Genomic DNA, 58,598 nt, shown 5'->3' with positions numbered 1-58,598 from the left:
AGGTTGCTTCTGTGAATATCAAAATCTTTAGTCTTTTTTTTTCATGTTATTAATTAACATAATAACACGCATTTAAAACAAAGACGAGTTTCGAACTTATTTTCTATTGTTACAATTTTTTAAATGTTCTGTGCAAAACTTAGAAAGTAAGTAAAAAATTATATTGTGAATTTCTAGATAGTCAAAACTTAATTGAGGTCCAATCAATGTTCAAGAGATAAAAACTTGAAACTATTTGGCCTTTTGATGCAATTTTGACAATACTACTAAACAAATGAGGAAAGCTTAATAAGGAAGGAAATGAAAAAAAAGAAGGAAATTTAGTCATATTTTAATATAGCTATCAAATACAATGTAGACAATTAATAAAATAATATTTTTTAAAAAATCAGTGTTTAAATGTAGAAATTTCAACTCATGCTGGAAATGCATTTTAGTTTTGAAAAGCAATTTAGAATTAATTATCACTTTTTTACTTTTTAAATCATATCCAAATACATAATAACATAAAATATTTAAACAAACACAACTCAATTTTATATCAAATAAAAAAAAAATTAAATTCAATGGCCAAACATGAAACACATACTCGCAAATCAAATGTACATTATAAGATTATGTTAAACCAATTTACCAAAAAAATAAAGTCAAAGATGTCATTTCATTTCAATAAAAACCATGGTCAAACGAAATAGTCAACGAGTGTCAAGTTTTTTTCTATCCCATTTCCCCCTCGAAGTCTTTGCACCTTTCATTTTGATCCAAACAGTTATGACTTCGTCAAAAAAAAGCCCTCATATTTTCCCTCCGTTTCAATTTCAGTCTCCTCTCCCAACTTGTCTCTTCTCTGTCTCCCTTTCTATCTCTCTACATATAAATAAATCATGAATTGTCAGATCTCTTTCTCCTCATTTCCATTTTCTGCACTGAATCGCAGCTTAAAAACCCCTTTTCTCGCGGTTAACACTTTCCGGTTTGGGTAGTTCAGACTTGACTGCTTTGAATTCGGGAGGCAATGGAAGGTGGAGAAGAGATTGAGATTGCGGAGGAAAATGAGTTCCCTTCAGTTATTGGACGAAAATACAGTCCAGTGGTGGCGCATGACAATGATAGTGCAGTTATTGAGATGTCTTCTGTTCGTCCCGGATCTTCCTCTTCTCTCCCCAACCACGATCTCAAGTATTTTCTCTTTCTCTATGTTTTCTCGTTTTGACTAGTATTGACTAGTAGTGTACTAATAGCTCTGGGATTTGATGGCACTGAATTATGAAATTTTTTACTTTGTTTTTTTTAAGCATTTAAGAATTTGAGAACAATTAATAGAGACCGTAAGTATTGATGTTAAATTTATGTCTGAGCTTACTTCTAAGTGTGGATTTGGGTCAACATTTCTTCCATTTATCATGTCTATTGTTTTCCACTTTGGTTGTTAGTTAGGTATGAAAGAAATTGTTTTTCATGAAAATATTTTCTAAGAAAATGAGTTTTTTTTTTTGGTATTATATACAGCAAAAAGTATTATCTTGAAAGTGTTTTAATCTAGACAAATACTATATGGAGTTGGGGGTGGAGAGTGATGGATGGGGATGGGAGCTATGGGGAAGGGGTGAAGATGAGGTGAGTTGGAAGCTGAGAAGGAAACAATCTTGTGAAACTTGTTTTTCCTACTTTTATTGGGGAAGTCATTTTCCTTCTTTGTTTTTTCTTTTATAAAGAAAATGTTTTCAAAAATACTAACGAACCAAACATAGGAAAATTGGAAAATATTTTCGTCTGTACCGAGCACATCCTCAATGTACATAGTTTGTCTTTGCCATGGTTTGGACATTGTTTTGTAGGTAAATGGGTCAGTGGAAATACTACTGAAATCTATGGTTAGGCTTTCATATTAGTATAATTACTTGAATGTTGTGGAACTATTTTCTCATCCATCCTCTCACTTATGTTTTGAAACTTCAAGGGCATAAAAGATTAACAATTTGACTCAAAGTCAATTCTCCTAATAAACTTTGATGAATTTGAAATATTAAGTATCTCTATTTAAATGTTGAGTATGTTAAATATTTCATTAGTATTACTTATAAAAAAGTTGCATTAATATGTACAAAGATTTTTTTTATTTTGAAATTGGCAACATGTTATATTCATCAACACCCCAAAAGGCCTGGTATATCATATCTACAAATACAGGCCTGGACAAAAACAAATATTTCATTAGTATTACTTATAAAAAAGTTGCATTAATATGTACAAAATATTCATCAACATCCCAAAAGGCCTGGTATATCATATCTACAAATACAGGCCTGGACAAAAACATACAAAGAGGCCAAGAAGTCTAGTAATGATTCTGCATCATCTACTAGCTGTTCTTAACACCAAAAATAAAAAAGAGAAATGCAGGAACTCCTGGTCTTCTGTATTGAACTGCTCTTGCTCTCGAAACATTTTGCATTCCTTTATTTCCAAATTGTACACCATATGCAAAGAGTATTGGCTCAATTGGAAATAGTGACATTCATCTATCAGTTATTTATCAACTAAATATACTAGTTCGGATTTGCTTCATTTGTGCGTTGTGAAGTAGATGCTGGTTCTCTCTGGGAATGCGAAACAAAAAAGCTTCATGATAAACTAGACCCAGTAGCTTCCATTTGATAACTCACATTTTAACTCTTTGATACTCTCTTAATGGAAGTGCTTACTTTCTTCGATCGCTCGAACATTATCACTTAGGGTTAAGAATATCTCAAAGCTTGCCTATGGATATACTTTTGGATGTTTGATAGCTTTCTCTACAAGTTTACAAGTTAATGTTTTAGATATTCTCTGCTCCTTGACCCCCCCCGACTATGTTTAAAAATTTAATATTTGTACACATTTAGTGAATTCTTTATTCATGCATGGTTTGAGCCAATACTACTGGTTCGGCTGTACCACTAGCTATTACTATAGATCCGTCCATGGTGCTCAACTGCTTACTCACATGCTCCAATACATTGGCTACATCCGCATGCCCACCATATTTTTTAATATTAAAGGGTTTGCAGATATCTAGACAAGAATTTTGTTTTGTCCCTTTCTTTTCTCTGGGAAATCATTTCAACCTTTATTCTGATTACACCATTTTTCAGGAACGTCAAAGTAGGTGTCCATCCAAATATGGCATCTGAAGAAAGAGACGAGTCATTATCCAATCATAGTAGCAATGGTCCTCAAAGAGAATCCAAACTGGAATTATTTGGCTTTGATTCTCTAGTAAATATTCTAGGTCTCAAGAGGTAAGAGGTACAAATTCTATGTCTCTTTTGTTTTATTTTCCACAAACTTCTATTCGCTGGTATGATATATTTCAGGAAACTCGTTTTTGCTCTCGTCATTTTTTACTTAATAACTTTCTTGAGATAGTTGCATTTTGACATCATTGGAGTAAATTTTAAGTTTTCTGGTGGGCAATGCAAATCAAAGTCAAGACACCAAAGCTCTTCCGTCTATCTAGAACGTACTTATAGTGCTTCCGGCTACCATCTCTGTTAGTCCAGCATGCTTTCCTCTCAGCAACGTTTCCTCCAAATTTCGTATATCTTTTACTTTCTTAGTCATATTGGGCTCTCAAAACTTTATCTGCGGATTTTCTTTAAGTGATTATTTGAGTTTCCTCATTTGAAGGTTAAATTTTTGATATACAAAGTATTCTTTCTAGCTAGAAAGCAACTAAAAATGTACATCAATAGTTTTTGATCACATTCTTGTACATATTTTGGTAGGGTAAATTTTTGTGTTTTTACTCATATTTCCTGTTATTCATTTTTATTGTCAAGACTCAAAATGGAGAGGAGAATGTTCTTTTCCTAGTTGAAATCGTGCGAGATTTTAGAAGGCAATGCATGTAGATTCAATTGGTCTGAAAGAAGAATAAATTTTGTTAATAAAATAAATTTAGGATGCAGAAATTTGTTGGGTTTCTGAACGCACTGAGATCAGTCAACATCTAATTCCATTCAAAAAATAAATGGAAATGCATTGTATCTCTATTTTTTTTGGTGCAAAGAGCAGTGTATAGAGGACATAGACCAACTTGTTGATTTGTTAGGAACTTTGTTACTTTTTTTAGTACCCTTAATGCTAGGGATACAATTTACCAGTTTCACAAAACAAAACAAAATATGAATACAACAATTTATCAAAGCATATGCAGTGTATAACTAACTCGGAGCTCAACAGGTTTTAAACTGTACTTGCGAATGAGGTTTATGCTCAACAAGTGTCAAAACTCAGCCAATGCATGCTAATCTATTCAAATAATAGTTCATGGTGTCAAATACACCCAAACAACTTACTACTGAACTTGGCTGGTTTGCTTTATGTGGCTGGTTACAAACAGTTCATGCGTCACTCAACACAACTTTTCGGAAAGAGGGTTATTTATATGCAGTAGGTGTTTCTCTACCTTCACAAGGTAGGGAAAAGGCTGCGTACACATGACCATCCTCAGAGCCCACTTGTGGGATTACACTAGGTATTATGTTGTTGTTATAGTAGGTATCTCCCGTGCAGCAGTGAGGAAGCAAACTGTGACCCCCCTCTTCTTCAATGCCTAGTGGCAGATGAAATACCATCACTATATCGTAATATATTCAGGATACCTTTTGTTATGGCATGCACAGTAAGGGAGCTATTTACCAGCTGGGTTTTGGGGGAATTAGAATATCATCTAGGAAGGTTTGGAACACAGTGCATGCTTGTGTTTGTTGGGTATTGTGGAAGGGAATGAATACCAGATGTTTCAAAGGGAAACGAGGGTGGTTTCAAGACCTAGCAGGCTCTTATTTCTGTTGATTAAGATGATGAGATCAAATATAATAGATAGTTATCCTGGCCAAGAATGTGTCTGATCGCACCCTAGTTAAGAAAAAGCCATGGAGTCTACTGTAAGGAAAATGAACTAAAAAGAAAGTAGATTATGGTTTACTATCCAAGCTTGCTTGCTTTAGGTAATTTGGACAGACAGGAGTCAATCCTAATGGAAAAGCAGAGTCATCTGGTAGATTTTGATACAAATGTTCTTTTTATGGTCGTTTTGGTTTAACATTCTGGATGTATATGGTTTAGAGTTTTATTTTGGTTGCAAAGCTCCGCTTTTGTTTTGTGGGAGACTGGATTTTGTACTGCAGTGTTCTTCCACCTCTTGTTTGCTTTTTGTATAAAATAAATTGTTTACTTGTCCAAAAAAATGTCCTTAACAACTACTTTCTAACTTCAGTTTTCTCTCAATTTTGTGGTTTTATAATGTTCTTATCAATCTTGTTGTTCCAGTATGACAGGGGATCAAATTCCCGCACCGTCTAGTCCAAGAGATGGTGAGGATATAACTCTCACGCTTGAGCAACCTAAGGTACTTGAACTAATTTGTTGAGCATCGTTTTATTTCCCTGAAGCTTTCCGTGCCATGCACAATTAAGACTGTATCATGTTCATAGAAGTCCTGAAGTAGAATTCACTTTCTTGATTCCCGTGGATTCATTTTCATCTCCTATGCCTATACCTAGTGGGAAAAATTGGGGACTTCCCTTTTCTGAATAAATAGTAAAGGACAGTAGGCTATATAGGGCTGTAAAATGGAGGTTATAAGAAGACAACAGTATGTAATACTTAAGGTTTTCGACTTAGAGTGTCACTATATAATTGTCAACTTTTAATCACACCATTCCAAATTCATTCTTTTATAAAAGTGTTAACATGCAATTACTCCCATTTTCTTGTGAGAGAATTTCCTTCTTATTGATTTATGAACATATTCGAGGTGATTTAAACTTCCTTTTCAAAAAAAAGGAAGAAAACGTTGGAGGTAATTTAGATGTCCTTATATAAGAAAAAAACATATTGGAGGTAATTTAAACTTTAAAAGCTGGTTCTTTTGATCCCTGATATAATACAAAGTTACCATTTTTTTTTAAAGAAGAAGCTGTTTCGTTATGATAGCTAGGATCTTTTCCAGTAATGTGGGAAACAAGTGGAGAAAAGAAACAGGATATCTTTAGTTTAGCTGTTCCTAGGTTTAGATTAATGTTTAAGTTGTTTAGCTGAGCAGTAGTTTGCTAGTTTTTTCATTTTTTCTACAATTCTGTGGAGAATTTATCTTAGGTTTAGATTAATGTTTAAGTTGTTTAGGAGCAGTAGTTTGCTAGTTTTTTCATTTTTTCTACAATTCTGTGGAGAATTTATCTTAGGTAAGTTATCTTTTGTTTCCCTGGATATCTGTAATCCTATTTGTCTTAGGAGTTCAGTTATAATTCAAACAATTAGTTTTATCCTTATTAGAAAAGGATTTTAGTCAGCTCATGAAAAAATATTCATATGGTGTTTAATTCTGTATGGGGAATTTTATTTTGATCTCCCAATGGTTTTCGCAGAACCTTTTATTGCTTATTTGGTGCTTTATGCAACCTTAACTGAGGAGGTTATTCCTAGGTAATTCTAGCTTCTTTGGTTTACTGCTTTATTTCATAGGTGCTTGAATGCTAATGGTTGGTGAATCCCCTCTATCCTCCACCAGCTATTGTTGGCTCACACTGAACTTCCTTAAAACCATTCTAGATTTAAATACATAGCTACTGCTTAGTTCTTTTTTGTCATCCCTCTATCAATCAGCCATTTGTCTCACACTGACTTCCTAAAGATTATTCCAGCTTTAGATATGTTGATAACTATGTTGTTGCATTATTCTTTATCTTGTAAAGAAGAAAGTGTGACTCACATGTTTGTTTCCAATAAGAGAGGATAGATGTGGAACTTGTTGATGAGCTTTAGATATGCAGCTAATTGCTTAGTTGCACTGTTCATTCTCTTGCAAAGAAAATGAGAGTGACTGTCAGATGTTTGTTTCCACAGAGAAAACATAGCTGTGAATTTTGTTGATGTATTCATGGTTTCATTGATGCTTGATCATTGTGGTTGGCATGCTTCCTCTGCGGACACCATTTTTCCTAAATAAACAAGCTGAGCTTTTAGATTTTATTGCAAAGAGGAAGATGTTGTAATCAAAAGAGAATAATAGAACACGCATAAATGAGTAACGATATGAGTGTTATCATACATCACTTTAATGACAACAAGGCCCCTAAAGGCATCTTTGATTTAGCTAACCATCTCTTATCATCACTCAGATTTGTTTCTAAAAGTAATTTTAATATTGTTTCTAAAATTCTAAGTGATCGAAACATCATAGGTTTCTTGTCCTAAAAAATAAAAAAACTGATTGGGGAGGGTCGCAAGCCTCTTAATCACACTATCAAGAAATAGAAAAAATAGCTTGAACTAAGAAACTCACGGGAAGAGGTATTTACTGATTGGATGACGAGATTCTTCTTATGTTGTGCTCAAACGAGGATTTTTGGCCTTGTGGTATTGGTATATAAACCCTTGCAGAATTCAAGAAAGACTCGAACAGATGTAACGGTCACAACAGGTCCCAATGCTTCTTTCCCCGGACGTTGTTGGTGAATGCACAAGGAGTAGTTTCTTAGAAAGACTTTGATATCATGTGAGGAAGAAGTTCTTTTGCTGCTTTTACTAGCTTGCTTTGATATCAGATGATTTTTTTTTTGTTTCAGAAATGGAAATCTCTGCATCCTACTATAGTGAAACACAAAATTTTGAACATTGTTATAACTTATAGGTTATCTACCCTCTCTCTTGCGTGTTTCCCTCCGATTCTAGCTTCTTTTGCTGATGTTTATTTATGGAGTTACTTTTTCCTGCTAAATACTGAACACAATGCAATATAGAGTTGTATATATCTGCAGTTTCTAGTTCAATCTTCACTTAATTTCAACTTGTTATCTCCTATGCTGTCAATTTGTCTTATAACCTTCACATGTTCTTTTATCTTGTGTGTCAACATTTGAAAATAAGACTTTGACAATGCTTGGACGTACCTGGATAGTTAATTTTTGTATTGATGGGTTGCTTAAAGAAGCTCTTGAGTGCATTTTAATCATCTCTATATGTGAATTTTTTGAAGCCAACTGCTGATAAATCTGGCACGCTGATGGGAGTGTTTATGCCATGCTTGCAAAATATTTTGGGGATCATCTACTACATTAGATTTTCGTGGTAAGTTTGCTTACTATCTAATGTATCATGTGATTTATATCAAACTCTTTTTTGGTTAAAGTTTCATGTCTTAATAAAAGTGGACTGGTTCTGTATTCCTAAACGGGCACCTCAAGGACTATGGTGAACCTGCTTTTCAGTTTCAATACTACACATTTTGCATGTTATACTTGCATCTTGCTGGTTTCTCTTACTATATGGAAGTTTGGTGGGTGATGTTCAAGCAATTTAGTCTACATTACTATAGTACCAATCAGCTCTTCTCGTTACTCCAGAAAGGCGTGGTTATACTGGTATCATGAAATACTCAAACTGATCTGCTCCTGCCCCCACCTTTGACATTTTCTAATATAGAAATTAATTACTGTGAGTAGAGATAGAAGGGGAGAAAAGTTATCTTCAGGTAAGATAAGGAAGTGAAAAGGAACAGGAGAAGGGAACAATGAACAAATGCACCCACTACCTATGATCTACTACTGTTAGTTTGATGATATCCTTTTTCGCTCCAACTCAAATAACCACTCTATTTGTGTTGGTTTGTTTTTGTGTATACTGCAGGATTGTTGGTATGGCAGGCATTGGCGAGTCATTGTTGCTGGTTGTGTTCTGTGGATCATGTACATTCCTGACCACGATATCATTAAGTGCTATTGCAAGCAATGGTGCCATGAAGGTGGGAAAAAAATCATCAGATACAACTTCTGTGCAGATTAAAAGGATAGATTTTTAATTTCGTTTCCAGTATAACAAGCTTGCTTTGATATGTGTATCTCTGTTGCCCAGCATTGGCTAGACAATAATATGGATGAATTCTGTGTCTGTCATTCCACCTTATGTAAAAGCTCAACCCGTTAGAGAGAGCATACTTTTAATTACTTAACTATGTGTTTCAACGATCTCCTTGTAGCTTATTTGTTAAGTGATATCCTAGATTTGTTTTCTCTAATCTAGGGTGGTGGCCCTTACTATCTCATTGGTCGTGCATTGGGTCCAGAAGTTGGTGTCAGCATTGGGCTCTGTTTTTTCCTTGGGAATGCAATTGCTGGTGCAATGTGAGTATACATCTGATGTTATATTTTTGTGTGAAGGAACTACTTACTTAGCTGGGGTGTGGGGGTGTGGGTGGGGGTGGGTGGGTGGGTGTGTATGCCAATGTAGGTTAAGTTGCTTCATTATTTCAAACTATCTACAAAAAGATTTTGTGTTGATGCCTGCTCTTATATGTTCCTGCCGGTTAGGTATGTACTGGGAGCCGTAGAGACTTTTCTAAATGCTGTACCAAGTGCGGGCATCTTTAGAGGTATTCCTTAAATGAGATTGAACTTTTATGATTTAGAAAATGGCTTGGTGTTGTCTGTACTTCTACGGTAAAACCATCTGATATCCTTCTGGCTTTATCATAACATTGATACAAGTAACTTATTGTTGATTTTTGATGGATAGTACTGTATTATTTTCAAATTCATTTGTATATCTGAACTTCATTTGTCATCAATGCAGAAACTATCACACGAGTTAATGGCACAGATATTGCAGAGCCCATTACAAGTCCAAGTTTGCATGACCTGCAAATTTATGGGATTGTTGTATCTATTCTTCTCTGCTTTGTCGTGTTTGGTGGAGTAAAAATGATCAATCGCGTTGCACCTGCATTTCTTGTCCCTGTTTTGTTCTCATTGCTTTGCATATTTGTCGGCATCTTTTCTGCGAGGCATGATCATCCAGCAGGTTTATGTTGTCTATGCCTTATTCTTATTCTTTCCTGTCTTACTTGAGAGTTTTTTTTAAAACTGTGTGTTATTCTTATGTGCTATACACTTCCCTTGCATACTCCCTCTGTTTCATTTTAGGTGACTTACATTTTTTAATTTGTTTCGGAAAGAATAACTACTTTCTTGGTTTGGAAATTCTGTAACTTTAAACTTCCTATTTTACTATTAATTACATTCTCTTATTGTTGAAAATTGTCCTAACATGTTCAAGACCACGAATTCTCAAGTACTTTTGGTATGTGACAAAAGTTTTACTTTCTTTCTTAAATTTCTTGCCTAGTCAAACACTACATTCATCAGCTTTCGCTCTGTTAGTGGAGTCTATAGTGTACTGGTATTATTGAAATGGTTTTTAGTTCTTGATCTTAATTTGGTATCTCAACCTCGTTTATTTTCACTATTTTATGTTGCTTTAGTGATGAGCCTTCAGTAGTTCATACACCAATCTAGTTAATTTTATTAGCTTGAGGTCATCATGGAGTATAGTAAAGTCAAACATTGTTGTTTCTTTCCTTTGAACAAATTGCATCTTTGAAGCCATATATGGAAGTCAAGGGCTACATATTATTGATGATAAGCTGTAGAATACCAATTAATTACTGGTTTTGCTAATAAGAATAATGATTCTGAAGAACTATGAATCCAGGCAAAATATAGCTAACTTGGAAAGGCAATCAAGTAACATCAAAATCGTAAAACCACTACAAAAGAACTAGAGAAAGTTACCCAAAAGTAGTATAAAGTAAAGTAAAGATGGGTTCCTGTGTCATGATATCTCGAGGACTGGTGTAAAGTAAAGATGATTTAATTTTTGTGAATTATCTCTTTATTGATGGATATAGAAGATTCATATGGTCAATCCCAGAGGTATTTGCAAAAGTGTTACGTATGTCTGTTCTCCCTGAAGTTTTAATACTCATGGTTGTCATTTCTCATGTGACACCACCTTTTTACTCTGTTGCTATGCATGGTACAGTGGGGATCACAGGGTTGAGTTTGGAATCTTTCAAAAACAACTGGGGGTCTGCTTATCAGATGACTAATAATGCTGGAATTCCAGATCCCAATGGCGACATATACTGGAATTTTAAGTAAGTCATACAATTATTTTTGTTGGTTCCTTTATTTTGCACCATCTTTTTGCTAGGATTAGTTATTTGTTCTTCTTTCTGCCGTTTACTTCAATGTGCATACTGAAAGCATTTAGAACCAAGTCTTAACATTTATTTCCTTCTCCATGTTAGTGCATTGGTAGGTCTCTTCTTCCCTGCTGTAACTGGGATCATGGCAGGTTCGAACCGTTCGGCATCTCTAAAGGACACTCAACGTGCAATTCCTGTTGGGACCTTAGCTGCAACTTTGACTACCACCAGTTTATATCTGGTTTCTGTGCTACTATTCGGAGCTGTTGCAACTAGAGATAAGCTTTTGACTGATAGGTAATATGAACTTATGAAGTACTTTATGATACATTATCATACTTCTGGTACTGTCCTTGTTCCTATCTACACATTGCAGTTTTGAGTGATGAGGTTATTTAAATTGAGTGTTGGGTATAATTGGTCGAGAAAGATATAGTAACAACAACTCTAAGTCAACTCCAAGCAAGTTGAGATCTCCATATGGATCCTGGGCCCTCTTTAGCCATGTCACTCCATGTAGTGCAATTTTCTAACTTTATTTTAAATTAAGTTGGGCTGGCTGGGTGGGGAGTGGGTTAAAAGTCTTAAGATACCTCTTCTTCTATAGTGGAATCATCAAAATACTAAGATACTTTATTTCTTTTAGAAGTTCTAAAACTCGGTTTAGCGCTTGATGTGAGATACTTTTAAGAGGAACACCTCTCTATAGTCTCTCCATTTTTGGGAAAGGAAAAAGAGGAAGGTATGAGGTGAGGAAGTTAAAAAAAAAAGGAAAGGTAAAGGTTATTTCCCTTTACGCAGCAGTTGCAAATGATGACATTCTACCTGAAACTGCATCTAACTGATTATTTGAGGATGCTTAATGGTATTTAGTTCACTATCAATAAAATTTAAATTGGTATTCACTGCATTACTAAAACTATTTGTGCAGGTTATTATCTGCTACAGTTGCCTGGCCATTTCCGGCTATTGTTTATGTTGGTATAATCCTCTCAACCTTGGGGGCAGCCCTTCAAAGCCTTACTGGTGCTCCACGTCTCCTTGCAGCGATTGCAAATGATGAAATTCTACCTGTTCTTAACTATTTTAAAGTGGCAGATGGACATGAGCCTCATGTGGCTACTCTCTTCACTGCCATCATCTGCATTGGTTGTGTTGTAATCGGGAATCTAGATCTTGTCTCACCTACTACAACAATGTTTTACCTCGTATGCTATGCTGGCGTGAACTTATCCTGCTTCCTTCTGGATCTGTTAGATGCTCCCAGCTGGCGACCTCGGTGGAAATTTCACCACTGGAGCCTCTCTCTTGTTGGAGCATTACTTTGTATAGGTATCTTCTTAGCTGCAGCTGTTGTACAATAGTTATATTTTCTTAATTATGGATAATATAGATGGAAACAACTAAATCATTAATCCTAATGGGGATTTCATTGACTGTGTTAAGGGCCTCCAAAGGATTTCTATAAGAGTTTTGGTTTGCTTTGACCCCTTTGACTTAAATATTATGAAGAAAGTTCAATTCTAAGCTATTTACTGGTCGAAGATTATGGATTATCTCAATTTATAAGTTTCAAACAACTTTATTCTTTCGACCACGGACCACCTAAAAAGTTTCTCTTTGAATTTTTTTTCCCGTCTTAGCATTTCATGATCATCTGAAATGTTCATGTTTTTTTCAAACCCCCCCTTCTTTTTTCTGGATACATATGCTAATCAAATGTCCCTATGGTCATTGTCACTTCCATACTTTTTTTAACTACAAGTAGGTCATTTTGATGATCCAAATAAATTAGACAGGGATCTTATTTATATCCTCATAGCTCTTCCTTCCTTTACTACTTTTATTTTGTGGTGTTTATTCTATCCTTTTCTCTTCTATTTGTCATGTGTGATACTGCCGGAGTCCTGCTCATCCTTTTTATTTGAGAACCTTGTGAAATGACCTTGTTGCTCTCCCTTTCTGCCTCATATACTGTAGCATTTGGGCTGGCTTCAACAGATTTTATTATGTATTAAAACATTTAAATGTCATTCTTGCTTGGGTAAATCCTTGCCAGGAGAAGATAATTCATTCTGTTGAGTGGCACTTCCCAGATTATCAAATCTTCATCATGTTGTGGCCTTCATTTGCTAAACTTGACTTTGCACCCCTGCTACCCTATCCTAAAATTGATTTAATAGTGAAGACACTCTAGTTTGCTTTCCTATGATTTATCCTATATTTGCACTTTTTATTGTGAAGTTGGCTAGAGTAGGCGCTATAGACAAGCTACAGAGGTAGTCACCATACCTTGAAATCAATGTTTTCACTCATCTGATTTGTTTTCTTTTCTACTGTTCATTTACAGTGACCATGTTTTTGATTTCCTGGGCATTCACCATTGTATCACTTGCCCTAGCAAGCCTCATATATTATTACGTTAGTATAAAGGGGAAAGCAGGAGACTGGGGTGACGGTTTTAAGAGTGCGTATTTTCAGCTTGCTCTTCGCAGTTTGCGATCTTTGGGAGGTATGTATGAGTATCTTTTTATAGTTTACACAGCTCACATTCTTTTGTACTGCTCTTTTCTTGTTTTCTCAGAACTCCCTGTTTCCTCCCATGTGTCATCTATATTTGGGCAAGATTGAGTGAGGGAAATACAAAAGCTAAGATTTTCACTGAAGGGGCCATAATGTACTCATTGTGATAGTTTTTTTTCCTATTAGTTTATGAGAAATTTTGTTACGTGTCCAGATCGTTATGTTGCATTTTTGTTCCATTTGATATAAAAATTCAAAATTTTACGAGAGAAATATGAAAGGACATCATTATCAAAATAAGAAATATGAAAGGACATGTGAAACTCTCACCACCTCTCATTTAATTGTTGATAGAGTTAGGGCAATTGTGGTAATTTGCAGTTTTCATATACTCCCTTTGTCCAACAGAAGTTATCCACTATACTATTTTAGGATGTCCAACAATACTTGCCCACTTTATGAAATCAATGGATAATTTTTCACTTACTTCCTGCTTTACCCTTATCACTAATTATAGTCATTTCCCTATTAGATTTTTCAAGACACTGTTTTTATTATATTCAAAGGGTATTATAGTAAAATTACTCTTCTATTAATAGTTTCTTAAGAAGTGTGCAAAGTCAATAGTAAACAAGTATTGTTGGACAGAGGGAGTACGTTGCTTATGAGTTAAAAATCTGAAACTGTGTGACCTTGGGTCACTTACTTTGTAGTGGTTATTCCTCTCTAACAAAAATTCAATTACAGTAAAATCCCATTGCCCTGGTTCATATTATAATTAACTTGTATTACCTACTATATGGAGGTACATATAAGCTTAAAAAAAGAAACAAAAATAAAATATCCCTTTTGTCACCACCGCTAAACCAAAAGAATAGAATTTATTTTGTGGAAATTATATTTTTCAATTAAGTGGAGTCTCCATTTAACATCTCTTTATGTGGTTAATCTTTCACCCAAAAAACATTCTAGGAAAACTGTACTTTCTGATCGAAGAACTTTGAGAGGTTTCAGAAATAATATAGCTCGTAATTTTAACAAGAAAACGAGCAATGCCACAATAACAGGAAAAAAGAAATATTAGTGATTAAACAGGAGCATAGATGTCTTTTTTATGGGTATAGTTTGTGCTGTAAAGTAAGGAAAGGAGCCTTATGTGCGCATATTAGAGCAAGAAGGGGTATTATTGTATGTAATGTTGCTAAAGTAAATAATTAGTACCTGTAGTTTAGCCAACATTATATCCCTCTTTAGCTGAGGTACAAAAGAGTTGGAGGCCTAAATTTGTGAAAAAAATTCTGGCTATGGTGGGACCACTTATACTATAATATACCAATGATATATCTATTTTGGAGATGGTGATCATTTTGTTACTTATCTGTTTGTGCTCTAAAATTCTTGTTCGTTGTGCGATTGTATGAAGTCTAGTTAGCTAATTAGCAGCGTGAAGATTAGATGACTTTTATGTTATATGTACAGGCATGGCTTATTTATTGGTTACTCCCTGTAGAATTCTGAATCATGGATTTTGGCATCATACAATTTCTGTCTATGAAATTAATGAATTAGCACCTTTTAAAAAGATTTAAGTGTCTGTTTGAGTTATTCTTGAGCCATTTCTGTTCTTCACGTAGACACTGCTTGGTCGGTCCTACTGCTATGTAGTGTGCAAATGAACTTCTAAGATTGATTAGCTGAATGTGATATAATATAAGTTTTAGGGTAAGTACATCGTCAATCCCTTGAATCTGCTAATAAATATCATTTAGACACTCGGAACAATGACATGTTCCAATTGAGCACCTAAACACATGGTAAAGTGTTCCTATAAGATATCTCCGGCTCATTTTAAAAAGTTTCTACATGTGTTCACAAACATCCATTATGTAGATAAGTTAATCACATAAAGTGTGCATCCTTTTTTAATTATCCATATCAACATCGATGAGAATTGCATAAGGAATGTGTGAATATATTGGCTATTATTTGATTAAAAATGGAAAATAATGTGTATGAATATATTGGCTATTACTTGATTAAAAAGTAATAATAGGTACAGACTTTAAATGGCAAACCTTCTTTTATTCTTCACTTTTTGTATGGTTATTGGAATAGACTGAATCACTAGAAATTCACATACTTCCCTCGAGTACTTTAATGTATTAAGTTATTAATTGTACAAAACAGAGATTGAAGACTACAACTTTATCATTCAGGAATTTCTTTTCTTGGTTCACTATGTTTAAAAATGTAAGATTTTATATTTGTATGATCCTATTGAAACATTCTATTGCATATGCAGCAAACCAGGTACATCCGAAAAACTGGTATCCTATCCCACTTATATTTTGTCGTCCGTGGGGCAAGCTGCCAGAAAATGTGCCTTGCCATCCAAAGCTTGCCGACTTTGCCAACTGCATGAAGAAAAAAGGCAGGGGAATGTCCATCTTTGTCTCTATTATCGATGGAGACTACCATGAACGTGCTGAGGATGCTAAGGACGCTTGCAAGGAACTAAGTACCTATATTGACTACAAGCAATGTGAAGGTGTAGCTGAGATTGTTGTTGCCCCAAGCATGTCTGAAGGCTTTCGAGGCATTGTTCAGACTATGGGTCTCGGAAATCTCAAGCCAAATATAATCGTTATGCGGTACCCTGAGATTTGGCGACGTGAAAATTTGACTGATATTCCTGCTACCTTTGTTGGAATAATTAATGACTGCATTGTTGCGAACAAGGCTGTTGTCATTGTCAAGGGTCTCGACGAATGGCCTAATGAGTACCAAAGACAGTATGGTACCATCGATTTATACTGGATAGTGAGAGATGGTGGTCTCATGCTTCTACTCTCTCAGCTCCTCCTTACAAAAGATAGCTTTGAAGGCTGTAAGATACAGGTGTTCTGCATTGCAGAGGAAGATTCTGATGCAGAGGGATTGAAGGCTGATGTAAAGAAGTTTCTTTATGACCTCCGGATGCAAGCTGAAGTTATTGTCATTTCCATGAAGTCATGGGAAGCCGAAGGGGAGCAGCAAGAATCTGTCGAAGCATTCAGTGCTGCACGACGGAGAGTTGCCAGTTACTTGGAAGAAATGAAAGAGCAAGCACAGAGAGACCGGACTCCGTTGATGGCTGATGGAAAGCCTGTGTTTGTTGAAGAACAACAAGTAGAGAAATTCCTTTACACCACTCTAAAGCTGAACTTAATGGTACAGAAATACTCGAGAATGGCTTCCGTCGTGCTTGTAAGCTTACCTCCTCCACCTCTCAATCATCCTGCAACCTTCTACATGGAATACATGGATCTGCTGGTTGAAAATATACCAAGACTCTTGATTGTTCGTGGATATCATAAAGATGTTGTCACTTTATTCACGTAGTTCTTGTTCATGTACTTGTATAATTTTTTGTTGCTTTAGCTAAGAACTCCCAATTTATTTGCCTTTTAACATTTTCCTTTTTTCTTTTACTGCCCTTCACAACCAAGAGGGGTTTACAATTGTATAATTCTTTATATTAAGGGGCACACTGGACCAAAATTTTGCTAGCGATGAGATCTCAAGTGGACTATTTGCTTAGACAACATATTCCGCGTCCTATATACAATACTCCCTCTGTTTTTACTTATTTGTCTAGTTTTGACTTGACACGAGATTTAAGAAAATAAAAAAGATTTAAATCTTATCGTTTAAATTAAAAATATGTGAGATGTCTTCAATCTCATGATTTGTGGAAAGTTCGAACTAAGAAGTTAAGTTTTGACGATCTTATCAACAAGCTGCAGTCCAGATTTGTGTGGAAAGGTCAAATGCTACAAGGATGCTTTTGTTGCTTTTTTGAACCAAGTAGGATTACATAAATATTTATTAACAGTGAGTTGTATATTTTTTCTCATTAAAAAACTAACTAAATGGTCAACACAGTTGAATTGATAAGGTAATTTATGTCTTTTAATTTTAAAAAATATTTAATACGTAATAGGAAAAGATCTTAATTTGCGTCTGAACGTAACAACAGGGTGTAAACATGGAAGTCAATGATACATGTTATTCCAACTGACTAGACAATCATAAGTATTTCAATCGTAGCTTCTCTTTGGATTTTTCTAATTTTTCAATATTATTTCATTTCAAGGGATTCTGGAGTTGACTCTAGGATAATGGTCTTCACATTTTTCTCTTCCTTTTTGCATATCAAATATTTGTGTTTTTATTTATTTTATACTCTTCCTTTTTGCATATCAAATATTTGTGTTTTTATTTATTTTATACTCTTCCTTTTTGCATATCAAATATTTGTGTTTTTATTTATTTTATACGCTCTTATTTGATCTAAATTTTTATTAATATATGAGTATGTTCGTTTAGGAAGGAAAATATTTTTCGCGATGATTTTTTTCTAATAGTTCCTTATTTTTTTTATTGTTGGATAAGTAAGTAAAAAAATATCATCTAAAATTATTTATATCTTATCTAGTAAAATGTTATGGAGACGGATGTCGGATAGGAATGAGGAGTGGTGGTTTGGGGGAATGGGATGGTCAAGGGAGTGAGGGTTGGGTGAGCACGGAGGACACAACGAACCTGAAATGTCAATTATGCAATTTATTTTTCCTACTTTCTGGAAATATTTCCTTCCACAACAAATACACCTATAGTGTGGCTATATACAGAATGTCACTTATACAACTTGTTTTTCCTACTTTCAAAAAATATTTTCTTCCATATCAAATAAACCCATAGTGTGGCTCTACAAGATCTTGTTTGGACATGATTTTAAATCAATTTTTCAAAATTATATTGAGTTAAAGTGAAATTTTATTTGAACATTGTATTTTCTCTCGTAAATATAAATGCCTTATAATTTGTGAAAACTATCAAAACTCATACAATCTTTACCACATGAACTAATCATACTCCATAAACAAAAGTATCAGAGTATTCTAAGTAGAGTCGTCAATATGGGTTAGGCTCGTTGGGCCGGCCTGGCCTAATCCGGGATGTAGTAGGGCTGGACTATGATTTTTTGAGTCCATTCAAGAAAATAACTTTTTAGCCCGGCCTGAATAAACCTATTTATTTTGAGGGGCTTGAGAAATATCGGTAGGACTGACCTGTGGGCCAATAAAATTTAATTAAAAAATATAATAAAATATTAAAATTTAAAATTAAAGAGAGTTCCAACTCAAAACAATAAGATTAATATTTCTATTTAGATATTTATACTTAAAACAATTTAATTTTTTTTTAAAATAGTAACTTAACTTAATAAATATTTTATATAAAGAAAATTTTATTTGTGAATTTAATTAACAAGTAGTAACATTAACATCATATAATATTGTTTTGTCGATATTTATGATAATATTTTTTAAAATTATTAAAATATATATAATTTTTTAAAAGAAAAACTTACATAAATATACTATAATAACAAAATATTTATCATTTATAGCAATAATATTTCTTTTTCACTTGATCACTTTTAATTAATTTATAATACAAGTTTAATTCATATTACAAAGAACAATTTTTTATTCATATATAATACAAATTCTAATGATAAATAATTCATTTATCACACATTTTTAATTCACTTATAATACAATGTGTCAAATTTTTACCAAACAAACATAATATATTTAAAAAACAATTATTTATAATACATAATTCACTTTTAATACATATGACAGATTTAACCTAGGATTGCTATAAAAGGTAATAAATAAAAAGTATTGCTGAAATCAGTAATTATTTATTAAAATGTATCAATTTATGTTATTTTCCTTTTTAAAAATTGGGCTGGCCCGGCAAGCCTGTATCCCACATAATTGTTGGTTGAGCCTATCATTTTTCGACCCACACTAAAATTGGACTAGTCCGATCTGATCCTTAGCCCGAAAGAAATGAGCTAGCCCTTATTGACAGCTCTAATAAATAAATACTCAATATCCATGTTTTTTTACATGCCATTATAAACTTGAAAACAAACACTGATTTAAAATTTAAAATTTAAACAGCTAACACCTAGTAATATATTTCCATAAATATGCATTCTTAGTTTCTTACCATTTACGGCAGAATAAAGAAGATCTTCTTCACACACACATAAATACCTCTTTATATATAGTCTACTGTCTACATACATTGCATTTTACCAGTGTGTCTCTTCAAACTAAATCCATTGGTAATCAATCACCAGGTATACATTTCATCTTCCTTTTATTCTCTGTTTTTCAATTATTCAGTGAAACCAATTAGGTACTTTTGTTTTGTTTTGCATATTTTGGGATCTGAGATATGATTTTCCCCCCCTTGTTTTATGAGTTATGAAGTAAGTTAAAATTATTTCTCATAGCGAAGTCTTCCTCAATTTACTCAGATTTTCTCGGGAAAACATCTTATTCTGTTTCTTTAATCACATATCTCGGATTTTTCGTCTCTGAATACAGAGAAGTCTTTGTTAGGGATCTAGGAATACCAAACACTATCCGTGTATTTGGCAGAATTCTGTTAAAAATCTACCTAATACGTATAAATAATTTATCGAAAAAATTAATTGAACTGTTTTCTTTTTGTTAGAATCTAGAACTCATAAATTCAAAATTGTGGATTGTTACGGTTTGTAATGTAATCCGTTTTTTTTTATGTAGTACTGCTAATTAGTTTTTGTAATATTCAAAATCATGCAGAAAGTGAAAGAACATGGGGATAGAAGGTGAAGTACCGGAATCAGGAGGAGGAATCAGGCGAAGAAATTGTGTGTGCACAAAAGACGATTTTCTGCCGGAGGAATCGTTCAAGAGCTGGGGAAATTACACGAATGCGCTGAGGCAAACTCCGACGAGGTTAATCGAACGGGCGTTGACGCGATCGAATGATGAAGCAGAGCTGGAGGCGAAGTCACGGAGTCACCATGAAATGAAGAAGACATTGACATGGTGGGACCTAATATGGTTTGGGATGGGAGCGGTGATTGGAGCAGGAATCTTCGTACTGACGGGGCTTGAAGCGAGCCAGGACGCTGGCCCTGCTGTTGTACTGTCATATGCAGTTTCCGGCGTCTCCGCCTTGCTCTCTGTCTTCTGTTACACTGAGTTTGCCGTTGAGATCCCTGTTGCAGGTATGTTTTGAAATCTCGATTAATTTGACTTTGTCTAAACCCTTTTCTTTCAAATTCAGTTGCTTTGAACCTTTGATTAATTTAAATTCATGTCATGTAAGATTAAAAAATATTTTCTCGCTTTATCCTCAAAACATGAAACTTCGAGAAAGTTGATTTCGTGATCAAATTACCTTCGGATAAGAATTTTCCACTTATGGGATAGTAACTTAGAGAATAAGGCACGATTATGTAATAAATTTTACACATATTATTTTCTTAAAATCACTTTTCATAAGCAGGTAAATTGTTATCAAGATAAAAGTTAATTTTTCTATAAGAAACTGTACAAGGAGTTTTGATTTTAAGTTGATATTTATTACGACGAAAAGTTATTATTATGACGAAAAGTTAAATTTTGTGAATATTATGCAAAGTTCTCCGTTGGACTTACGGGACTTGAAAGATAGTGACAACTGTTTGATTAATAAGGGCATTATACGTTTATAACATAATTTTTTATTATTATTTTTGCCTGTATTTGTGTGTTTCTTCTTCTACTTAGCCAGGATGGTATTAATATAAAAGAAAGTTTGGATTAAGAGTGATTCGTCGTTGTATAAATGAAAATAATACTGTAGTAAATTAACAGCTAGGTAGTGTACACATGCATTTGTCAATAATTTGCCTTTCATATTTAAAAATGTTTGAAGTTTATTATTTAGTTGACGGAGTTGAAACAGTGGATCCTAATAAGTAGGAGTAAATAATTAATAAAATGTCTACATCTCTTAATTAAATTATCCCACGCCCAGTCGCTCTCTGCAGGCCACCATGTTGCTGATACTTAGGGATCGGTTGGATTGGTTTGAGGGATAAGAGTATATAGTTATGGAATTTTTTTTTATCTAGGATAAAATTATAGTGTCTTGTTTGATTATTATATTGGGATAACGTATTCCATCATTTATATTATTGGAGTGTGATAAACTATTTAATACACATGATAGATAAATTATCCCAAAGTAGCTAATTTTAAATTAATTAATCTAAAAATAATTAATTTCCAACCAAACAATTAGTGAATTGTAGCTAAGGCATTAACTTAATAGGGGTATGTTGTTACGAAGCTATTAAGTTTGGATATTTCTTCCTTTTCCAAATGAAGTGGACACATTTGGTGTAATGGGTTAAAGGAGATAATCCTAAGATAAAATTTTAGTACCCAAAAATCATAATATGTTCTTTTTTTTATAACATTTGAAATATTGATGCTGATATTTAATACCCTATTATAACTTATGTTCAAATCAATCACTATAGCGGTGTGAGTTGTGTACAGCCCAATATGAAAATGTAATGAACCAAAAGTTGTGGGATTGTCGTGAAATTGTGATTTTCCTTTTCTAAAGTCAGCGCCAGCAAAATAGAAATTTGAGTCACTCTGCAGTCCCCACTAAGCAGTTATGGCAGTGGGTACTGGGGCCAGGGTTGAAGATTCAACGTTCCAGGTTGGAAAAACAAGGCTAACGTAATATTTTCGGCTGCATTTTTGGACTTTTAGGATCTCTAGTTACATTTTAGAATTGTTCTTTAGAATTAAATTAGTTTGATATTTTCAAATTTAAAATCTAAATATCCATAAAGTTATAATTATTCTCATATATTAATTCAGGAAAAAGATACATTTTTGCAATGCAATAACGTCATTTTACAATTAGGTCAGAGTTCATATAGATTTTCGTTAATTTTTCTCCTTTTTGTGGGACGACCATAGGATAAAACTGTGGAATATTGTTTACTTTGGTAAGCATGAGATTGAAATTTTGAAGCATTTGCTTTATTGGTAAAAACACATCATGTAATTTGCTTTAGTGGTAAAACACATCATGTTGAGTAAATTAGGTGCATGTCACAAATTAAAACGTATACGAAAACTTCATATTTAAGTAGAAAAAGATAGAGATGTGGATCAGTTATTATCTTCTAATTTAAGTAGTAAAAGATAGAGATTTGGATCAGTTATTATCTTTCTAATTTAAGTAGAAAAGATAGAAATGTGAATCAGTTAATATCTTCTAGTATAAAATCCTATACTGTTAGACCGCTTGAATTTTTTTACCCTTTTGGCACATTTATATTCCCAGTGCACACGCCCATTCAATATCAATTTTGTTTTTTTGGTATAATTTAATCTGTAATTTGTAAATTTACTATTGTCTGAATTATTTCGAACTAATTGTAAAATGTAGATACTACATTATGATCGACAAAATAAATCATTTTGTACTATATTTCATTGTTTTATCACTGGCAATCATTCAATACGTCTTATTAATATTGTATAATCTCATCTACTCTGTTCATTAAAACATTGGCTAACATGCATGCTTATTATAACTACATGAACAGTTAGGGTTTTAAAATGAAGCATTGATCAGATCAACTCGTTGAATATGCTCGATAAGTTGAAATTATAATCAGCAACTGCAAATTAATGTTTGTTTAAGTGTATGTGTCTATGTATTTGGAAAAGCTTAAACTTTTAAAATACGTATACATCACACTTTTATTTACTTAATTATAATTTCATCAATGTTGATGTAGTTTTTATTAAGGAGTATGTACTAAGTTTTAAAATGATTATTTTAGGTGGTTCATTTGCCTACTTGAGGGTGGAGCTTGGTGACTTTGTGGCCTTCATTGCTGCTGGAAACATCCTTCTTGAATATGTGATTGGTGGTGCTGCAGTGGCTCGTTCATGGACCTCATACTTTGCAACTTTGTTGAACTTCAAGCCTGAAAAATTCCTCATCACGGCTCATGGTTTAGCTAAGGGCTACAACCAACTTGACCCAATCGCTGTTGCGGTCTGCTTCATCATCTGCATCATTGCCATTCGTAGTACGAAAGGCTCTTCTCGTCTCAACTATGTTGCCTCGATCATTCACATTGTGGTGATTGTTTTCATCATCATCTGTGGCCTAATCAAGGCAGATACCAAGAACTACACCCCCTTTACGCCATTTGGAGTTCGTGGCATTTTCAAAGCTTCTGCGGTGTTGTTCTTTGCTTATGTTGGTTTTGATGCTGTTTCGACTATGGCTGAGGAAACTAAGGATCCAGCTCGAGATATCCCCATTGGCCTAGTTGGATCTATGGTGATCACCACTACTGTGTACTGTTTATTGGCTATAACACTCTGTCTTATGCAGCCTTATCAGAGCATTGATCCTAATGCTCCGTTTTCTGTGGCGTTCAAAGCAGTTGGATGGAGTTGGGCGCAATATATTGTAGCTGCAGGTAGGGGCGGAGCTACATACTTGTGAAAATTTTGAACACATTTAGCGAAATTTCTAACTTTGTCACTAATTCCAGGTGCGTTGAAAGGAATGACCTCAGTGTTGCTTGTAGGCGCGGTTGGTCAGGCTCGTTATCTCACACACATTGCGCGGACTCACATGATGCCTCCGTGGTTTTCCTATGTTGATGAAAAAACAGGGACGCCCGTCAATGCCACAGCGGTCATGATGTCTGCTACTGCAATCATCGCCTTCTTCACAAAGCTCGAAATTCTCTCCAATCTCTTGTCGATCTCCACCCTTTTCATCTTCATGCTCGTGGCCCTCGCTCTCCTCGTTCGCCGTTACTATGTGAGTGGTGTGACCACAAACGCAAACCGCAACAAGCTAATTATATGCATATTGCTCATCCTCGGGTCCTCAATCGCCACAGCTGCTTACTGGGGACTTAGTGAGAAAGGATGGATTGGATACTGCTTCACTGTGCCTATTTGGGTTTCAGCAACTGCAGGGATTTGTATTTTCATTCCTCAGGCTCGTAATCCTAAGCTTTGGGGTGTGCCTCTTGTGCCTTGGTTGCCATCATTATCGATAGCTATCAACATTTTCCTACTAGGCTCGATAGATAAAGATTCGTTCATCAGATTTGCTGGCTGGACAGGTTTTCTTTTGGCGTATTACTTCTTTTTCGGGCTGCATGCTTCTTATGACACAGCAAAGGAATTTGAAAAGAGCAAAGGGTGGAAGAACAACATTGAAGAAGGAAAGGGTACTTCTAATGTGGTTGTTAGCAAAGATGTTCCTATTGCTCCTGGTAACTGAATTAGTTGTGTCTAAATGATAGCACAATGTTACGTTCCTAGCTAGTACTCTTATTTTATTTGTCTTGATATATGCCTATGATGTTAGTCCGTTTGTACAGAGTCCGTTTCTAAAGTAGACAAGTAAAAGTTGCTGCATTGTTCTAGTATTGAACATTGTGCAGACTATCTTACGATGGCTTTGTACCCTTCTGGCGTATGCCGGAGATTGGGAAGGTTACTTAGATTGCGCGATAGCTTGATTCTGATTTTATATTCTCTTATGCGCTTGTCTTGTATTGAGATATACCAATGAAAAGAACAAAAACAGGTAACGGCCAGGGGAGGGATTGCTAAATGAGGTCAAGCATTTGAAACACTAAAATTGAAAGGGTAGAAAGCAAAGTTACTTAATCGAGCTCATGATGAACATATTAATAGCTATACTAGCATATGGAAGCCAAGGCATCAATGGTAATCCCCATACCTTAGGCGTTCGCGCTAATTTAGGAGTTAATAACTTTGATGGTCACTCAAATATCAATTGTTTTTACAGAAAGTCATTCAACTTTCATTTTCAACTAAAAAATCACTCAATTATAACTTAGTTGCATAGAAAGTCACTCAACTTTCATTTTCAACTTAAAAGTCACTCAACTATGACTTCTTTGCACAGAAAGTCACGCAACCTATTTAATTATGTTTTTCATTAAAATTAGTGGCATAGAATTTTTAATTATTAACCAAAATTTTAAGAATCGAATATATATCCATATAATGGCCTCTCCATTTAACCCGACCCGCTAAAAATAAAATATTGAACATTTTAGTTTACCATTAATTCCCTAAATCATTCTCCCTTGTCTCCAATATTCTTTTAGCAAATTAATGGTAAAATAATATGTTCAATGTTCAACGAGGAATGATCTAGGGAATTAATGGTAAAATAAAATGTTTAATATCATATTTTTAGCGGGTTGGATTAAATGCGCGGGTCATTAAATATTTTAAATGAATATATATATTTGATTCTTAAATTTTTGTTAATATTAAAATTTCATGTCACTAAATTTTAATGAAAAAACAAGTAAATAGGATGATTGACCTTCCGTGCAAAAAAATCATAGTTGTTTGACTTTTAAGTTGAAAATAAAAGTTGAGTGACTTTCTATGCAAATAAATCATAGTTATATGACTTTTGAGTTGAAAATGAAAGTTAAGTGACTTTTTGTGAAAATAATCGATAGTTGAGTGACCATCAAAATTATTAACTCTAAATTTAACCCCAAAATGACGAAATACCAGACTCCAACGATCAAAGTGTTCTCACTGATTGCTCAGAAAACACATCAAAATCAAGAACAGGATGAGTTTGTCATGTGTAGTACTCCACTTGCTCTTTTTCAAACTCATGGTGTGTACATGTAATGAGTAGTGAGGATCTTGCACTTAAGAGATCCGTTTGCCATACAGGTAATATAGTAGGCGTTGAAACTCCTTTGATATATTCACCTTTGATAAATTCAGTTAACACGTTTAGAAACAATTTCATGCCATATGCATCCGTCGTAGTGTGATTAAAATATAGAGGTTATATTAGCTAAATTAATTAAAAGAAGTTTAATGGTTATCGGAAGCAAAATCATAGCACCAAATTCTTGGCACACCTCGAACAATGAAATATAGATATATAATCATCCAACTGAGTTATTAAGATTGCTCGTTTATAATCAATTATGTCATATTATAAGTTAATGAATTCGTCCAATGTTATATTATTGACACTTCTTTTTCTATGTCATATTATCAGTTAATGAATCCGTCCAATGTTATATTATTGACACTTCTTTTTCCATCACTCAACTATGCATAGTTGCATACAATACTATATATATACACCCCACACAAGCGATATCTTGCAATATTTGCCTATCAAATTTTAGACACATATCTAGAGTATTTCTACACCTTATATATAATTTTTATTTTTATTTTTAAATTATTATTATTATGTATGAAACTTTGTTCGTATACCCGACTTACATTTTTTATAATTAAACTGTAATTAACACCTTATATTGTTTCAAGTTTGATATGATGGCCCGTAAGTATCACACAACAATATTTTGTTAAGATGGACACTGATGTGTCCGTGAAACAAACAATATGTGCTGTAAAATATTTGGGATAGTGATTTTCAATTTTAAAAAAGTTATCTCTATCATGTATAGGAGATTTAGCCATATATATATATATATATATATATATATATATATATATATTATAAAATAAAATTTCACCTTACACACTACAATAATTTTTTTAACGTGGAGATGCAATAAGAGAAACAAATTAAAGTTTTGTAGACTCGATCAAGTCTGATGACTATTTTCTTGATAAGTGAAGGAGAGAGGGAAGCTACACTTAGTGAGCTTTATAAGGTCAACCACTACATAAGCTGTTGACGTAAATATAAATCTCGAAGAGCTTTCCTTCATCCATTACTAAGACACCTAGATCTCTGAGTCAACCCTACGGCTTGGCAAGCTTTCCTTTAAGCCGGAGTTTCATGGGCATTATCCCGTTCCCCAATCAGATATTTGGATGTAAGCTATAATCTACAAGGAGCCAAGCGGGTGTTCAATGGGAAAGGGGGCAAGTACATCCTTTGTTCTTAGTTCGTGGGAATTACTTCCATCACTAACCAGTTCAGCTCGGCTAGTGAGCTTTTGTGTTCGAACCTCAGAATCCTTTCCTATTGAATCACTAAAAATAAATGGGACATTTATTGGTAACTTGAAATAAATGGTAAGTAACCTTGTCCTAGCTTGGATAAAGCTAACAATTAAACTAAAATGTTAGAAAACTAAGTTAGTATTTCACACAGGCATACATACTTGCAAAATCAACCTACCACTATCTTTTATTCCTAATTATATAAGCTACTTATTGGCATTTGTCCTTGCACTGGCTTCAATGTCAGTAGTATTTGTACCTTTGCTCTCAATTTCCTTGGCTCCATCATAGGTAGCATGCAATCCTACAAGCAAGTAGTAAATGAGCAAAATCGCGGAGCAAACTGAAAATCTCACGAATGATGCACCATCAATCGAGCCCATGATGAACACGTTAATAGCTATACTAGCAGATGGAAGCCATGGCATCAATGGTGTTCCCCACACCTTAGGCTGTCGCGCTTCCTTGAGTGTTAAATGTAACCCCAACGTGGTGAAAAACCAGACTCCAGCACAAATTATGCACCCTAACCAAGTGTGCTCGCTGATTGCCCAGAAAACACCCGATCCAATTGAGAACAATATGATCAAAACCAAGAACATGATGAGTTTGTTCCTATCCTTGTCCGGTGTTTCCCCTGACACGTAGTAACGTCTCACTAGAAGTGCTACGGGAACCAGTGAGTACACGAACAACGTGGCAATTGAAACAAGGTTTGCCAATATGTCAAGACTTGTGAAGAAGGCTATTATGCAATTCGCGACAGTCATTACAACTGTAGCAGTGACAGGGGTCCCTGTCTTTTCATTGATTACCGAAAAAAATGGAGGGGCCATATGAGTTCTTGCAATGTGCGTAAAATACCTAGCTTGAGCAATAATATTGGCCAGCAAAACTGTTGTCATCCCTTTCAATGCCCCAAATGCAACTATGAACTTTGCCCAATTCATCCCTACAGCTTCAAAGGCAATGGTAAAAGGGGCATTAACATCCACTTGATTAAAAGGTTGCATAAGGCACAACGTCGCGGCTAGAAGGCAATATGTTATGATGACCACCACCATAGAACCTATTAGTCCCACAGGAATATCCCTACCTGCAGTAGCGAAGCAAGGAGTTTTGTTTAAGGGTGCTTACGATAATATATACAAGTATAAAACTTTCAGTATTTCCGGCTCGATCTGCTAACCTGGATTCTTGATCTCTTCCCCTAGAGTTGTGATACCATCAAATCCAACATAAGCAAAGAAGAGCATAGCTGATGCTTTCAGGACGCCACGGGCACCAAAAGGTGCAAAGGGTGAAAAGTTAGCCACATTAGCCTGACTAAGGCCAACAACAAGTACAAAAACCATGACAGCAACATGTAGTATGGTCAAAATGGAGTTGAATCGCGAGGACCCTTTCATGCTCACGCAAGCACATGCACAAATGAGCAGTGTGACAACAACTGCTACAGGATCTAAGTGGTTGTAACCCTCAGAAAGACTCGAGACATTGATACGGAAATCATCAGGCTGGTGATTACATAGAGTCGCGAAATAGGAAGTCCAGGATCGCGCTACGCTAGCACCAACCACAACGTACTCAAACAGAATGTTCCCTGCAGCAATGAAAGCGACAAAATCGCCAAGTTCCACTCTCAGATATGCAAATGATCCACCAGCAACAGGGAGTTCAACTGAGAATTCTGTATAACACAACACTGAAAGCAAAGCAGAGAGGCCTGATATAGCATAAGAGAGTAAAACAGCAGGGCCAGCTAAGCTTTTAGTAGCTTCACCAGTTAGTACAAAAACACCAGCACCCATAACTGCACCAATACCAAGCCAAATCAAATCAAACCAGTTCAACGACTTCTTCATCTGATGCTGGCTGCTATCGCGTACTTTATGGAGCTCTGATTGGTCCGAAGAACGAGACAATACGCGGTTTTTAAGCCTTGCTTTTGTCTCAAGTAATGCCTGACCATAACTTCCCCAGCTCGTAAACGATTCCTCTGGCAAAAAATCTTTTTTGCTGCATCCACATCCCCTCTTCGTCAGAGTACTATGCCTTTGATCAACATTTTCGTTATTGCTATTAATCATTTTGTCCTGAAAATTATGAATAAAAGTAATGCCTTAATTAAAATCAGTTTGCTTTATAGGATTTGTTATCTAACCACTTAAGTACACCAATATTTCCTTTGAATATCATATCAAACTTAATTCTTTAAACAGAGGTCTTGGTTCGAAGAGCGTTTTAAATGAGTCTTTAAGCTTTAAGCTTTAATTTTAGCAAAAATGAATAACGAGGTACGAGGTAACTCTATTCACCCAGGCTAAAGAGATAAAAATAGTGTTTCTTCGTCGATCACATAGATGTTTAATTTATAAATAATCAACTCTCCACTTACAATGTAGTACAATTAATCATGCAATGTTGAGGATACTTGAGACCTATTTATCAATATATTTCAGAATTCACTGATAAATCAAGCTGATTAATAATAAAATACATTCAAACAAGATAAATTTATGAAGAAAAGAAGAGATAATGACAAAACCTGGACTCAATATGGTGATCGTCTAATCTTCCGCAGGTTGTTAAAACCCTATGTATTAAGCATATTTGATTATATATATTTATAGCACTATGATTTTGTAAAAATAAAAGTTTGTTCTTCAAAAAAGAAAAACTATTAATGAACTAGTAAAATTAGCGCTGAAATTTAGTATAACAGAATTTATAAAATAATATTTAAAAATTATCAGTCATTAAAACTAAAATATTGTATTATCTTACATATAAAATTATATGATAACAAATATTAATAATGTAAAGGAAAATTAAATTTATTGCATCTTATTATTTATCCTTAAATACAGACGTATAAATTAATGACCGTAAAAATATATATCAAGATTTGAAACATAAACAATGATGTAAGTGAGTCAACATGAACAAAGTACACTAATATTTATTTGTGAAGAAGAAGAGGAGGAGGATGAGCTTTATAATTTTCGTTGCTTTAAAATGAGAAGAATGTCTCTATTTATAGACAACAAACGGTAGCATATACAAATATTTATTGTGTTCTATTAGAAATGTTAAAACTATTTGGAAAAGTTGCAACCCTTCGGAAAGGTCACAACCATTCGTAAAAATCACAACTTTTCACAAAATCGTGACTCTTAATCAAAGTCACAACTTTTCATAAAAGTCGCAACTATTCATAGAAGTCACAATTTTTCATAAAATTCAAATCTTCATTAAAATAACAACTCTTCAAAAAAGTCACAACTTTTCATAAAAGGAGAAGACTAGTTTTAAAAATAAATTAATTTAAAAGGGAATTATTATTTGTGGTGATACCATCTAGACGGACTTGAGATTTTATATATATATATATATATATATATATAGGTAGAGTTTGACTTTGTCAGGTATCATATCATTCTTTAGTGAGAAATTATCAAATTTGTTTCTTTACTAACCCAAACTAAAACTTTGGCCTTTATTAAACTTCTTATCTAATACTCCCTCCGTCCATAATTATTTATTAGGTAAGATCATGCATTTTTCTTAAGAAAAATTTAACATAAGGTGTCATTTGATTAATATAATCTTTCTATACCAAAAATATCAAAAGTCTACATAACTTTTTTATTAAATAAAATTAAGTAATTATTAGGGATAAAATTGGAAACAGTAACTAATTATTTCTTAATTATTTAAATTAACAATTAATCTTAAACATCTGTTTTTAATATAACTGTCAAACAAATATGGACAGACAAACTGTTTTAGAAAAAAGAATCTTCCAAGGATACGTATGTTTTTTCTTAATTATTAGAATTAATTATTGTTCTTGAATATAACTTGCTTGAAGTGTAAACGTTTCAAACTGTTGCTATTAAAACAATAGTTTATGCTCTTGCTTCTACATCCTAAGATCTTACTAGAATTTTATTTCTATTTCCTTTATAGTAATACGAAGAATAAATCTACAAATTTTGAAAGTTGAAACCTTAATTAAATATGTAATACGTTGAAGTCTCAAATTGAATTTTATCTCCTTTTCTTAATACGCACATTAAGAAATCATAAAGATAATTTTACTAATTCATCCCTACACAAACTTCTTAAGAATTAAAAATTCATTGCAAGAGTAATATAGGGAAAAATTAATTATTGTTTCCTTGATTTAGTAAGATCGACAACAATTTTTAGTAAGATTAGCAACTAAAATGGGACGGAGGGAGTATATACTGTCACTTTAATATGTGACTTAAAATTAAACGTTACGACGATTCACGGAGTGCAAAAAGCTAGTAAAGTTTTCCATAATCATGTATTGTACATTGCACACATGACATATCTTGCTAGTAATGCTGAAGTTGAATGTTCAATATAAAGTAATGACACAATATTTTGGTGAAATATCACACAATTTCTTTGTATTTTCATGCAAAAGGGTATGTCACATTTACATAGACAATACCAAGCTGACTTACATAGGCATAATAAGAAACAAATGAAAGAAGCAAAATGCATAGCCAGATGAAACTCAATACCTCACCAGAAAACAGAAACAAAAATCAACACCAAACTACTGGAGTTAGAGACAGAAAAAGACCAACTAATGTACATAACAAGGAACATGATATGATGCTAATTCTCTATCTTGAGAAGGGAATTGAGTGAGGTGCTGTTAAACCTCTGTGCAAGACCTCGGATGACAAGGACGACGATATCACGGAGGTGCCGAGTCTGTACCAGCAAATCCACTTCACTCTCACTGTCCACCACAATCCTCAACCGGTGTTGATCATTTCGGAACAGCTCCACCTGTACAATGGCATGGATGAAGAGTTAATCTTAAACTCCGACTGTTATGCCTTGAATTTCCTAAAACAACCTATTTGAGTACATGCTTCTAGATTGGAAACAAACTGAACTGTCATTTATTGAACTAGCATATGGACCTTTTACTTCCTTTTTGGTACTGGTGTTCTTACGACCATCTTTTGCGCATCATGAATTATTCTACTAGTCACCAACACAGGTGTCAGATAACTTCGTACACTATTCAAGACTCGAGCAGATGTGAAGAAACAACCTAGTGATTTTCATCTCTACTGGAATTTGGAACTTTACTTTTAAGGTTTGCACCCACTACAGTGACCTAACTAGGTCATACTCTTGAGTGCTATCTGAACCTTTACCACTGAATGGCTTATAGCACATAATCTTTCTAATGAGAACAGCATATATCTAAGGTCTTCTGAATGCAGGATGTGAGCCTCTTCAACAGTGATGTTAATGCCCAATTAGATAAATCCAGGCTATGCTCATCAGTTCTCTGTTTTTTCATAGGAGAACCATGCAACATCAGTTAAATACATAAGACTCATAAAATACTATGGATAACATCTGATAGAGTAATTGTTTTATGGCGAAAAGTTGAAAAAAAAACAAAAAAAACTTCAACAAGTGCATGTGTTCTCAATCCACTAGGGTTCAAAAGCTTGTTGCCAGAGGAAACGTTCAGGAAAACCCAAAGGCACCTCGAACATTCAAGATCTGCCCAAGCCTGTAAAATTACACAGCCCGTGGACTTACAGGCAGACTGATTTTGCCACTCTAGTATGGATATTTAGGACACCATAATAGGGTACTACGCCATGCTCATGAATCAACCACAAGTCTGAATGAGCAATAGTGAAGGCATAGCATCCAAGAGAATATCCTAGTGCGGTTTAGTTAGTTTGTAGTGTCTTGCCACTCCAACGTTGTATGAGAACATATATCAACAAAAAATTATTTTCCAAGAGGATAGTAGGCCTAGGTAACATATGTGATTCTCAAACAATTCTACTATCATGAAAAAGTGGTAGAGAAATGATTGAGGAAGTTGTTGAGATATAAATATTAAGAGGCTAATTGTAACTAGTTCAATAGAAGCTTCTACTACTCAACACTTTGTTACAAGTCAAAAGCTTATAGTTAGTTAGCTTGTTGAGATCAAGAGAAGTCGGTTAGTGAAAATGTAACTAGTATATATACTAGGCTCATATCTCTTTGTAAATACAAGTTGTTACTCAAATTTTAATTAAGTCATCTTCTCCCTCTACATTTTCTTTATTGTTTCATCAATTTACAAATTTCAGTAATCCCTTCGGAGGCATATGTCCAAACCTATATTTAAAACAAAAATCGGAAGTCAGATATAGATTTACTTACGTGGAATGGAGGGGCATATGTTCCTCGAACCTCAGTTGTGGGAAAAGAAGTCTTAGAACCAGGCTTCACCACCTTTACCCTCTTTTTGTTGACTTCCAGAATTCTTCTTTCAAGATTCCCCATAGCTGGAACCTGCAAATTTGCAACTATAATTAGTTTATCCCTCATCTTTCTTACATATGATTTGGAAACTGAAATTGAATAATGAATTAAAAGACACTAACTTTCTTTGTAGATTGATCCTTGTCACACAAGGCCTGCATTAATGACATCAAAGTAATTTATGTAAACACCTATATATTCATATAAATATATATATATATAATGCTGCAAACATAAACAACTGATGATGAGATGTGATACCAAACTAATTTAAATTCCAGAGATGCAGTCTAATGCAAGATGTGAGCCAATCTTATTTGAATTGAAAAGGTGCTAAAACAAACAGACAGAGCCTCACCACTTCAATGCCTTGGAGAAAAACTAGATACGCTCAAGCAATTACAAATTTTTCATCAATATAATATCATTGCTTTGGACAATCTACAGCATATTTGATTCGGGAACTTGAAGCCCTTTGCTCGCAAGCAGATGTTTGAATTTTGATGATTACATTCATCTTTAGCAACTTAAACATCCTTTAATGACATTATACAGGCTTTATCACAACCCCCGTCCTTCTTTTATCAATTTCCCTTGTGGTTTTTGTTTTATGTTAGAGAGCAGAGATATATTTTAGAATACAAGCTTGACATGCACTGTTAAATAATTAATTTTACCATATCTAAAGGCTGAAGCTTCTCCCAAGGAGACATTCATTTACTTTTATAGAATGATTAATACCTATTTTAATACTTTTAACTATAGTGTTGATAGCTGGTGAACCACAAACAACTTTCATTAAATTAAATCCCAAACTTTCAAACGATTCATATGGATTTATGTAAAAACAAGGCGTTGTAGGGAAGTTCAAAAGGTGAAAAAGAAGTCATCACACACAACAAGATCTGGGAAATTATTTCAAGAGATGTATCACCTCAAACTTTACAGAACCAGTCTCAAGCTTCTGCTTTACTTCTTTAAGAACATCAGGCTCTGCAATGAGGAAAAGGAGAATAAAGCCAAACATGAACAGTTGATAAAGAAGATACAAAGACATCAATGTGAAAGAAAAAATATCTCAGTAAGATACATATGTCGAGGTAGCCCAAAATCATTAAGATAATAACCAAAAGAGCAAACAAATGATTTCATTTTCCGTTGAAATATTTTTCTTCCCTCCGTTGTTTTATAGGTTTTGATTTTACCAATGTCCACTCAGACACTGGAGTTAAACTTGATGAGAATGATCAAGGTTATATTGGTAATACTGCCAATTTAGAAACTTAAACTACAAGAATGAATGGTGGACTACTTAATATTAAGATGGCTTCTATGGAACAAAAAGTGAGCGGAAGAGTCAGTATAGTGATTTACATGCTAATACACCAAAGTGTCTGAAGACTCACTTATCCAGGACTGGTGCAACAATACCAAATTGACATTTGATGAGGTTTTTTCACTTCTTGGAGAACTTAGTGGATCCTTATAAAGTCGAAGTTTCAGTACTTCCATATAATCCTACCTGTTTTTACCAATAATACTTCTTACACCTGAAGTATATGTTCAATATGTGCCAACAGAACAAAGAGAATCTGCCAGATCTCATGAACTTCAATGGGAGAAGAGTATTTGATTAACAAGCTTGCACAGGTTCAGCAAGAAAAATGCTACTTATGTGATTGGGAAAGTCAAGTATTTACAGCTATCATCCATCATCATAAACTTATGCTAATTAGAATTATATTCAAGACACAGAAATAGATGGAAAGATACAGGAAAGATAATTGCATTCAAAAAATCCAAAAAAACTGATGTTACCTTTATCAACAAAAAAGCCAAAGAAACTGTAATCAGCTACTAAAAGAATCCTTATAAAATTAACGATCAATAAAAAATAACTCATCATAAAATTACTGTACGAATGTTCTACACGATTATTTACCAATTGCAATTGGATCTGTAGAAGCAGAAACAGGATGCCCCTCAACTCCGTCTTCTCTTACTGGTGTATATATCACGACCAGCCTATAACCCACGTCATCAACATTAGCTTCATACATTCTTCCTGTCTCCCCTGCAACAAAACCATCTTCTTTTAGAAAGTTCCTATCAATTTTACATGGTGCTATGCATAGATGAGATTTCCAAATATAAAGGACAAAATATATAAATGTTCAAGAACTAGTTCACCCATTATTCGGTTTTGAAACAATAGTTTCCTACACCAAAGGTTTAATTGCTTGAAAGGTGACAAAGTAATAGTCTAAATAAATTGGTAGTTTGAATCTTGTCTACTAGATATTTATTTTCTTGTTACCCTCTAATAGATACTCCCTCCGTTTAAAAAAGGATGACCTCTTTCCTTTTTTAGTAACATTTTGCTTTCAGCTTGCCACATGGCATGTTTAAAGCCACAAGGTTGAAGAGCAATTTAGTACATTTGACATAACTTTAATTTTAGGACCACAAGATTCAAAAGTCTTCTTTGTTTTCTAAAACTTCGTGTCAAGTCAAACCAGGTCACTCTTTTTTAAATGGAGGGAATAGATAGTTTGAATCTTTGAATCCTGTCAAATAGATGTGAGTTATTTTCGTGTTACCCTCTTCTGATGCTTACTTTCTCAGTGAACTCTGCCGCAAGTGAAACAGATGCAGTGGACCACGTAAATAATACAGCAAAGTACTAAATCAAATATAATCTGTTAGGTAAAAAATGCTCTCAAGCACATTCTCCAAAAACACTCTCCTACTTCCTAGGAGAGGAGTGATCACTCTCTCTGGGGTAGGTTTCTGCCGCAGTTCTCCGCCTTAATTTCTCATCTAACCTGAGTTATCACCTTACTGATAGCTCACTCTTTTCCTCTTCTTCAGTGTAGTTTCATCCAGCAATAAAACCGATTTTTGGAAAGATGAATGGCGTGAGTCAGGAAGACTGGAAATTTGTTCCCAGATATTCATGCATTAGTCTCTCACCAACAAAAGTCTATTGTAGAAGTTTGGACACCCCATGGATGGAGATTCAACCCTAGAAGGCTTCTAAATGATGGGAGATCCAAAGAGTTGCAGATTTCTTAAATACACCATCAAAGTAAGTAACGCTTATAGGTGGATGAATCAAACACCTCAATGCATAAGCAACTGGCCATGGAAAGGCATCTGGAAAAACAAAATTCCACACAAAGTGGCCTGCCTTATCTGGTTGCTAGCCAAGTAAACAACTCTCACCCAAGACAATCTGATGAGGAGAGGGATACCACGTTGTCCTAGGTGTTTGTTTTTTTTTTTGTGGAGAAAAGGCTGAGACAGTTAATCATCTATTTCTTCATTGCAAAGTCACTGGACAGCTATGGAGGATTTTCTTAGATCTCAGAGGCATCTCATGGGCTATGCCTGGAAAGATTACCGAAGCAATCCAGAGCTGGGAGGAAGCTGGTGTGCAAGCAAAAAACAGAGATAGATGGAGAATTGTCCCTGCTTGTATCTGGTGGACAATTTGGAAGGAAAAAAATGCTAGATGTTTTGATAGCATAGAGAATAGTATGCAAAAGATTACGCTAAACTGCCTTTTACTATTATGTTTTTGGTGTAATCAAATATATTCAAATGACACTATCTCCATAATTGGGTGATCAATGGGGAATTATACTTGAAAACTAACAGATATAAAAGATGAACCTCCATCGAATACCTTAAGAGTTATAAAATGCTCAAATTTACAGAGCTCCAGCAAGATGTATAGCATTGGGAAGGTGCAAAATTTTAGTTCCCTTAACACTTCAGATCATAGTAAGGATCAGAGGAACCTTACTGTCGAAGCATTAAATATTTGCATCTGCACAACTTGTTTCTCCCTTTACTCTTAAGACAGTAAAACTTTTTCTTTTTATTAGTTCTGCATGGACACAACTGAGTGGAAAGAAGACATGTTGTAAAACATCCTGCACCAAGGAAAATCTCCTTGTTCACACACTATCTATCATGAGAATCAGACAATTTCAGCAACTCTAATCATTTTTTAAATGAAGGTTTTGCATAGCTGGCATCAACCAAAAGCAAAGTTATAAAAGATATGTTAGTCCTACACAGAAATGGAAATGAGCTAAGAAACCAAAATCAGATGGAACATTTTTTTAGCATACCAGGAATGGAGATGAGGTCAGGACTTCCAACCATGGATCTAAGCCACTGAATTTTGCTTTTGCCCTCCTTTCCGCCACTATAAACGCCACGAACAGCATACAGATTGGTGTGAAAACCTCTTCCTTCAATGTCCAGCTTATCCATCCGAGGGATACCTGAGAAAAGCAGATTCATAAATAAACTCCATAATAAGAATTATATAAAACTATTAGAATTACCTAACAGGCCACATGATTGATATGCCAGGGAACAAGTTAGGTTATTCAATTTGTCAAAAGAAATATTTCAAGATATATTAAAGCTAAGACATCAACAAGGAAGAATATGCTTGGCCTGAAGAGGGGAGGGAAACACATACAAGGATGAGCCAGTCACAAGGGGGGAAGTATCAAGTAAAGGACAACAGCAAATTTAATGTTGGCCCAATTAGGCTAAATTTTACAAATATATGAGTAAAATGAATGAAAGAAACTCAATGAGCTAAAACTAAGTTGAAGTATCTGCCTGGCAATAATCAAAAAAACTCCAGCAGCCATCAGCACGAAAGATAGTATCCAATATTAATAATGGCGTACAAGAAAGCTGCAGAAGATTACTAAAATGGCATGTCAATTTTAGGCTCTGCCTTAGGCATTAACAAATTTCCTCTTAACAGAGTGAAACAAATAAGAAATCAATCATAAGTTGCTGATACTTTCGGAGGACTTTCCCAAGCATATTGAACTAACTGTGAGAAGCACTCAAGCCTTGTAGGAAATGGAATGCTGGCAAGAAATGTAACCAATCCAAAATCGAACAGTATGCCTGGCTTACTAAAAAGGAAAGAGAAGGGTAAAAAGTAGACCAACTCATTGATTTCCTTACATTCGTTGGATAAAGCATGGATCATTTACATTTTGGTTGTTTGGAGTGGGAAGGAAGTTGAAGAAAAGGATGTACTTCCTCCTTTTTGTCTAAATCATAGAGGGATGAAAATCATGACCTTCCACTTTTACTTGCCCACTTGTCCTCTTCTCAAACTAACCAAAGACAATACATGGTGACAGTGAGTGACTGCACTTTTTGACCATACACCTAATACAAACACCGACCACAACCAAATTTTAAAATAAAAGAAAGAAACAAAGGAAACCCAAAATACAATCTGCTACAAATTCATGTCAAGAGAGGAATGTCAGTACGGGACACTCCACACACGGCAACAATACCCATCTCACAATTATGGTTTATCTTTAAGTATATACAAGTGGAAACAAGATTAGAATTAAGAGCTACAAGACCTGGTGAAACTGAAGGAGTTTCAGCATACACTGGATCACTTGACCTTCCAAAAACATCAGACACGATGCATTCACATCTAAGAGAGCGACCTATGTCCTCAAATCGTAACCTGTATGAGCAAGAACGTTGTGATGGTAATGGCTCAAAGGACTTATTATTTCCTGTTTCAGTCGAAATGAACCTGCAGCAGCCAATAAAATATCAGAAGCTTCTCGATATACTCTACAATAGAACCTCAAGAAGCAATGCAGTCTCTGGATTATGCTAGATCACTCAATTGCAGTTTGCAATCTTGGATGCAGTAAATTATACATAAGAGTCAAGAAGTAAATCATATCAAGATAACACCAACTATATGTGCTTCCATATATCCAGATATTAGAGCAATTTTTGGTTCCTTTTTCTCCGAATATAGAAAAATTAGCAAGTGTGGCAAGAGAAATCATCTCTATATTATCACTGTCTAACTTGACATGAAATAATATCCAGTAAACAATAATCAGCCATTAAGGAAAAACAGTTGATTCCAGGATAGCAAATGATGAAAACAAAGAAGTACCAAGTATATTTGATATCCTTCCTATATTTTGCCCATACACGCTCTTGAATTTCACTCTTTGGAATAATTTCAACAGCAGTTAGTATATCTCCTTCAACAGCTTTCCCAGTAAGAGCCACCGTCTCAATTCTTGGAATATCTGTGGACATAGCGTCACTGTCAGAAAATGACCTTAGTAAACTTTTCACAATTATTGAAAAGGTCAGTATTCTAGATAGTGAATGGAAAAATTTTAAATGAAGAATGCTCTACAGAGAAGCAAAACCACAAAGGAATATTTGCTGAGCTAAACATATGACAGATAATCAAAAGGTTGGACTGTTGGAATTGTAGTAGAAGATTGAAAAACTCTTCTTTTCTGTTAGATTGTCCTACGTTGATTCAGGGAACTGTTGTCTCCTTATATGGTACTCGCGATACTCATGTCATTGTATTCGCAATTGTCTGCGGTGAGTTTTTATATTTTTTTCGAAACAATAAATATGACTTACTTTTATAGAGCTAGACTTTGCAAGTAAATAGATTTTTCGCTTTACTGGTCTAGCCTTTAGACATCCTCACTTGGTGACTAGTGTGTCTTTGTGTTTGTAAAAGGAAAAAGAATAAGGAAAGGAAAACCCAGATTTCATCACTCTGTGGTGAAAGAAGGGGGAAAAAAGGAGAGGCAAAAAGAAATATACAAGTAAAGGAAGAGAAGAATCAGCCATGAATGAAGAAAAGGACTAAAAGAAGATCTAATCATAAAAAGAGTTCATCAAACAAGAGTGGTACCCTGAATGCAGAGGTAGTTGCACCTCCTACTTCTGTCTGTTAACCACTGCACCATTTGTCGATTGATGATCATGGGTGCTCACTAATTTATGAATCCTCTTTTCACTAATTACCTAGTTACCTATAATAAAATCTAAAGTTTAAATTGGAAAATGTGAGTTCACCTAATGGTAACCACGTGGCTTCACCACCACTGAGAAGAGACTTGATTAACCAACAATGTACAAGAGGGATTCTCAGAGGAGTTTTAGAAAGTACTCTATACTTGAATAGAGAATATCCAGACATATCCTATATAGAGTATAGACTACAATGATATTTCACTTGCTCAAATTCAGTGAATCTAGATATGTGTGAAGATAGACATGTATTCACTTTATACTCCAACAACACCTATAAAAAGGTCTGTGGTGCATTTATCAACTCAGCAGTCACCAGTACATCATTCTCTTATATTCATTTCTCAGTTACTTCTAAAATTTGTTGTAATGTCACAATGGCACCAAAACATTTAATTGTGTGAAGTTGAAGAGTAGCAGTGTCTATCTCAAACTAGTACAAAACCAACCCATTCATAAGGACCTCTACATGATGGACAAAATAGACGACTACCTTATGCCATAATAAGACAAATACCTGGGAGAATCACATGAGTTGGCTCGGATAACTGATGTTCACCAATAATTGAATCTGAACGAACTGGCGTATATCTGCAAATTTTGGTAACATGTTTTAGAAAGAAAAAGATAATATACATGCACCTCTTCTTTATAGTTTTTTCGTGTCATTTGTTTATTTTCATTTTTTCTTTAACAAGATTATTCAAAAAAGAAAAAACAGAAGAAACACTCCTGCAGAAGACTAGAAATTCATCTGCATATATAAGCATCAACTACTATGCCCCTGTATCTTACAACCAAACACTTCAAAATCCAGTCCAAAAGTTAGAGAAGCTGTTACCCGAAAAGTAAACGACAACTGTAATCTTCATCTACAACTTCATAAGTTTTAGAACATGCTCCATTGATGAGAGTGATTGTTCCCTCATCAGTTTCTCTGTACCAGCTAAATAAGCTTGTTCCTTCATGACCACCAAAATATTCTCCTTCCCCAAGGTAACTACTGGATGAGAGCTCCTTTGCATGAACATTAGAAACTACTGGAAAAGCTGCCACATATTTCACAAGACACCTTCAGTACAACACTTCAAAATAAGCAAGTACTCCCTATGTTCCATTTTGTATGGCATTCTTTCCTTTTTAGATTGAATATCAGGTAGGAGTCCAGCACCCTTTAATTGAAAGCTCTGAAATAGAATATACTATCTCATACTAAAAGAATTAAAAATGGAAAGTTTTTGAACGGGTGGAACTTGATTTTGTAAAAATGAATGAGGTACCAATCTGTATAGAGGATTGGATCTCTTTTGTGGAGAACCATATTTTGGTGTAGGTTCTCTTCTTCTGGTATATGGATTGTATATGGGGTTTTCCCCCCAAATGTTAATAAAATTATTTACCTAATCACAAATTAAAAAAAACACCTTCAAGATATTAGGTTGTAATCAATGATGGGGAAGGGAGACATAAATCTGATCAGGAGTAGGAATCAAGGTCTACCTGGGGAGACTGGAGACTCGCAAACTGATGCTAATGGGTTCCCAGATTTGCCGTCAATGCGAATTGGCAACCAATATAATGACAAATATGCTCCCACATCTTCAAGCGATGGCGTATATGATCTGGTAAATACATATTCAAAAAGGATTACTCACAAAATAAACAAACATGAGATGTGTTCTTTTGAGTTTTTTTCAACAAGTAGTCAAAGTTAGTAATTATTACTCTTAAGAAGACTTACAAAGTTCTTGCACAAATATGTACATCCTCTGTAATGCTAGGCAAGTTCAGTAGAGCAGATTCATGAAGCTTATTCTTACTCCGATACCAAACATATTCACTATCACCTTCTTTCCCTCCAAAGTATCTCTGATTGGGAACTATTGTCTCGCCCTCGCAGCATTTAGGAATTGACAATTCAACACCAATTGGGTCCCCTATCTCAACGCAAGGTCAATATAAGGTAGAAGTACTTCATATGAATGATTTAACAGCAGAATATAAAGCAGAAAGTCAGTGCAATTATGGTGGTTTACTGCATGTAGCAACACAAGAAAATAGTGCATATAAACTGTTAAAAGTTCGTGAAAATAAAAAGCTGTTGAAAATTGGAACATCTGAGGAAGTTCGTATTCTAGCTAATCTGCTAATCACATTCCGGGATCATGAATAATCAAAGATATGTTATTTGGCCAAAAATATCCTGCTCAAGCTTCACCAAAACAGAATCAATTCATGTGATTGATTGAGAGAACAAAAAGAAGCGGAATTCAAATGTCTGAAGAACTTGATAAAAATTCATTAGTGGCAGAACGATCATGGAAGTAGAGACTTGTGATCAGAATAGTAGAACAGAGGCATACATCAAAACCAGAACTTTCAAAGTACACTTATAAATTTTGTTGGGAAACCTAAAACAGCGCCAAGGCTGACGCTTTCGCGTTATTTTTCACGCATTTGCATACCCAAGTGTTGCAAAGAAAAATCTCACTCGCTACTACATGAAATAATCAATTTCTAATTATGCTACAAATATGACAGGCACTGAAAGTGCCTTTTCTAACAAAAGATTATGCAAGAGCAAATGACATACCAGGAGCGACTGGGCAAGACAATATGCTCCTACAGCTTCCTTTTAATGTATCTTTGCGGATGGGAGTATAAATAAGCTCTATACAATTACTGACATCCTCAAGAGTCAAATCCAGAAACTCTGCCAACAAAACTGATTTACTCGACAAGTTTTTGCACCGTTATAATAAACTATGACAATATATGTCCCTACCATCACAGCTTATTTTGTCTTTGCCACCATCATGATTCACTCTAAACCATTCGTGTATGCATTCTCCCTTCTCCCTGCGCATGAACACTTTTAACTTCAGAACAAACCAAAACGAATTCAGAGACTCAAGTTCAAGATGGATAATTTTAAGATGTATCTGTACCCTCCACTATAAGAAGCAACAAAGCTCACACGTTCTCCTTCAACCAAAGATCCTTGAAATTCAAGTGAATGGCAAGTCGGTGGCCCTGTAGTAAAGGGTTTTAGATATAACTCATATCTAAGTATCATTTTGAACTTAAAAAATAAGGCAATCAGTGGTTGCATGTCTGTCCTAAATAACTAGCAAACTGAGTAATCTTGTTATATGAAAAAAAGAAAGTAATCTTATTAACTTCCAAGCAACCAATTCAGAAGTTGAAAACTGATAATAATTCATGTTGACCTATTCATATGCAGAGATTCATTTGGTAATACCTGGAACGATAGGTCCAACTTGTTCCGAGATAACTATAGGACCACGAGCCCAATCATTTCGAACAGGTTCACAGGATACAGATATAAAATATCCTATATCATGAATAGACAGCTTGTATGAGGATGTCATCTCATCATTGACTTCTATGTTTGTTCCACTTGAACTAGTCTGCACAGTAACATTCATACTAGTCAGCTTATTTGCTTGTAAAGAGGATTAAGCATTTAAAAGCGCATTTAAATACCCGGAACCAGCGGTAAATTGAATTTCCCTCTTCACCACCCCAATATTTCTTCTCAATTCTTAATGTGGTGCCTTCAACTGCAGTTCCGGCTATTCGTAGAGAAAGCAATCTTGGAGTTCCTAGACCATGCAATATCAAAATAAGAAACTTTTTTATGAGTAACACAGAAAATATTAGGTGACAACTAATTGATGAAATCCAAGTCCATCAAAAAGCAGCATGAGATTTCTGCAACCGTATTACTCTAGTGAACCTTGAACAGTGTCAGAGTATTTAAATCTGTGTCGTGCTTGTCGGAAAAGAAAAAAATGCAATACGGGTTTGAAAAGAGGACACAGACTTTGCTAAGTATTGCAAAAGAAGCTGTCTAGCTCTCTTCTTAAAACCAGGTGATAACAGCAGAACCTGAATTTCATCAGATAGCAATTAAGTAACAAATGATTACTAAACTCAAATAGTACAATAGATGATCATGTTCATAGCTTCTTTCAAGAAGAATCTGGTCCCACTTTTCCAAGAAAGGTTAAAAGTACACTTCATCACAATCTGAGATTGTATTACATAAACCCTATAATTCTATTATGTGTTTTTGTGAGGAACACCAGAAAATTAAATTTAATGGCACCCATGAAGTGATGTATACAGGGATCATAGCTAGGCCTATGCTTAACTCATGGAGTTCTATGACAAGAAAATATATCAGAACCTGGACTGTAGCAAGCTCTGAGACCATCAGTAAGCATTAAGAATATGTATGCTCTAGGAAAACTACAGAAGACTAAAAATCATAACAATTCTGAAAATCCGTCCCAACATGTGGAAATGTATCATTACCTGGGCGAATACGCTCCTGTCCTATACAAGTTTTTGGCTCGCCCACTGTCCCATCATCACGAACTGGGGTACATTTGAAAGATATGAATTTACCAATTGCATCTTTGGCAATACGATATTGAAGAAGACCAGAAAACTCGGGTATCATAGCACCTAAGCCATTTTCAACCTGCAGTAAGAAGAGCCGATCAATGATAGCTAAAAACAGCAACAAAAGAATGTTATATTAAGTTAATGAAAATGTTGACATAAAATATCATGCAATCTAAGAACAGTTAGCTAGCCAGTTACGCTGTTATCCCCATAAGGCCATAACTACCTTAAACATTCAGAAACTACGATAAGCATGGATGAGCACACGGTATTCACAAAGACAATCTCTTTGCTCTAGCTTTTGATTTGTACAAAAACCAACGAAGTAGTCCATGACACATGTACAGTTTCAGTAATTAAGACGTAATGATAACCCATGTAATGTAACTATGTATCAAGAGTTCTTCAAATATAGAAAACAAAAATGGTACTTTCTTCATAACAGGTATATTTTCATTACAGCAGCATAAATTGTGGAGCATATGCTTTCATAAGACACGACTCAAATAGACTTTGCATCAGTTGTACTTGTATCCAAAACAACAATAGAATCCCTGTGCTTTTACTTTACATTCTCAGTGTTATGCATCCCTCGTATGATTAATCAGTTTTAATGTTTCTTCCCTTTTATTTCTTGTTTTTTTTTCATTCTGTTTCTTTATGGAAGTTGAGAATCATCCCATGTTTAGACAAAGTTAATCACTACTGCCATAGATAAACGATTATCCAAGATTTACTTCCTCATTTGTTACTTGAATTTGATGAAATCCTGAAGCATCTAATTTAAAATTCATTTGAACTAAGGGATACTCTGCTTCAGAGAATATTTTCACTTATTCTCAGATCAGCACCATCCATCATTTGGTGTCTAATAACATATCAATCCAAGAGAGTAGGTATAAACATGATCAGTTATTTTTCTCTCTGCAGTCCGGATAGGATTCTGAAAAGAGTCTAGATAATACAGAGCCTACAATCATGTTGAGACAAAAACACAGCATTCTACCTCGTGAAGATACCAATTGTAAATACTTTTTCCCTCATGACCCCCAATATAACCATAAGATGCGGTCATTATTCCACCTTCAGCGTAATCCCCAGTCAGAGATAAAAAGTTAAGGTTAGGTGGAAGAGCTGCAAAAAAGCATCCATGTTGATTGATTACTCAAAGTTAAGAACAAATGCACAAAGTAACAGATGAAATTTAAATGTATTATACTTACTCTCTGCAGCTCTTTCAGAAATGACAAAGACTGGTTCACCAGCTTCGCCATCTGGAGTCATCGGAGTAAATTTTGCAACAATATAGTAACCAACAGCTCCTAAAGGTATGCGGAACGCCTGTAGTAAACAGACATATACTGATTCCAAACATCATTTTATGACTAAGCAATGGTTATTGATTTGATGCATCATTGATGCATCACACGCAGGACTGATATTTAAAACCTTAACTTAATATCTATTACCTTTGCAATTTTGGACGTACTCAATGCATCAAGATAGCTCTCACCCTCAAATGTTGATGAACTTGTTTTAAACCACTGAACTCTGCTGGCTCCTTCAATTCCTCCGGTAACGATACCAGTTACCGTTATTTTACTGCCTTCCTTTAGTTCACCAATTATCTTTAGATTTGTCACTTTAGGAGGAGCTGGAACAGTTATTTAGATTTATTTTAAGAAAACAATAAGATCCACAAACCGACATTGTTTCACTATGCAGAATACTGATAACTTATAGCCAAAATTATATCAGATTTTAAAGAAGTTACATATGCATTTTGGTCTATCAAATATGGCTTGTATAATTGGCTTCAGCAAACCTAACCAGCATGTGGCACTGGGAGGTGGTAGGAGCTGAAAAGACCAGAACAAGATAATGGAAGGAGAGAGTAGAAAAGAATGAATTTTCTTGTGAAGTGGACCAACAAAGGGTCACTTGTCAACAAAAAAAAATATGAGCGTCTGGCACAACTTATGCCAGTTGCATGAGGTATAATCTAAAATTTCTCCATATTATGTTGTATACTCTTAATTTTTGTATATTTCTCTTATATAGGAGATTTTTCTATTACTAGTATAATTGTTGACCTTAAACGAAAAACTATGACCAACGCACCTAAACATCCCATCTTAGATTGACCAATTCGACAAAGTATCGTATCTCAATGTGAACTCATTCCCTGACAAAAGATTTATTACATGAAACAATCTAAGGATGTTAAGTTACGAGACATTAGAATAGCAAACCTTGCTTAACTTTCTGCGAGACAAGCGATACAGATTTCCCTTCCTGTCCTGCAAAGCACAGTCAGATGTAACAACGCTCATGGACTAATAAAAAAGATAAAATTATGTTACAAAATATTACACCTTGAAAATTCACGGGTACATAAACAAAAGCCAAGCAGCAGCCAACATCCTCTTTTGTCAAAGTATATTCATTCATACCAGATGACACCAGCACAAAATCCCTGTCTCCACAACCCAAGCCAAAGAAAAGGATACAAGGCAAGTTAAAAGACTTATCAAACAAGATCAACCAGGTGAAATGGCGGACATCAAACCACATGAAATAGCAGTATTTTGAAAAGTGTATGATTACCTCATCTAAAAGCTTAACCTACTAGATAGAACACATAGTTGTATCCGAATTAGTGTCTTCACCAGACTCCATCACGAGCAGGCATGTTTCTTGGTGATGGGTCAAACACAAAGAAAAGCTTTTTTTTTAAGAAAAAGAATCAAGATTGGCAATGAGAATTGAACCCTGGGCGTCTATTTGTTTCGAGACCATGTTAAGAAAATGGACATAAGCACCCCAAAAGGTACCACAAATGGTAAGATTTCCAAGAGATATGGTGACTACAAATCACACATAAATCATGTGAGATTCTAACAAATAGTTCATCACACAAAAGTGTATTACATCAGAATGCAAGAGAGAGTTTTTGAAGGATGAGCCAGAATTGGCGAAGTGTACATTGTAGTTGTAGCCACATCTGAAACTATACAAACAAGCTAGAGTAATACCTACTTAACTTTAAAAAAGAAAGGCTTTGCGGCTGCTTTTTCAAGGTGAGACGCCAAGAAGTTTTGATCACTTCCATTTAGTAGTCACAACTGTGTAGACTAGAGGAATTTAAAGGCTTGGTTCACGAAAGTGCATCATAGTTGAATGGATGTGGTTTTATTATAGATTGCAGGATTTGAAGATTATGTGGTAGGTGTACTAGTAAATACTACTTTAGTCTTTATGATATATTTTGAGTATCCGACTCAAAACAATAAGGAAATGTTAGGGTAACACAAGACCTTTATAAACCGCTTTAGAAGCCCCCATTAACACTTATGTGGGACATATATAACTCAACCACAGAGCCAGCCTGTGCTAACCTGATTTGTAGTTTGGTTAATGCAAACTTACTTGTGTGGGAATAAGATTAATCAAGTTTGGTCTGATACCATGTGAGAAGAACATGAACATCCTACCCTAAACCTTAAGATAATGGGTGCCCAAAATCTTCATGAACTCTTTCGGAACCCTTCTAAAACCAATGTGAAACTGGAACATATATAACTCAACATTGGAAAGCCTTACACAACGATGTGTGACCTATATAAATGATCAATAAACTTAGGATGTTCATACCCCAAAAGAATTTAGGCCAGATAGTTATTTGCACCTGTTTGAATAGTCAAGCATGACCAATCCAAAAAAAAAAAAACCAAAATAACAGTAATCTTCATGAATAACTAAACAGCAACAAACACAGAAGTGGGGAATGGAGTGTAAAGTGTATGCAAACCTTACCCCTACCTTATAGGTAGAGAGATTGTTTCCAATAGACCCTCAGCTCAAGGAAAAGCATATCAAAGAAGATTGAAAAGAAATAACGGAAGTGAAGAAATCATAGCAAATTACTATAGAAAGTACTCTGACAAAGATAATTGACTACAACAAAATAGTGCGATTATCGAAGTACAAGAGACTGTAGATAGTAACATAAATTGAAGGACAAGACAACTTACCCTGTATCCTTATCTTCGCGCAACCATTCGAACTTGCTGGGTCCTTCTTTTCCTCCAAAATATCTCCCAATTCCTCTTATGGTATTTCCTTCAACAACATCTCCAGAAATTTGTACATCACCCACTGATGGGGGAGCTGCAACAGAAAATTCTAACTTAGTGATCGCATTCTGCCATCAGGCAGGTACCAATAAAACTAGTTCAAAAAAGACTGCTGTGTAAGATGGACCAAAATGAGCTCAAGAAAATAGGTGATATCGATCCCTGAAGCCACTGCTTCTGTTTTGCATAACTTAGAAGCTGCACATTAATGATATATCTCCATTTTTAAGAGGAAGTTATTTCTCCCATCAAGCTACCATCTTAACATGCAAAAAAACCCTATGTAGAATGTCATTGAGAAGCTCTGATATAATTGACATGGAAGTAAACCATATCCTATATTTATTGGTTAAACTTCTACTTTTCCTGATTGAGGAATGAAGAGTTCTTCCATATTAAATAATTCCCTGTCATATTGCAACCTTCTTGAAATCTAATGACCCAAAAACAAATGACTCCCAATTCCATACCAGCTTTCACATAATCTGTTATAGCATATTGAGGTTCTCCTTTGGCACCTTCCTCTGTCATAGGAGTATACATAAACATCAAACACGAACCAACATCATCAAGCATCAACTGATATTCCTCTTCTTCAGCACCAACAATGACCACTGGGTTGCTGCTCCACGTTTTCCTTAACCAACTGAAAGGTTAAACCAGAAGGTTACTCCTCTATATCAATGGTGGACAAATTTTGGGAAAAATTAAGATTATCAAAATCTGAGGTGTGTTGTGACTGCAATTTAAGATGATCATCTTACCTTGAAATGCTTCTCCCTGGGGTTCCACCGCACCATGCGATTTCTGCACGGCCTCGAATTATATTTCCTTCTAATAAATCTCCACATACTTCAATCTTCAACACTTTGGGATGTCCAGTTCCTTTACCAAAAAAATAGAAAATGAGAAAAGGAACAAGATTCAGAAGAAAAGATGATACAACTGACAGCCAATAGAAAATCAAGAGACTATTAACTAACAGTAAGACATGCAAATAAAAAGACTTCAGCAGAAACACCAGCCATTGAAGATGACAGAGGCAACAGATAATGCATCTTTCTCGATACATCGACAGGATTGGATATACCTTCTTTAGCTAATGTTTTAATTTTTTTAACTGTTAGTTATACTTATAAAAAAGAATTCAGAAAATTATCTTTGCATTAAGAGATTTGACTTGGTTCGTAATAATATGAAATATACACATTTTCTTCTGACAAGCAATTGCAGTTAACAGGTGCTTTAAAATCTGACAAATGAGATGTTTTTCTTGTTTTCTTCTCATTTTTCCCTTTCTGATAGGACACATGCAAAATGTAGTACCTTAGCAGCCCCTAGTTGTGTTAGTTGGACAGAGTAGATAAAAAAGCATAAGGTCTAGTAGGATTCTCAGTAATCCCTGTTTGATTCTCATTAACATTGCCCAAGCACTTAACAATCTTCCTATGTGACATTGGACATAGCATAAATTAGCAAGCAAATACATTTGTAAATTCAGAAATTGAAATAAAATTCCTCAAACATACATTTGCAATTCAACTATTCCCACTGTCTCCAAAATACTAACAGAGTACAGATTTTATGAAGGGTCAAAGGATCCAAACTCAATTTGAATCCAACAATCTATATCAATTTCTTTTTTTTAATTAAATAACACTTCTACATATTTATCTAGTGAAACTACTTAAAAGTAATACAAATCACAATCTTCTATAGTTTAGAAACCAAAACAGAAAATGCTGTACTCAAAGATAAAACTGTTTCTTTTCCCAAATAATCGTCGTCTTATTCTTTTTGGGACAGAAAAGTTCTATATCAAACACAAACTCATTTTTCAATCTATCATATATTTCAAATATCTCCGATAAAGATGGAGTAGTCATTTCATCATTAACTCTTCTTTTTTCACAAGTCACGTCATCACTACTTTGTCATTTCCTATGTACAAAAAAATAGCATACCAGGTGAAACTGGAGAAGATATTGCAAAAATAGTGGGATATTCTGTCTCTCCCAGCTTCGGCGTACACTCAACTTTCAAGATTCTACCAATGTCTTCATGCTTTGGCCAATAGAACTGATCATAAAAAACTAATATCATATAATGATGTCTCATGGATATAGAAACACAGAACCTCAAATAGAGTAGCTAAAAACTATTACCTCCCTCGTTGCACCATGTATTTCTATGAAGTTTGATGGAGTTCTCTCTCCTATAAACCATTGGTATTTCAAGTCTATGTCTGAATCAGTACTCTCAGATTCATCCTTAACAAAATTGAAGTGGCAATAGCAAGCATCTTCCTCAAATGGATGGTCAATAAAGGCTTCTTTGAGCAGGAATCCTTGAGGAAGTTGTTCCTTCCATTGCTCAAGCAGAAAGCGAAAAGTTGAATCTGTGGAAGAGAGGAGTATTAGAGAATGAATTAGTCGAGGTGTGTGCAAGCTGGCCAGGACACCACGGTCATCCAAAAACAAAATAGTGATACAGAGATAAAAGCATATAGTAACTGAAAATCAGCTGGCATACACATAATTAAACAAATTTTAATTTAGTAGAAGGGCATAATGGTAATTCAACTTTTCACTTTGAAGCTTCCCACTTATAATAATATATGATATGATTCATGCTAATTATAAGATGATAACCTAATACGGTTTAGCGCACTCTCAACTGTACACAGATGAAATGCAACTAAGTAAGTATGTTTGAAACCAAGCATTCATTATGATTTATGCTAACTATAAGATGATAACCTAACCAATCTTGGGTATACAACACAGCAAATCTTACACATCTGGTATCCATTCAACTAAGGAAACCTTTTGTATGTGAAAAATATGCATACAGAGATTATCACTGAATCGGACAATAAAAGAACAGCAGTTCCTCAAAACTTACCAACTGCTTGTTCTGGACGACAAAATTCCCAACCACCTCTGATGCACACGGGAGTGTGAGAAGGATAACGTTTAGCTAGAGCTATCTCCTCACGGGAGAGATCTGAAAGCATATAATTTCATTTAGAAGGAAACAACAAGCAATACTACGAAATGAGAATTCATATCTCAACAGAAATCATAAGATGCAGCTACCACAAGAAAAACAAGGATTGACCAAAGTATTGTACCTCTATCATTGAACTTCTTTAAAGTAGGACCGACAAGCAAAATGGAAGCTGCCTCTAGGTGAGGCAGCCTAAGTATAGGATTCTCCTCCACGCGTAAATGCTGTAGATTGTTGTGGAAGAAAAACAAAACTCAGGCAAACTCAACAAACATCCTTGGCATACTATATAATACAGCATTTGACATAAAAAAAAAAATCAAGATATGGAATAGTATGTGCACATTAGTACAGAACATTTTTAATTCACAAGTGCAGTCAAATGAAGAGAGCTTTCTGTGTCCTCTATCATTTTATGAGTACCAGGAATGTACTGGATCAAGTCAAGATCCCAAAAAAGTTATCTTATAAAAAAGATGACAAGTAATATAGCTTCCTGTTCAGCTATACTATGTAATATATAAGTGATGCTGCAGTAACCTTTCCATTTTATGAGAATGTTACTGTAAGCTCAGTTTAACACTTTTAATTACAAGTGGTGCATATTATAGCTATCAGGATGTCGCTTTATTTTGTCGTATGACCAGTCACCAATCTAACACGAATGAATTAGGCAAACATTAAGCATACTTATGGCGTTATTGCATCCAGAGCCCATCAACACCAGATAGCGTTTTTTAGATAATATTTTGAGGCATCTGAGAGACTCGGACTTAAGTATAATTTATTGGGAACAGAGAGGGAAACACTTCTGTTATAGTTCATCCCTGTTGGCTCTATCTCCCCTCTTCCATAGCAAAAAGGAAAAAGAGCAAGCGAGGAAAATACAGAAAAACAGGTGATTACGTGTTCTTTAAATATACCTATATCTTTTGCCATACCATCATTTGATTTGATTCTCCAGTAGATGCCGAGATCCAAATAAGAAATAAAAAATCTAGTAATTCAAACTACAAGACATAATAGTAATTTTGATTAATCAGAAAAGATAGAAGTAGCAGATAAATGGAATTGGATACTGTGATGATATTGGGTTATGCAGCCGTTTTAACTTTTATGTGGATCGTTATTACCAGTAGCACTTATACCAAATTATGCTTTTAACGCTTTCATGATTCTATGAGAAAGGAGCAAAAACAAATGAAACTCACTAAGTTCCTTTATGATTATTTAAGAAGAGTAGAGACAGAGGTGTATCAGGTTTCCATCTGTTTATTTTCATAAATTTGCTACTCAAACTACCTGTTAAACTCAGTGGCAATTGGATTACCCAGTTATGACCCCTTAAAACTTTCTAATGCTGTAACTCCTTTAAATAGTCTGCCTAATCAGGAACATGCATTGTTCACATACCTACTTGCCACCACTACAAACAACAATAAGTATCACTCCTTTACCAAAGTAGAAACATAATGTCATCATTTACAAACAAATTTAACAATAAGCAGAAATTGACTAGATGTTCATTACTAACCTCAAGAGAAGGTAAATAAGGGAATCCTTTCAATGTAGAGATTTTGTTCTTGCTAGCAGCTAAGACCTGCAAAGGAAAAATATATGTGATGTAGGTTCTAACCATACAAGCAGCAAGAAGTAAGAAAAGATAAAAATCAGAGATTAACCTGTAACCGAGGCTGACTGGACATAGAAAGAGATTTTAACTTATTCTGAGCAACAGATAGGAACTGAAATTTAAGAGTCATAGAAAAAAACAATAAGCTGGTCTTTTTTTTCTCTTTGATAATCAAGAAAACAAAAACAACCTAGAGTAGGCATTGAAAAACTGATAACTGCTGTGAGTATGAACAAGGAGTGAGGCAGATGTTTAAAGACTTACTTCTAAGTTGGGAAGTTCTGGAAGGCTTTTGAGTGATGTAATTTGATTTCCAGCAAGATAAAGTTGCTAAAAGGTCAAAAAGTTGAAAAAGAATGACAAATTACTTCCCGTTTAAGTCTTTGAAACAAAATAAGACATCAAGAGAAGTGCTGACCTGAAGGGCTTTGCAATTCTCAAGTGGTTCAAATCCAGGACCTTTGAAATCATTGAAGCTCAAATCAAGAACCTAAAACAGACAATATACTATGAGTGAAAATAACTAGACAATTACATTATCTTCGCAATTAGAGTCAAAACTCAAATTGAAGCAATATACTTTCTTAACTGTACAGAAATATACAAAGAAAACTGACCTTCACCCTAGTCAGTATCTCAATACCATCCAACACTGATAAGAGATTATCCCTGAGGTAAACAAACTGCAAGACGAAATTTCGTTTATAACCTTTTGTATAATCCATTGTTATACCCACATAATACTGTACGAGATCTCAATTTTGTTGTCAAATCTTGTCTCAGAAAACACTCATGGAGACCCGTATGGGTTTCATTGTTCATTCAAGTCTATGGTACTTGGACTCTTCAAAAAAGTCAATGGGTGTGTGTTGGATTCTCCAGAAGTAGTGTAGTATTTTGGAGAATGCAACAGAGGTGCGGCATCGAAGGTGAAGAGTTCGCAACTTAGATTCTAGTTACCTTATAAAGGTAAAATAAAATGGAACTAATGTTAGTTACCTCTAAAGTTGGCGACAGGTTCAGCCCACCGTCGTTGAGACTATGTATTTTGTGGCCCCTCAGATCCAAGCGCTTGATGAAATTAAAGGAACGAAGGTTCAATAGTTAGTAAGATTACTAAAAAACCTTTTATCTAATGAACATAGGGAACATATCCTATGTCGTAACCAGAAGACTTTCAACTGAAGCAAAATGGAAAACAAAAATTTCATAAACAAAATGGACCTTCAAGGTAATCATGCTGAACAAAGCACAAACAGCGTTAAAAGATTAGCATTGAACTATTTTAGTTAGTAAATCTGCAAAATATGCTCGTGTATTATGAAGAATACTTACCAGCATAAAATTCTCGCAATGATAGCTAGTTCAACTAAAACATAAACTATTAACAAAGATCCAAATAACTTCTCTTTTGAACATACAAAGTGTTCTTGCATATATTTTATTTTCCGAAATCACAATATATACTTGCATGAATATATTGTTTACTTAACCTATACGGTGACAGTGATGTTGACTTTGTATTGCTAGGTATTTTGATAGGCAGAGAAATGTCATCAATAGATAGACTGAGCAGCATTTTTCTATCAACAAGAAAATAAACATCACATTTGAGAGCATTTAACTAAATAAACAGTCCAAGTTTACAGCTGATCAAACAAATAGATCATGTACTACTTGCCACAAGGGAAGAGACCCACAATCATAAAAGTTAATAGAAGACAATCAAGGAAAACCTTCTCTCCTTGGAAAAAAAAAAGGTATCAGATGAACTTATTGTATGTTTAGAAGCTTTTAGGTGAGTGGTATAATTCAAAGCAAAAGAAATTCAATATATACTCCATCAAAAGCAATTGAAAATAGAGTGCACTTGTGTATGTGCTTTAAAGCTTTTCCTTTAAAACATATAACTCAAAAGCATATTTAGCATCAAAAATCATATTCTATTTATATTGATAGGTAGAAGAGCCAGTCAATATAGATAAGTGGAATTTGTGAGCCAAAGTTTTGTAATAGCTAAATAGAGATGGAGGTTTGGGATTCTTTAGATAAAGCATGTGATATGAAGATTAGTAAATGCATGGGAAGCCACTGCACAAGGATCTTTTTTTAATAAGGTCCACCCACAGCCCAAGGTTCTAAAAATGGAATACAGATGTATGCCTCACCATTGGCATTAAAACCATCGATTTGATGCTTGAGAACTGAGTAGCTCTCAATTTAAGCACTTTCAATAATATTGTTTCATGCTTGTCATAACCCTTACCTTAAATGCTTTGCTTTAAACCTATGAGGTTTGTTCTTAAAGAACACCTTAGAAGAAAAAGTTACTAGCGGAGCAGCTTATATGAAAAGGTAATTTATCCACCTTCAGGAGAGGTAAAATGAACTATTGTTTTCACTCATCTTCAATTTAACACCAACTAAATTAAATTTTGCAACATGAAGAAATGAGACATAAGTTATTACCACATCATCGCCAGCTTTGATTTCCACTTGAGGAAGCATGATAAGGCGTGAATCCCGACCTTCAGGAGTCCCCCCTTTCTTCCTGCTTAATGAACTACTGCTTCTGTTGAACGATTTTGTCAATGAACCAGCCTTCGTGGAAACAGAAGGTGACTGAGCAGCTGGAGAAGACAACTTCGTGGAGAACTTTCTAGTTGAGCCACTACTAGCAGTACTCTCTAACGATGTAGACGCACTCCTCCTTGCAGAGGATAGTGATGGCGATGATAATTTAGCTGAGGTCTTCTTAACAGATTCTTCTTTGCTTGCATCAGAACTAACTGATGCTCTTGGAGTCTTTGCAAGGGGTGAAAGGGGAACTGATCTTCTGATCTCTGAAATACTTGATCGAGTAGTAGTTCTGGTACTGGTTGATGGCAATGTGCTTTTCCGCATTTCGGGAAGCGATCGCCGCATAGGATCTGTTGCCAAAGAGTTGGTCTTTTTAGCTGTACCTGAAGCAACACTGCCACTAGCTCGTTTAGTTACTGCTATTGGCTGCTTGTCAGGCAATCCGCCAGTGCTACTCCTTCTAGTGACTGGAGTTGTTCCTGAAATTCGTGAAGTGCTACTAACAGTCGATTTTGTCAGAGATGACTTGACACCTCTGAGAGTAAAATCAGTGCCATCTGGTATTCCAGTTCGCTTCTTCACAGTCCCAGCATTTGTTGCCCCATTTTGAGTTGTTAAACTTGGTCTCACTGTCCTTGATTTTTTCACACTCTCTGCTGATGATTGCTTTAGTGACTCTGAACTTTGTGGATGTTCAACCAAATCCTGCAGCGGAGATGGCTTCTCTATTATCTCTGGACTTTGGTTCTCCTCCACTGAGTCTTCATTGGATTTTAAAACTGAGTCATCCATTTGCAACCAATTCTTCAAGAACAATTATCTGTCCAATTAAAATTGTCAAGATCAAAACAAATAAAGCAAGCTAAATTAGCACAGAAGACGTCATCTTTGTGGAAAAGAGAAGTACTGGCAAAGCACTATGCAGAGCAGCACCGACATTCAAAGAAAGCACAGTAAAAATTATAGAATCAAAAAGTCTCAATTCTCTAATCTAACACAAAAGTGCTGTTCTTTAGCTGAAATTCAAGCACTTTCTGTCACATTCCCTTAAAACCCAGCCGTAAATCACTACTCAGAACAGAGAAACAAAAAAGGCAAGAATGCAGCTTTTCAGCCTAAAATTCAAGAACTTCTTTTCCAATTTCCAGAACAATTCAGCAAAACCCCACCACTGAAATGAACCAAACAGCAGCTTCTTTGCAGCTAAAATTCACAACAAACCAAAAAAAAAATAAAATAAAAAAAAACCAATAATGCAGCTTCATTTAACCAAATAGCACCTTTTCCCATACTCCAAAACAACCCCACTCAAAAATACAAGAAAGTCAAGAATGCAGCTTCATTAGAGCAAAAAAAAATCAGAAACTTTTTCCACCATTCCAACACCACAAGACCAAGAAAACAGTTGGGTTTCCACACGCACCTAGTTAAAGCCTAGATCTGGTGAAGAAGATAGCAAAAAAGAAGTTCAACAACTACCTAAACCATTTTTGTTCCTTTTTCTTTAGGGTTTTTGGTGCAAGAAGACGAAAAAGGCGCTATAGTAGTAGTATAGAATCCATATGGGAGTTTTCGAAGCGTGAGAAAAAGCGAGGTAAAGTGGGAGAGAGAGTGGGAGAGTAAATGTAACTGAAGCTGATAAGGAGAGAGAGAACCAATGAGAATGGTGACAGGTGAGAAATATATGGAACGGGAAAAAGACATAACAATTACATACATTATTATATATATCAATGAGAATTGTTTTCTTCCTTAAATCCGCAACCATTGTCTGCACGCAGGTGACCGAGCATGTAATGCCGGGGGAACATTCAAATTTTTACATTATCCATTTTCTAGAACTTAGTTTATTCTCGAAGTAGACAAAGATCGACTATTCATTGATCTTCGATCATCGTACTTTCTTGACTAGAGTCATATTATATTCATTTGTTCTCTAAATTTATCATAGTCAATTTTTTACACTTTTTCATTAGAATATATTACGTGTTTGATCTCTTTATATGTTTAAATCATATTAGTCTCTTAATTTTCGATACATAAGTTAAACTTTATGAACTATGAATTACATAATGCCAAGGGAACATTCAAGTTTTTACATTGTCCATTTTGTA

General features: G+C 34.8%; 4 protein-coding genes across 13 annotated transcripts; 2 read left to right on the top strand and 2 right to left on the bottom strand.

Moving 5' to 3' along the window:
* The first annotated feature begins 814 nt into the window (after positions 1-814).
* LOC101252551 (cation-chloride cotransporter 1) lies at positions 815-17,100 on the top strand. Of its 4 annotated transcripts, none has more exons than XM_004233091.5 (13): positions 815-1,179; positions 3,135-3,281; positions 5,317-5,395; positions 8,024-8,115; positions 8,674-8,788; positions 9,067-9,167; positions 9,354-9,415; positions 9,616-9,843; positions 10,864-10,978; positions 11,132-11,326; positions 11,961-12,361; positions 13,380-13,541; positions 15,855-17,100. In XM_004233091.5, the coding sequence occupies exons 1-13, from the start codon at positions 1,016-1,018 to the stop codon at positions 16,931-16,933; spliced, it is 2,940 nt and encodes a 979-aa protein (XP_004233139.1). In that variant the 5' UTR covers positions 815-1,015; the 3' UTR covers positions 16,934-17,100. The 4 variants fall into 4 exon arrangements, with proteins under 4 accessions (XP_004233139.1, XP_010316941.1, XP_010316942.1 ...); XM_010318639.4 differs by having other exon boundaries at positions 905-1,179; positions 3,135-3,288; XM_010318640.3 differs by lacking the exons at positions 815-1,179; positions 3,135-3,281 and adding an exon at positions 6,414-6,471 and having other exon boundaries at positions 5,338-5,395.
* Positions 17,101-19,520: 2,420 nt separating this feature from the next.
* LOC101253448 (cationic amino acid transporter 1) lies at positions 19,521-25,013 on the top strand. 2 transcript variants are annotated; one of them, XM_004233094.5, is made up of 4 exons: positions 19,521-19,754; positions 20,245-20,675; positions 23,307-23,957; positions 24,033-25,013. In XM_004233094.5, exons 2-4 carry the CDS (start codon positions 20,258-20,260, stop codon positions 24,776-24,778), a joined length of 1,815 nt encoding a protein of 604 aa, XP_004233142.1. In that variant the 5' UTR covers positions 19,521-19,754; positions 20,245-20,257; the 3' UTR covers positions 24,779-25,013. The 2 variants fall into 2 exon arrangements, with proteins under 2 accessions (XP_004233142.1, XP_019067802.1); XM_019212257.3 differs by having other exon boundaries at positions 19,753-19,886.
* Positions 25,014-27,148: 2,135 nt separating this feature from the next.
* On the bottom strand, positions 27,149-30,467 carry LOC101262779 (cationic amino acid transporter 1-like). 2 transcript variants are annotated; one of them, XM_004233830.5, is made up of 3 exons: positions 30,041-30,467; positions 28,682-29,588; positions 27,150-28,588 (listed from the first exon to the last, which is right to left on the bottom strand). In XM_004233830.5, exons 2-3 carry the CDS (start codon positions 29,580-29,582, stop codon positions 27,699-27,701), a joined length of 1,791 nt encoding a protein of 596 aa, XP_004233878.1. In that variant the 5' UTR covers positions 29,583-29,588; positions 30,041-30,467; the 3' UTR covers positions 27,150-27,698. The 2 variants fall into 2 exon arrangements, with proteins under 2 accessions (XP_069149658.1, XP_004233878.1); XM_069293557.1 differs by lacking the exon at positions 30,041-30,467 and having other exon boundaries at positions 27,149-28,588; positions 28,682-30,034.
* A 1,439-nt stretch (positions 30,468-31,906) lies between these two features.
* Positions 31,907-58,183, bottom strand: LOC101253746 (187-kDa microtubule-associated protein AIR9). 5 transcript variants are annotated; one of them, XR_011215020.1, is made up of 38 exons: positions 57,908-58,183; positions 56,374-57,304; positions 54,904-54,975; positions 54,522-54,587; positions 54,323-54,394; positions 54,169-54,234; positions 53,954-54,016; positions 53,806-53,871; positions 52,396-52,495; positions 52,167-52,268; positions 51,428-51,660; positions 51,227-51,341; positions 50,027-50,147; positions 49,733-49,908; positions 49,161-49,296; positions 47,502-47,602; positions 47,379-47,426; positions 46,596-46,780; positions 46,350-46,467; positions 46,133-46,260; positions 45,034-45,202; positions 44,200-44,318; positions 43,955-44,123; positions 43,641-43,725; positions 43,478-43,551; positions 43,286-43,417; positions 42,434-42,629; positions 42,193-42,314; positions 41,534-41,741; positions 41,210-41,283; positions 39,803-39,958; positions 39,243-39,424; positions 37,962-38,117; positions 35,765-35,896; positions 34,757-34,815; positions 33,945-33,977; positions 33,721-33,852; positions 31,907-32,325 (listed from the first exon to the last, which is right to left on the bottom strand). XR_011215020.1 is itself a non-coding variant. In XM_019212255.3 (38 exons), exons 2-38 carry the CDS (start codon positions 57,274-57,276, stop codon positions 32,149-32,151), a joined length of 5,229 nt encoding a protein of 1,742 aa, XP_019067800.1. In that variant the 5' UTR covers positions 57,277-57,304; positions 57,908-58,183; the 3' UTR covers positions 31,907-32,148. The 5 variants fall into 5 exon arrangements, 4 of the variants coding, with proteins under 4 accessions (XP_019067800.1, XP_004233143.1, XP_019067801.1 ...); XM_019212255.3 differs by having other exon boundaries at positions 39,803-39,941; XM_004233095.5 differs by having other exon boundaries at positions 39,803-39,941; positions 43,286-43,405.
* Between the last annotated feature and the right edge of the window lie 415 nt (positions 58,184-58,598).

Source organism: Solanum lycopersicum, chromosome 2 (genome assembly GCF_036512215.1).
Source record: "Solanum lycopersicum chromosome 2, SLM_r2.1".
NCBI classification, from domain to species: Eukaryota; Viridiplantae; Streptophyta; class Magnoliopsida; order Solanales; family Solanaceae; genus Solanum; species Solanum lycopersicum.
The sequence above is the reverse complement of the archived record's forward strand: the minus strand, read 5'-3'. Positions and strand labels throughout refer to the sequence as shown.

Coding starts and splice junctions, on each gene's coding strand:
- LOC101253746 (XM_019212255.3), bottom strand. CDS start 57,276: ATGGATGACTCAGTTTTAAAATCCAATGAAGACTCAGTGGAGGAGAAC. Junction 50,148..51,226: donor ATCTTCTCCAGTTTCACCTG/GTATGCTATTTT, acceptor TTTTTGGTAAAG/GAACTGGACATCCCAAAGTG. Junction 44,319..45,033: donor ACAGGAGCGTATTCGCCCAG/GTAATGATACAT, acceptor TGCATGGTCTAG/GAACTCCAAGATTGCTTTCT.
- LOC101253448 (XM_004233094.5), top strand. CDS start 20,258: ATGGGGATAGAAGGTGAAGTACCGGAATCAGGAGGAGGAATCAGGCGA. Junction 20,676..23,306: donor CGTTGAGATCCCTGTTGCAG/GTATGTTTTGAA, acceptor TGATTATTTTAG/GTGGTTCATTTGCCTACTTG. Junction 23,958..24,032: donor GCAATATATTGTAGCTGCAG/GTAGGGGCGGAG, acceptor CACTAATTCCAG/GTGCGTTGAAAGGAATGACC.
- LOC101252551 (XM_004233091.5), top strand. CDS start 1,016: ATGGAAGGTGGAGAAGAGATTGAGATTGCGGAGGAAAATGAGTTCCCT. Junction 5,396..8,023: donor TCACGCTTGAGCAACCTAAG/GTACTTGAACTA, acceptor AATTTTTTGAAG/CCAACTGCTGATAAATCTGG. Junction 9,844..10,863: donor GAGGCATGATCATCCAGCAG/GTTTATGTTGTC, acceptor TGCATGGTACAG/TGGGGATCACAGGGTTGAGT.
- LOC101262779 (XM_004233830.5), bottom strand. CDS start 29,582: ATGATTAATAGCAATAACGAAAATGTTGATCAAAGGCATAGTACTCTG. Junction 28,589..28,681: donor GGAAGAGATCAAGAATCCAG/GTTAGCAGATCG, acceptor TCGCTACTGCAG/GTAGGGATATTCCTGTGGGA.